General features: G+C 35.8%; 1 protein-coding gene across 1 annotated transcript; it reads right to left on the bottom strand.

Annotated features, from left to right (window-relative positions):
- Positions 1-41,881: 41,881 nt before the first annotated feature.
- LOC124632388 (carbonic anhydrase-related protein 10) lies at positions 41,882-68,077 on the bottom strand. The gene is made up of 11 exons (XM_047167208.1): positions 67,834-68,077; positions 62,841-63,065; positions 55,801-55,851; positions 49,268-49,404; positions 48,930-49,121; positions 48,112-48,207; positions 46,977-47,043; positions 46,498-46,652; positions 43,610-43,741; positions 43,335-43,383; positions 41,882-42,701 (listed from the first exon to the last, which is right to left on the bottom strand). The coding sequence occupies exons 2-11, from the start codon at positions 62,902-62,904 to the stop codon at positions 42,679-42,681; spliced, it is 966 nt and encodes a 321-aa protein (XP_047023164.1). The 5' UTR covers positions 62,905-63,065; positions 67,834-68,077; the 3' UTR covers positions 41,882-42,678.
- Positions 68,078-72,089: the final 4,012 nt, after the last annotated feature.

The raw sequence follows: 72,089 nt of genomic DNA, 5'->3' as shown, positions 1-72,089 counted from the left end.
CACGTTGGTAACGAACCTTATCACTAGCCGTAACTAAATATAGAAACAAATTACTGTTAACACAATAATTACAAGATCACGACAGATTCCAAGTTCCAATAACATGGTACACCTCAGTCCCTGAGGGTTGTGACCACGTGACAGATGGCCAGGCTCGCACTCCGAACAGATAATTAACACGTTTCTTTTCCAACGGACGACTTGGTAACAAAACTTTATTAATACCGGTGGGGACTAGGCTTTGAGGGTAACAAACTTTTCTAATGAAGTCGCCCAGCGGAATATTACTTTCGTTTGTAGGTGCTTTTAATTTGTTATTTATTTACAGTTCAATTAGATGCTGTGACGCATTCCTTGTAATAATTATAGAGGCCGCTTGTTATTTGAATTTATGGTTCGTAATAATTTTGCTTACAGATATAGCATCTGTTGGGGTTGTTTTATTGTGTTATTATATTCTAAAGTGAACACTATTTTTGTAGTCAATATTTTATTAACGTTTCAGTTGGCACATCGAGAGATACGTAAGAAATATCTGACGTCTAGAGATGTTTTCGCAGCGCTCCGTGTGAATACTCAAACGCGATGTAACTTATTAATGTTTAAACGGTAGAACAAGGCGGTCGTTACGTATATGTCAAGACGTAATGGTAATTCGTTGGGAACGCGAGCAATATTCATGTCAAGATTTCAAATGTCAGCCATAGTGAGGGTGTCAAAATCGCAGCAAATGTGTTTATGCAAATCAGCATCTCCATTAACATTGCCTTCCCTTGTGAGATCGTGTCTAAACGCGTGTTTATTATATAAATGTGTTATTGTGTACATACATTATAGACGACTAATTAAATAAACATTGTTTAATAAAGTAATTAGTTTACGTTGGCTGTGTTTTCATTTGGTGCGGTAATATTGAAGCAAGGAAAGTCTTGAGCGTTAGATGGGTTAGATCAAAGTCTATACAATTACCTATACTGAGAAGAAGCATGATAGACTAATAAGATTATCTCACGTCATTAATGAAATTTTTACAGTCCGTTTTTGCACAATACACACCAATAGTTTTATAATTCCATAAAAAAGCTAGTAAGAAGCAAAGTCTGTAACCTAATCAGAAACACGTGTCAATATCTATCTATACATATAATAAATCTGTAAAAAAACTGTGTCTGTACATTGAATATATTAAAAAAATAATAATTGGGTGGGGTTTAGAAACAGTAATGGAGCACAAATCCAAAAAAAAAAATTCTGTCTGTTTGTCTGTATGTCTGTATGTCTGTTTGTTTGTACACGCTAATCTTCCGAACTACTGAACGGATTTCAATGATTTTTTCTTTGTTGTATCAGTATTAGGCCTGGTCAACATATAGGCTATAATTTATCTTCGAAACTTGAAGACCTGATGCAGAACTCCAACAGACCAATAAAACTATAAGAGATACAAATATGGTGCCGTGGCAAAAATTGTTTCATTTGATGAGCATTTTCAGCTGAGATTATAAATTTTAAGATCTGGAACACCTGATGTGGAACCCCAAGAGCCCAGCTTCTCTGTACCATATACAGGTATGCCGTTTTAGCAAAAGTTGTTCAATTTGATAAGCACTTTCTATTGACTTATACAAATTGAAGATCTAAAACACCTGATGTGGAACTCCAGGGCCCAGCTAGACTATAGCATATAGAGGTATGTCGTTTTAGCAAAAGTTGTTCAATCTGATAAGCACTCTCTGTTGACTTATAAAAATTGAAGATGTAAAACACCTAATGTGGAAACCCAGGAGCCCAGCTAGACTATAGCTTATAAAGATATGACGTTTTAGCAAAAGTGGTTCAATCTGATAAGCACTCTCTATTGACGTGTAAACATCGAAGATCTGGAACATCTGATGTGGAACTTCAAGAGCAATACTACACTTGAAATGTATAGAAATGAATGTTATGAAATAGGTATAGTGAATCAAAATATGTAAGTAATTAGTCCGTCTTTTAGATAACCCTAAAATAATGGACACGCATTTTTCTTTTCTCTCTCTCACAAACAAATAATAACGAAGATACAACAACGCTTGAATTTCGTGTTAAGTCACTGCTTAGTACAAATTTTACATACCTAGACGTGGCGTCACGAGCCTCCACTCTCTAACTTTGTTGCGTTTTATCTTCATTATTATTTTGTATATCTCTTCCAGACCTCGGGACTACAGAGTTCCAAATTTTTGGAAGGCAAACGTGGGGTCGAAGCCAACACGCTGAAGCCCTTTTGAGACAACTTTAATGAAATGGTGACACAAAACCGACGATTATCCCTTTATACACTATAGAAATGAACCCAAGGACAATCCCCGGTGGACGTCGTTAAAAAAAGACAATCCCCGGTTCTGTGCTAAACTATTGCTAACTATGGAGGAAAACTACTTGGGCTATTTTGATGGGATGTTAGTGGATGACAATGTATTAGGTACATGTAAAAACGGCAGGTGGAGACTCGCCACCTCACTTACTGTAACCAGTCACTGAATAGCAACAAGAGGGCAATAGGGACATGAGCGGCTGAAGGGTGAGGATACCTCGGCGGACTTTAAACGCGGATTACGCGCTCCCTGTGCTTACCATGAGGCACCTACCCTCCGAGCAGGGCCACTAATCCTGCTCTAGCGACTCCACTCTGGACGGCCAAGCCAAGCCAGAGGCGTGAGACCTACCCCCGTCATGGTTCACTCCGACCGGCCGGAGATGGGGGACAGTATACTCTCCCTGGAGAACTCAGTATATATAGCCCCGCGGGGTTGCTACTCCCCGTCATCAGCCTCAGATGTCTTGCGGTGCCTATATCTCATTATTATTGTCGTTATTATCTCAAGAGCCTTTGTCCCAATTATGTTAGGGTCGACTTCCAGTCACGATGCAACTGAGTACCAGTGTTTTATAAGGAGCGACTGCCTATCTGACCTCCACAACCCGGTTACCCCTTGGTAAGACTTACTGGCTTCTGACTACCCATAACGACTGCCAAGAATGTTCAATGACAGTCGGAACCTACAGTTTAACATCCCCTCCAAATAACGGTCATTGGTATCCAAAATATACGTAGAAAGTACATACGAACTTAGAAAAGTTGCATTGGCAGGCACTTGCCAGACCTGGAATCAAAGACGCACGCTCATACTTGAGAGATTGGTTCTCTACCCACTAAACCACCACGAATTCCACTAAGTCACCACGACTTTGTCATCTATTTAATGTTTTTTTACGAAATAATACCTACGTGTAATATTTTTGCCACACACAACTTAAATGCGGTCTAATTAGAATCACTACTTTTATCCCTATGGTCACGTCTATTGCGACTATTCAGATCTTTGATTTTGCTGACCCCATAGTCGCTGGCATAAGGGACAGGATCCGCGTACGAAGTCGCGGGCAGAAGCTAGTTTCAAATAAAACAACCCACCATTATCTAAAATAACAATGTTAAGCACAAATAGTAGGAATACAAGCGCAGAGCAAGTTGCCAGATGTCAGACATTGCTCACGAAGTGGGTTTACTGCAGATACCGCAAATATGCGTGCAATGTAAATTTGATACGTCGAGTGACAAGCGCGGTCGGCCGCTGGGTTTCATCTATCCGAGCTATGCCGCTAATCTCCGAGAGCATGTTTTGACAGATTGCTTTGGCCGTACTTACGTTAATTATCGCATATTCCGACAGCAGTTTAAAAAGTTACGGGACACTGGTTTTGGGTATCTAGGTATTTTGGGTGGAACTATTTGTAGTGAGAATTGCTATGAACGTTTTAATTTTGTTGCGCTCTCTTGATGAACTTTTTTGGGATTTCCTGCGGTTTTGAGGACTCTTATATTAGTGTTTTTAGTTGACGTAAATGAGGTAAAGCAGGATTCATAGATTCCAAAAGTTGCCTCTTCTTGCATATTTAAATTTTTAGTCTATTGCAGCTATCTATTATTTTTTATTCGTCAAAAATATAACACAAGCGAAGCTTAAATGTCTCTAGCAAACTATGATATAGTTATAACGATCATCATTATCAATCACTCACACCTAAACTGGAGGGCCTCATTAATATTACCTATAAACGATAACCGCTAACTACGAGGTACCTACTTACTACTTAGTATTAGTTGGCCAATAACTTCTCCGTACCGAACTCAAGACGCAACCTGCTCGAGTGAGAAATTGGACTCACGTATCCCATTTTGTGGAGACAAAGCCTCTTAATGTGTGTAAACTGTCCAAGTCTTGCCATTTGGCTGTATTACTTGCAAATAGGTATTACTCAGTGTAAGCTATTGAAAACTAAAAGCTATGTGATTGACTGAGTAATGGCGGTGTTATATAGTTATAGGTATTTATAGTGTGGATCATAATTTTGATATTTTTAGGTTTGTAATCAATCATCTATCACACAAAAAGACAAAGATTAACTAAATAGTACACGGAATTTAAATTTGCAAGCGCCCCTTTTAATGATCACCTGTTTTGTGACCCACGCTGAAAAGTACAAAATTCACTTTTGACATAAAAATACAGTTTGAGGTTATTCTTCCTGGTCAGTCCTTTATACCACAAATCGTACTTTATTTTTGTAACTCTCATATACTTCCGAAAACTATACGTAAGTTTCAATAGCAGGCTGCAGAAGATCGTTGGTGATCCCAGGAGGCACTTGGAAGGTGAGAGGGCGTGTGACCGAATGCCCGTTTCGTTAGGACGTGATACTTTTGTTAACTCCCCATTGATTCCTGAACTATGAAACCGTCACCAGACGTATAATCACGTAAAGAGAGACTCGCCTAGGATTTCTTACTTCACATTTGTTTGGGGATTTTGTGTGACCTTTTATTTACTCACTAGAGATTTGGAATCGTGTTACAGAATAGATGTAAAAATTAATGAAGCTAATGTCCTAAAGGATTTTTTATTAGTAGGTCTGTATTGAACTTTGTCGGACGGAAAATTATAACAAAGCAAAAACCATCAAAACTTCTGAATATTCAAAGGAGTTATGCAAAGCACGTGAGCCCCAACATTTGCTTTCGCAACATTGGCAATAGAAGGAAACGAAAGAGAATGTAATACAAGGCCCAAGTTGCACCGGGCGGCGGCGTGCAATTCGCAAAGCCGGAACGATTGTGAGGATTTATCCATATGGGAGGCAGATCCGCCTGGCAATACTACAGGCCAGTAAAATGTGCAGATACCACTACAAGATTTGTGGATATTTGTTTTTGATTACAAGATTGCTTCGAGAAAGCATAGAGGTATTTATTTATAAAGGTTTACCTATGCATTCGATATTGCAGAAACTACTTACCGTACCCATCTTACTTACTATGTGTACTGAGGTAAATGGCTGCTATGAATATTAAAAGAAAACCTTGAATTTGGATGTACTTTTTGAAGGAGGATAATATTTGATGCTGACTTAATCCATTTGCCAATTAAGAGTTGGTAAACGATAACTGCAATAAGTTGTGGCTAAACATTTTTAAAAGGGAAAGTTTTTTAAGCTATGCCACAGCAAAAGTATGTGGAGCGTACCTACAAGTAAACTGGAAGTTTGGGTCTAATTAGTGGTTAGAAAAGACTGGTCATAATTGACGGCTTTACTTGACTGTCTGTCATTAAGTAGATTAAATAACAAGCTCCACGCTCCTAATGTAGTAAGTATTTAATTGGGATTACTTAGTTAAATGTGGATTGAATATAGGTTCCTACACGAAGCGTTATACACAGAGGCTTCGCAATCAAAGACCAATTTTGATTGGTTCCTAATTTATTTAACTTCTCAGGCCTTAAAATGGGTACAGCAATAAGGTAATGTGAAATATTAAGCTTGATCGCGTTCAATTAATCTTAACATAATTAACACTTGAACAATGGCGTAGTCATTATTTACACACATCAAAAGTGTCTAGGGATCAAGCATTTTTATGCGGATTTCTTGAGATTGAGATGTGGCTTTGTAATAAATTTATGATTTTATAAATTTATATGGATCCTTTTTGGTGCATTTCATAATTTGAATCAGGAACTGTGAATCAAATTCGAGTAAAAGATGAAAATCAGCTGTCAATATTTTCCCTATAAACACATACAACGCATTGAAGACATTATTAGTGCTACTGTTTCCCTACTACTGATTAAAACCAACGTTATTATGGAGCGGCGACGTCATTTAAGCAGGGAAGAAATGCTCAGAGCCGTGGGAATGATAGAAGCTGGTTCCCGGCAACGTACTGTGGCTTTAGCTCTGAATACAAGTCAGAGTGTTATCAGTCGACTTTGGACACGTTACCGAAGCACTGGTACCGTAGCTGAGCGCCATGGAGGACGGTATCGCTGCACCACACGGAGACAAGACCGATACATTCAAATCTTAACTCGAAGAGCTCCAACAATAACCGCCATGATGTTAGCCGTGAGGCTTCATCACTCTTCAGGGAACTTAATTAGCGACCAAACAGTCAGAAACCGCTTGCATGAAGTGAACCTTCATTCCCGAAGACCGCTACGGGTACCACCTATAGCAATGCACAATCGTAGGATTCGATATCAATGGGCTCTTGAACACAGAAATTGGGCAGAAGAACAATGGCGTTTCGTGTGCTTTTCTGATGAGTCTCGTTTTGGTATGAGACCGGATACAAGACGTATACGACACTGGAGAACCCCTGGACGCCAACAGCGATTAAAATCCTGCCAGGAAGTCCATCCTTATAGTGGTGGAACCATCATGGTATGGGCGGGTATTTGGATCGGCGGAAGAACTGAGTTGATTTGGATCAGAAGCAACCTCAACGCTCAAATTTATGCTGAGACGATTGTATCAGACGTCATCGTTCCTCTACAAGTGCAAATCGGTCCCTTATTTCAGTTAATGCATGATAATGCACGACCGCACACCGCAAGAGTTGTAAGACAGACTCTCGCGGCAGCTAACATCAATGTCCTGCCCTGGCCTGCTCAGTCGCCAGACTTGAACCCGATTGAGCATGCATGGGATATGCTACAGAGAAGAGCTCTGCCGAATATGGAGGGTATCCAGTCGCAAGAAGACCTTTTTTTGTTGTTGCAACGAACATGGGCGGCCATTCCACATCGTGATTTGGATGAACTCATTTTGAGTATGCCAAACCGATGTTCTTGTGTTGTTAGTGTTCGCGGTAGAAACACGGATTATTAATTGTTTAAGTTACCCAATAAACTTTTAAAGAAAACTGTTATTTCAGTCTTTTTTTTCGAACTTTTGTGTTAGTGTTTCAAATGTCAAAAATCCCTTTATTAGGAAAATGGCAAATTTCTTTATTAGTGCAAAGGTGACTTGGTTTATCGTTACTGTGACAAACGAAAACACTTTATTTGATGAATCCTTAAAGAAAATTTTAATTAATATCAATCAGGAGAAAAGTTATTGCAAAAATATATGTTGATCCCTAGACACTTTTGATGTGTGTATTTTCGCCTGCAATATTTCGGGGAGTGCAATAGCAGCGTATTGCAGTGCGTTTGTATTTGAAAAATATTTCCAGCTTTAAATATTCTAAATATTGTCATTTGGAGGTAACAAAAGCCCTTGTTATACTTTCGTTGTCGCTATTTGTCATGCTGCAGCGAGTACGCGGTTTTTGTTTCATAAATCAGCTTCTTTACGTTATAATACCATGACAAATTTTTGAGCAGATCTAAGCATTCATTTGTGACCAGTAAGCTGAAAAAAAATATGGCAAGTATTTGTGCCAGATTGTTCTGTTATAAAAATAAATGCTAACGAATATGTTTTTATCTTGGCAGGGTAGTGAGGGAAACTGGGATTTTTACGATACGCTGAATTTACAATCGCCTACGAAAGCACACTGTCTCGAGCAAACCCTTTGTTTGTTCTATTCAAATCCAATGCTAATACGTTCACAGAATCAAAGCGGACGGATGTTCTTCTTTGCGTCGCTAGAAAACGGAAATTTGAATGGATCAGATGAGATTGTTACGTTTTGTCGTTACTACTTATTCGGTATGACTTGGGATGCTAATCTAGTTTTTATTCGATTTTCGGGACACAGACGACGAGACTTAAATAAACGTCAATGTTTTCCTGCACATTGTGACTGTCGGTCCCGAAGGTTAAGGGCAAGGTCAACGCACGGCACTGGCACACTTTATACGTCCTCATCTAAATGACAAAGGCCTATTGCCATTTGTTGGGAGTAAATCCAAACTATGGACTGTTACTGATTAAAAACACTGCCTGAAAAATCACGTGCCGACCAAGGAATTAAAGCTAGCATACTTATTAGTCACCAGTAGCTAATCAACTGAACATTGAGAGAACATTGAGAATTAAGGTACTTACTTCACGATCCAAAGTCGTAAATATAAATAGATGACTATAGTACGACTTTATAAAAAAGAAACACCTTATTAGCAGACTGATCCATCTGCGTGGAAACGCTCTTTGCCTCAAAGCCAACAAATTACATTGAAAAACGAAACACATTAGACGCCTCCAGAAAAACAGTAAACATCGTATATAGGGGCACAAAATCGTAATGACATCGGCAATGTGGTCTTGGGGCAGTTGAGGGGGCAACCGCATTAGTGCCCCTCTAATGGCTGTAGGTGCCCGAAAAGTTGGTAACTTGCGAAATCTATCGCTCGCCAGTTCTTTATGAGCGACCATTATCATCGCTTCTGCGTTTTCCGATAAAACGTGTTCGCCCTACTTTTAACAGCAGTTCTCACCGAGTTTAAAGAGCCTATAAAATTATTATATTCAATTTATCATGAAGAAAATTGTTTTCTTACAGGTTTTGCTGTACGCGTTGAATTTGTGATGTTGATTGTCCTTTTTGATAAAGATTTCTTCAATGAGACTTTATTATATAGACGTAAATCTCCTCTGGTTCAGTCTATTACCTCCACCTTAACCTGATACGTATTCCAACTAATTAGATACCCTTTCTCAATTCAAAAGTGTTGTAGTAGCGTACGGCGTAGTGACCGTAGCTACTACTAAACAGTTCATAAATAAAACCGAGACCGCTAACTTCCCACTTAACTTCTTTAAAGTGTTGGCTTCCTGTTTTTAAAACTCTGTTGCTTTTTGCTTCGAGGCATGAAGGCGGAAGGTTGCGAGTTCAGAACAGCTTTTAACACTGTAAGTACTGGCTTGAAAAAAAAACACAAATACATAGATTATAAGCTGTTGATTTTATGTGATTTTGGATAATGATTTTAGTACTTAGCTGCTGTCAACAAAGTCAAAGGTTTTATTATTTCAAATATAGAAGCTATCTCTTCTCTGTGTCTAAAGGTTGATTCTTATGCGTAGGTACTTACATCAGTGCCAATTATGATATGTCTATTTTGGTGGTAGACATAACATAAAATTGTTTTGCCTTCCAAAGGATTGGACCTATAGTTACTACAAATAGGTGATTTTATTTGTTATTGTGTGGGTAGATAATTCGTCTACCAGCCAGATTTATTATTTTTACCATGCTCATAATTAGCTATGTTTGCAGATTATTATGATACTGTAATAACAGCATAACTGTAACTAAAAATCAGATAAATCTGATCACAGAATCAGATATCCTAAAAATAGATAGCCATTAATATAACTATTAAATATTAGTTAATCTAATGATAGACCTATTAAATCCAAATCCAAGCCAAAAACTGAGCAGTTTTACAGTGTGCTCGTTCTGCGTGAATCGGATTGTCAACAATAATCAACAAAATGTAGCTGTGGCTGTAACTATAATATCAAGACGACCTACACCTTAGTATGCCCGTGACCATGAATGGTGAAAAATAGTGATGAAATCTCTAAAAGTAGTTTTGTTCAAATAGTAATGGCTACTTTAACCACTTTGAAATCGTAAGTAAGCAAATTGTTATTTTCTTTGTGGTGGAAAACTTCACACAAACTGAACTGACCTTGAAAATCCTCCTTTTTATGTACTTACTAATAAAATACGTCGAAGAGTTCTAGGTCATATCTTTTTTTCCATCAATTTTATAGTTGCCTGTTCGTTAATTTGTTTGTGTGTAATCTGACGTAATTGGTCAAAGACACGCAATATACGCTAAGGTTTGTAGCAAAATTGTTTTTTAGTGTTCTATTTTTGAACAGGACTTGCGGAACGACATGGCGGTTTTATGTCGCGCGTTGTAAGACTCAGCGTATACGCGCGACATATTCCGAGCGAAAAATACGAGTATGTGACGTGGTTCCAGGGCTCATATTTACTTCTGCCGGGGCTGCGGGGTTGTTCGAAAGAGTTACCGCGGCCCTGGTACATAAAAGGCCTACGACGGAACGCGACGATTTTTCGTCAGTAAGAGTCTGACACTCCCTCACCGCTGCTAACCCACAGCGGGATTTTGACGTCGTTAAAAAAACAATAAAAGGCCTCATTTTTTACTACAGGTAAGTAGTTGTCAATTGTTTGCTTGCCGTAATCTGCATCTCACCAACTATAAAGAAGAAAGAGGATGGTATCTAATAGAATATTTTTTAAATTATTAATTTAAGTTTTCTCTTTCTAAACATTCCTCTCAAGATTTCTAATACAAGGTCTTAAGGCACACGATGTGCGGGTTCTCTTTGCTAGCTGTCATACGTAAGACGTTGACATGACTTCATGCGTTTATTGTCTTCTGTACTGTATGGCTGCAGCCTGTGAGCTATTGAGGAGCTTTGAAGCGAACTCAACCAGAAAATTACCTTGGTTTATGTGTGTTTTATAATTTGATTTTGGAGGAAATAGGATGAATAGTTAAGGATGAATTTTAATATTTGGATACTACTTCACTTCACAACAACAACAACAACTTTACTTCAGAAAACCTCTGAGAAAGTTGAAGTGGTGAAATCATTATTTAACTTTAATGTTATAACCGATTTACCTATGGCATCTCAATAAACCACCAACGACTTTAAAAAGTAAAAGTCATCTTTATTTTGTTAAAGTTTCAATTCTTACTACTTGTCGGCCTACTAGCCTATTAACCAATTTTGAATTTGGAGTACTTAAAAAGAATAATATAAAAAATGGATTGTCTGTGATGTGTCATGTCATTGTGCTTTCATGAAAATGTATTTATAATTTTCTCCTAAATAAATAAGTATTATTGTGGATTCTATTGTGTGTTACTCTCTGGGGTGGGAAGAAGCTCTCACCAATATATTTTTATAGCGAATATAAAAATACCTGCAAATACAAAGACGCCTGAAGTTAAATAATAGTTATAGCAATAAAATTTAAAAGAACATCGAAGGCACGATTTCCTCTCCTCGGCCGGCCAATTGAGCTTGAACACGTTTATGCATTTCACTCACTTTTTATTTTACTCAGCCGAGGAAACGGAGATTCTTTAGTTTTTCTAATTTAAATAAAAATTCATTTCAATAAGGAAGTCTCGATGAATAAAAATCGATTTAAAACTTTTTTGTCGTTGAATGCTGTGTTTGTAAATTCTTTATTTAAAGTTTTATATAAATCTTTTTCGTCTGGTAATCAAAGCACGAGTCTTCAATTAACTACTTACAGTACTCTTATTCGTACTAAATTACAAACACTATGTATCAAGAAGCTCCTTAAAGCCTATCTATTTCTAATTTAAAAAATAATTAACGCGCTCTAAAACCTTAACAGGTCGTTTATAATAATTACGTGCGGTATTTATTTTGATGAAATTAAGAGGGTGTGTCTAGACAGCAGGCGAGGCGAGGCGAGGCGAGTCGAAGCGACGGAGGCGCGCGTGACCCGGCTATAAATTGCCTCTTGGTAATGACCCCGCTCAGATATCGAATACACGTCAGCTTCGACACAGTATCGACAACTGTACGTGAAACTGATTTTTTATTAGCAACTTAGGATACATGAGGATATTTTCTCATAAAAGGAGTTCATGAACACCGGAAAAAAGTGCAAGGCAACAGTTCGAATCACGACATACTTCTGACTACCTATTAGAAAAACGTTCATACTCTTGTGTCAATGTTCCTTTTTTTCTATATAACACAAACTAGTTAGTCAAAATATTCTCTAAATTAGATATTTCAGTACAAAGTACTTATTAACATCTCATAACACTCTATATACCTCGATACCGATGTCAATTATGCACTTACATACACGTCGGACAATGAGCAAAGCCTATCATGAATCTGCTGGCGCCACCTGACGCTGGGCGGTGACAGCGGATTCTCTTTGTGCGACCTGCCTACCAAAGAGCATTATATTGTACGAGCAAGCCAATAAAGCAACGACATTCGCTATTCACACAAGACGGATGTTGTAATAGTCAATTGTATTTGTTGTTGAGGAAATGGAAATAAAGATATCTCAACGGAATTTTATGAAGTCGTTTTTAAAGGTCACAGTTGATATTAATGTTGTCTGTGATCTATTTTGGTAACAACTTCAAAAAAGTTTTTGTACTGCGTAGGTTTTGAAAGCCACAATGAATTCGGTCGTCGAAAAGAATTGTATTTTGGTTCTGCGCTACAATACTTTAAGATACTTACACTCTATTTTCAGCGAAGGGTAGTCTAGACGCAAACTTATTCCTAGTCATTATACAAATATACTCCCATGTTGGTCTGCAAATTTTAATAAATAACTAGCCTTTTGATACGAGTCAGTAAATAAATGCGAAGCTAGAACTAAAAGAAACACAAGAACGCCTACTTAGGCCGAGTCAGGAACCAGGCTTAAAATAGAGCCGTTGCAGTGAAAACCAAATCAATAAGGCTGTCTGCTAGGATAAGGAGCAATTATTTCTCATAAAGTATCTGACATTAATTTAGAATACAAGAGGTTATGGAAGCTTATACATAAGCTTTAAAATTTAAAAATAAACTACTGGTACCTTCATAATCAAAGCAGATTAGTTAACATACAAAAGCCAGTGGATATAACCAGCTAAGAAACATAAAGGGAGTGCTTCCAGCGACGCGAATAAGTTTACACTTAGTTAATTAAAAGATTACACACGAACGGGTAATTAACGGCGGATTTGTCCTCTCAGCTGTTATGTTGTCGCATCGGGCTGAGCGCGCAAGCGAACGTAATTTTATACGTGCGAGTTACGCGTCTACTTGCGGGTGAGTGAGTGTTCCTCAAGTGTGTGAGTGTGTGGTCCTTGAGTGTGTGAGAGCGGGTTTCTTGCGTCCGAGTATCCTTGATGCTTGTATTTGATAAGGACTCCTTATGTTGTTAATTTTCGCCGCATGGATTGGATATGGGACATAGGCAGCTGACAATAAAATATTTCATAAGTTTTTGAAAAATCAAATATTTCTATACTTAAACGTTTATGAATTTAAAAAACAAATATTATTTTGTATTTGTAATTCACTGTGTTTAGTAAAAATAGTATAAATATTCAGTTCTAAAGATACTGCATGTACTTCAGAGTTAAATAATATTGTTCATGAGAGCACAGTTAACCGGAATCACAGATATGAGCGTAGGAAGTTTAACTTAGTAGGAACTTTAAATAAAATGAAACATTATTAAATGGAAGTCTTAAAATAAACATTGACATTTCAGCCAAATAAAACTAATTTTCCGCTTACTTTGAAAACATGGATTGCAGGAACAAAGTGATTTATTTATAGGCGTAACATTTAAAACATGAAATTTTAGTAACATATATTTATTGTGGCTATCAATGTATCAATGTATCAATATAAGATCACCACTACAAACGATACAATAGTTGAATTCTTTCAGCGGTTCCGTAGCATGGACGGACAGTAAAACACTTGGATAAATTAGAATAGATCAAAGGACATGAAAAATCAATGGTGTAAAGAGCCGAAAACATTCAATTGATCGGTGGTCAAAAAGGGATTGGGGTTTTTGTTGGATTTTAATTTAAAATTACTTTGCGTGCCCTCAGTTTCGATTTGAAAGCCTCCAGCTTTCGACAGAAGATTTTAATTAATGTTGACCCCTAACATGTTACTGTTGTGGGCCGCTGTTTTCATTTTAACACGCGAATGAGTGTTATTAAAAATATATAACACAATCCCGGAAAAAAATATATTCTTTTACATTTTATATTTAAATAAAGCCACAAATCTGTTTAGGAGTTTCCGCAATCTTACAACACTATCTTTTAACGACTCCACTCGATTCAGGATAAAATATGTACAGTCTCTTTTACAGTATTGACATAAATGTTGATCACATTGTTTTTTCGATACTGGCGGTCTCAGTTTCCCCCTCAAGGGTCGACTGAACGAATATAAATGAATCTTATATTTATGATACTTTTTTCTTTTCTCTCTTCTTGGTAGCATTTTATTGCTCGTGAAAGGGTACGAATTGTTTTGCTGACAGATTTACGAGGAAAGATTCGGCGTTTATTTTATCTGTGACTTTTCCATTCTCGAGGAAGGCAACTTTGATTGCAGAAACGTTGAATACAAATTTAATATCGCTGCCCATTTTATGATTTATAAGAGAGCTGTCATGTTAGGGCTGACCGATGTGATCGTTGTTCTTCGGGAAGTCAGCAACTTGCGCTTGTTTTGGAGATCTATTCAGGATTTTATTTGTTCCAACTTTTACTTAACACCATTAAGAAGAATGATCTGGAATAGAACGCTTAATATTTTTGTTAGTAATTATTTGTTACAAGTCTGTAGGTACTCACCTTCGTAGAGCTCAACTCGGTACTTGCCTTTTCAACTTAACTACTTTCAACTGCAACTGCGTCCGAACTGAAGTCACAGGTCATCAGAATCACAACTCATAAATGTTCATTCGAAGTAAACAAAAGACAGCACACCACTTCAAAATGAGCCCCTAATGAAGGTATTTATCGTAGGTATAGAAATGTTCGATGTAATAACAATGTTAGCTATTAATTCGTTCACAGCTATGCTGGAGTGTTCGTGAGGCGACGAGAGGCTTGAAGGCAGCTAACTCGATAACAAGACACAACAGCTTTCCTAATTGCAATTTATTGCAGGTACTGCAAACAAGACTGTTTCAACGCTCACGTATTTTAAATTAATTTGCAAATACAGACTTGTAATTACATCTTGCTATGAGAATAGGTTGAACTAATTGTGATGGACATTCTTGTTCAATGTTGTTTATAGACCTATTCTAACATTAGTCAACCAAAGTTCCAAGTTTTTGTCTATGGATTTTCATAGAAATGTATTTAAAGATTCACAGAAGAAGTACAATGTATTTTTAGTTAACTTCAAACGAGGAAAACAGCTTTCATAAAAAAAGTATTGAAGCATAAAAATATTTGAGCATTTGCAAATACCTTGTACCATCATTCATTTAAAACGGAACAAACAATGAAGATGAGCGAATGAATCTATATATATTTTCTAACGAGATAGCAAAGTTTAAACAGCTAAAGAGCAACGATTGCACTTTATAAACAGAGCAACATTAAACAAAAGCATTTCCTTACAAAGATGTCTAAGTAATTATCTCAGTAGTTTTGAAATTTCATTTTGCCGATTGCACACTTTGCGGAGGAAGTATTCCTACTTTAGTTCTATTTATAAATTCAGTGAAAAGCAATTAATTTTGAGTCAACAATAGAAAAGTTCCCGGTTGTGATGCATTGTGTTCCGCTTTAGCCGTTTGCTTTCTTGAACTGCTCGACTTGTTCAATGATTTCCTTTATTAGCCGACTATTGAAAATAAGAGAATAGTCTTGTTCTGTTTTGTTTATTTAATTTGCTTATCGTATTTGAACTCGGCTGTATTGTTACTGGATTTCGTGTTTTAATTTACTTTGTATTAAACCCCTTTCTGGGAATAGAGCCGAAATTTCTGTTGCTTTAGGAATTATTTCTAAGCTAGGTTGTATTTACTTTGTTTGTAAGTCTCCTAATTAAATCGTATGTCTAAAGACTTGAATAATTGAATATATTTCGGCTCGAATATTCCATTGAATGTTACCACTACGCGAACAACACTACGAGCAATTAAACTATGATTGACGCACCTTAAATGGATCGATATAATAGCTCGTACTTAATCGACCAGCTAAACCCGGCTTATATCACAAATTACCTGAAATTAAATGCCTTGTTCGATTGTTCATCGTCAGATGACAGCAAAACGGTATCGGTTATACAATAGCACTGAAAGGGGATTAATTTGTTGACAGTAAATTGGATCCTAATGAAGCAAAGGCTCTTTGGATAAACAAGACGATCGTCTTGGCCCCTGTTTACATGATTCAACGGTTCGTTAGCTTTGTTTCAAATCAGATCGCCCGTTTGTACAACTGTCAGTAGTTGTACGTTTACTGTGCAAGCATTGTTTTGGGTGTCACGGTTCGTGTTTGTTCGAAATCATTGACAGCGGAATTTTGAATTTAAAACTGGAAAAAGTACCCATCGTTCGAAACTTATTTATTCAATAGAAAAGAAAATATAATTTATCGTAATTCGTTTCGATTGGAGTGATACAATATTCTCGCCAACCTTTTGCCGTCAAAGAAAATCGCGTAAGTCGCTGCGCAGAAACTATTTTTGGGTATAGATGCGCGGTATTAGTGTTATGAATTTATTTTCTGACTTCTACTGAGTTTTATGGGAACTAGGTATAGGAATTTTCCATGTATATTACGAAGGGATAAAAATATAACATTATAACAAAGTCAACTGAACGGTTCACCGATCTCCTTTAATTACGTAAATAGAGCGACGCGAATCATAACACTGAGGATATTCGACACTGTTTATGTAACGAGAAAAGTTCACGAGAAAACGGAACTTACTACGAAGTATCTTAAACAATTAATTTGTTGTTTATCTGACATAAATTTATTCTCTATTAGTTGTTTTTAAGTCGAGGAGTTGCCCTATTTTAATGTTTAGGCAAGTGTCTGGAACTACTTGCTCTATCAATGAAATATACTTTTATTTGGGTGAAGATTCCATTGATAAATTGTAGTTATTGAAAGATCTCTTTAAGAAGTCTTAAATATCTTTTTCTTACTTTTTTGTATGTAAAAAAATGTTTTTTTCAGAATTTAAAAGACTACATTATATGAATCTAAATGTACCTGTGTCATTGAATACAAAGTTGGTTTCCCAAAGTTATCACATTACTTTCCTATCAAAAGGCAATACATACCTACACGTACTTATAAAGCAACCAAACATCAACTTACCAGCAGTGTGATTCTATAAGGTTCACTCTAAACTTCACATCTGAATCCGCCGTGAGTTACTACACTAGCGCTACTCTTTCGAGCGTGTTTGCGAGTTGAACTAAATTAAACTCGAGATTTTGACAGATAAAGTATGAGACGACTTTTAGAACGTTTTGAACCGAATGTCAAGTGAGAGTGAATAGCGAAGTGAAAAGTGAAGTGAGATGCGAGTTGTTGTTCGAATTTTATAGAATCGACTTACAGAACTAGAGGTATACCACACGTGTTCTCATTACGAATGCACAAACAGTGAGACATGCGTAATGACAGTGTCATAATTAACAGAAATTTGATTGGTGCGCAAATTAGTCTTCAATTGACGCCGGCAGGTTGCTCCAATAGGCTTCGCTTGTGCCATAAGTACATTTGCATATAAATCACCGTACCTATGAATTGTGCGTGATTTCTGGCTTCAGCGATTAGGCATCGTATCACGTATTCATATCGTATGAATTATGAATGAGTTTTTCTTGTATCTTCATGTTTGTGTCTTGTGAAAGAGGTTTCATTAATTATTTGTAGAGTTTAATTTATTATTCTTGAATCTGTTTTGTGTTTGAATATATAAGTAGGTATGGTTGTGTGTGTATAAATATTTCTATATTTATTTAAGACTTAAAGGAAAATTTCTATAAATGTAGAAAACAAAATTGTTAAATTTTCGCTTAGTAAAATCATAGATTAGTAAAATGATATCGCATTCATGACACAGTACTCAGAGTTCAATTATTGACTAACCTTTAACTTTTGTGTTAATATTTTCCGTTCTCATGTGAATATTTTTTGCTCCATTTATTTATAAAGGCCAAATAACAATATTAAAAAAATATTTAAGCGTAGGTATTATGTGGCTACATTGCAAAGATCGCTGAAACATAGGTAGGGGCTTGCTCGCTTCGAGCTATTTGTACTGAAAACTAACTTTTCAACTGAACGCCCGTTGTAAGCGTATTCCAAGCTAACTGTTTACACTAAAACGTTCGTATAAGTAAACGATGACTCAAACTCTCCATTTACTTGTTTGCTTTCTTATTTCGCTTTGTAAATTTGTTATAACAAAGCGCAAGCTGAAGTTGGGCCGGCTCTTAGCCAACTTGATTTCTGGTTCACAACTTAGCGTCTTGAAAAATGCTAACGTGTGATGTATAGCGCTTTATTCACTTTTGTTTGACTTTCTGTTCATTATTTATGTTAGCTGAGAACAATTAAGTCATTGCCTTTCATATAAATTTAACTACGTACGCTGTAAAAATGTTAAAAGGTATATTAAGGGCATATACTTATGTGGAAAATCCAAGTACCTTTACGAGTAAAACTTAATTTGTTCCATACATTAAAGTCATAAAAGAACGTAACATCACTAATACTGCAGTTAGTTCCAGCAATCGTTTTAAATCCTACAGAGTTATTGCCGCGGAGCTTACAAATGTCGGTTTTAAAATCATGTCCCCGTTAAAACTTTCTTCATGAATAATTTACGAATTTTCTTCAAAGATATGGTCTTGCCGCTGAAGATAAGAATTAAATTACGTGAAATTAAATTTTTATTATAACATCCGAATAAAAATATAAAGAGAAGCGATTTGAATAATTATCGCTATGTCGTGGTTCGCCCGGTTTCGCTAAGTTTTCACTTCTTTTAATATGTATTTAAGTTTAATGATTTTTAATTGCACTTTGGACTTTTTAACGTCTCTCAATTTTTTTGTAGTTGTCTTTGTATTGCTACTTGTAGAATATTCGATTCTGCTGTTGTTTTAAGGTAGATGGAAAGTAATCAAATGCATCCCGCTGTGGTTGAAAAAAAAAACGGGTCCAGTGTCTTATTGACTAAAACCCACCATGTTCTTTCTGGAGTTTACCCAAGGCCGCCGTATTTTTTTTTTTAATCCCACAGCCCTAGCAAGCTGTTAATTTAACGAACCTAGAGTTTCAGACACTATTTTAGTTACAAAAAATTTCATGTTTATTTCATCTTTAAAAAGTTTACTTCGTCCAAATCTCAAATCAAAAATAGACATCTTCAACGAATTCTTATTGCTATATAAAGTATCAAAAGAGGAAATCAGTGGCTTATAGGTTGTAGCACAATTTTATACAACAGCATTGGAGATAATAATTCAAGTTCAAACCTTTGGGAGTGGCAGCCCAAGTGGATAAGACCGGCTTCCCGTAATTTTCTGAAGTACACACTCCAAATTCAGTGAGAGCACTTATATTCAGAATTTATAATATTACTGCTCTAAATATTCTATGCTTCGAGTGATGTGGACTTGGAGTACCAATGAATTCTGGCTTGAGGGGATTTTAATTGACCATTCTTATTTAAATGTCTTACTGCCAGACGGGTTGCAGATTTGGAATTTAATATCTAATTTCACGTATTATTTCCAACCTGGTTAGAGTTTGACTAATTTAAGCCACTATTTTTTATTTAACTGACCATAGCCAAATATTTTTTTTATTACATAACATAACAGTGTTCATACGTTAGCACAGTTGAGGTATTCAATTCATGCAGAGACGCCGACATTTAAATTGCATTTTTGAACAGGCGTAGGTAATGGAAATAAATTAACCAATAGTCACGCGGGTTATTTGCGGTTACCGTGATTTGAACGTAAAACATTGCACTTGCTTTATTATGGAACGTATATAAAAAAACAATATCGATTTGGAAATGCGGTATCAGTTTGGTTAAATTGCGTGAGGCATACAAATATTTCACGAACAAATAGAAACCTGGCGATGATTAGTTTATAAAATATTGAACTACATTTTACTGCGCAAATTGCAGTTTGTAAGAAACTTACCCTTGTGCATTGAACAAGCTGAATTATTACTACGAAGAAGCCATTAATTACGGTATTAATTAGGATATAATGAACCAACGCAGACTTTTGATTTAAAATTAACTTTTCTTTTTAAACGTGGCACTCACAAAATCGCTACTTACTTGTATATAGGCAACTCATTATTTTCTACTAATGAGCATTGCCAAGAAACCTCTTGACGACATTTTTTAAAGAAAAATAAATGAAAAAGTTGTGAATGCCGCAAGCTTAAGGACTACTCAGAGACTTGAACGGTGCTTTATATGTCGTGGAGTAACTCACCTGCTTATACCACGGAAATGTCAGTATACACAGTTACCGAACCAAGGCATAATGTCAAACAAAAATTATTTATTTGAATATTATTTTTAAAAATGTTTTGGTCTTGGGATGCTTTTGGATAGATTTCATCTTTTGTTATTCGTTGGCTAATATTAGTATGGATAAGTAGCTACATAGTACTTATTTTTTTTTGTATGTGTTTGCATTACAAGTTTACTATGTGAACTTATTATTGACTATTTTATTTAAATAGATCTGATTCCAATTTTCTTACATCACTATAAATGCAAACAAAAATATACCTATTATGTTTCAATGGTCCTATTTTAAACACAATACCTAATATACAATACCTAATATTCTTTAGAGACCGTAAATTCAGTATTCGTATTCAGACTTTCGATCGTAAGCTCTTGGGTAAATAATTGAATTTCGTTGACAATGAGCACTAATATTCATGTTATGCCAAATGAGATTGAATACATGCCGTTGTGGCCATCAATGTATAGGTAGGCAGGTAGCCCTTATAATTATTGTGGGTGTAATAATTAGTGCTACATTGTTAATTAAAGACAAAGGTGTGCTAATGAGACATGGCGGAGTGTGTGCCAGGAATGTTGATTAGCTCTAAAAATACTCGTCGCTGCAAACCGCAGACGTTGACTTGCTTCGTTAGTATTTATTGTGTGACTGTATAGTAGATATTTTGGAGGTAAGGGAACATTGCAGTTTTGGTTAGTTTATTTTATGTCTATGTTTCTTTTACTCGTTTATTTTGCTACAAAATGTGGTACCTACTCTGTTGTAATTAAGCATTTAACGTTTAAGTGAACTTAGTTTAACTGGGTTTTACTTCAGTTACTGATACTAAGAAATCTAGACTTGTAGTGTACCAAACAATGTGCATTCAATATAGTATCATTACAGTGAATTACCATGCAACGTGAGTCGACTCGAGTAAACGCATTACGGGAGGTAATATTCGATCCAGTCCATCATTAATGCGCCGTGCCAATCAAGAACTAAGTAGCTATGAACTAAGATATGGAGTTACCTGTTTACTCCGATTCCATAATAGCTATAGCGTGGGCAGAATAACAGCTAATTGTAGGTATCTTGTAACAGTTATCTCAAGATTTTCTGGAATAATGTTAAGAATAGATACCGCCCTACGTTTATCTGAGATTATACATATTATGCTATTATAAGTACCTATCCTGAAGGCATTGAAATAAGTTTTGTGGATTTGGTACGGGATCTTTAATTTAATTTTCGGATCAAGGTATCTACATAAGTGATGATAAGCTAACTAGGTGCATACTAGATAAATCATATTAGCGGATGTTCAAGTCATGGAGTGTCTGTCTTATTACGTACATACGTGATAAACATAACATTTTAGAAGTTAGCAATAGGTATAAGAGTTTCATGAAAAACACAAAAAGCACAAAAAAAAAACACAATTTAATACGTTATCAAATACCACGGTAATACCGTACGTGAAAAGCAATTTAGAAAGCGAAGCGTTGGAATCTCATAAAGTCATAAGTCAGATGCTCATGTAGCTGCCAAAATGGCTAATGACCGCGCACTAGGTGCGGTTGCGGACGAACCGAGCCAAAAACCAATTTGCGACACTAATAACATCGTAACCGTTGTTGTGCCGATCAGTTTAACTTGCTATGGTTCAAGTGTATCGAGGGTATGTTCGAATCTTGTGGGTGTTTTTTTTTGTGAACTTACCTATATTTTTATCTGACTTCCCCAAAAGGAGTTCTAAATTCGGATGTTTGCATTTTCTAGCCGACTTCCCAAAAAGGAGGAGGATCTCAATTCGTCGCGATCTATTTCTTAAGTTAAGATAGTACTACATATTTGATTTTGACCCAATTAGTTTTAGATGCCTGCCAGTTAGTTTTATCCTAAGTCAAGGTCTCAAAACAGATTTAAATTATAGGCACGTGTATTATAAGAGATGTTCTACAAAATGTAGGTATTGTATATTACGATTATTTCGTTTTGATGTTGTAATATCAGTCTTTAAGTTTGTGCCAGTTTCAGTTTGACTAAATTGTTTAAAATAATATTGTATTTCATGGTAATATTAGTTAGAGTTTAAGGACTTGTTGTATTATTTAGGTAATTCATCCAAGCTCTGGATAGGCCTGAAGTATTCTTCGGTCTACCAGGAAAGTCTACTTACCTGAAAACTTTCACTTTTCATTATCGGTCTGAGAATCTAACTAAAGATTTCGTTGAACTAAATCCTTGCAGTTTCACTGCCAGTAAAACTTTGGATATCATTAAAACAAAGACATTTTATTGGGATCATAACAGACAAAAAATTATAATAAAAATATTACAATTTCACTTGCAAGATCCTCAACCCTGTCTTCGCCATCATCACCCAATAAATTCTCCAACCTCAACAAACCCCAAAGCTAATTTGCACCAATAAATGAGTTTCACTTTTACGGGAACAAATTTCAATGGAGACTAATTAAAACGTTTTTTTAGACACCACCATTGGAACAAAAACTTGGCGTCGACTTGCCAACGATAGAAATACACCTGGACTTTTGAACGCATATAAAAGTTTTCCAATTTACAGGGGCTGATTGGAAAATTTTCGCCATTTTAGAGTGTTAACCGACCCTTGACTTTACCTTAGCCTTTTGAAGCAAATTAAAAGTGTTGGCGTTAACTCTTAATCCGGCTATTTCAAATGTTTCGTGTACAACATTATTTTTATGTGTCTTGTTTTTAAGTCATCAAGTTTTACTTGGGTAAATCTGTAGCATTTATTCTATTCATGCTGACTTCTTATGTATAAAATTACTAAAATTTCGTATGTTCTCAAGACTACGCGTAGGTGCCCGCTACGGTCGTAGGCCTACGCTACATGCGTAGCGATGCTGTCCTGTAACTTCATCGCCATGTAATTTTTTATTATTTTCTGTCCTCGATAACTATTAATTAAGGCCGGTTTATATCTCCTCTCGATATACATATATATATAGGTTAAAAAATCATGGGTATCGTAAGATTTTTTTGGTTAAGAGTAAGGTGTCTAGTATTTTGTAGAAGCTTTCTACGAATCTTTCAAATCAATACGATTAGTCATCATATAAATAATAGGTTATTGTATCTATTGAGATTAACCAATGGAATCAAAGCTTAGTGTTAGAACAATTATCTGGATGTCAGTCTTAATCATCGGGTTTGTACAAGCTGATTAATTTGTTGAGTAACTAGTTCAAAGGGGCTGAAAGCGTGTGTACTGCGTATGTAACAATTTTTCTTTGAATATAATTTTGTTCCATATATTATTTGACATTATATTTTCTTCTTGTTGTCAAAAACAAATATAAAAAATTATGTTAGTTGAAATCTAAATCCAAATATTGTAACGAGTCCTATTGTAACCATTAAATATTACTACTACTTTAGATTTTTATGTATTTTAGTATTGAGTTGTTTATGGCTGCGAAGTCTTCAGTCTTTATATAATACAAATCCACATAAATACGTGTTAATAGCCCGTAAACCAATGTAGGTCTACGGAACCCATGCAGTCATTAATTTGTACAATTAATTACCCAAATTATTGCGGTTCACGGTTGTTTAAAGTGGTGTCGCGTTACGTTGTCATCCCGATTACATCGTATTATGATTATTCAGATTAATTGGGTACAGATTAAGTGATTAGGTAACGTTTTGACTTCCATTTGTTTATAATCTCATCAGCGTGATAGTCTACTTAATAGTTTATAATAGGAAATTAGTCATATTAAAGGTTGTAGCTGGATTATGCCATTTTAGTATTTTTATTTATTTTCATGTATTTGTCAGTACCTAATGCATACCGTTTTATTAAAACTCAAAAACATACCTATTTAAATCTAATGCTTTTCAACAAAACGAACAAGAAGTTTTCCTTTAAAATAAAAATTGTTTAACGGCCCAGTTGCAGCAATGTACACGTCTGTATTCCTAATTTTATTCAACAATGTGAAATTACGTCCACAAAAAACTGTAGAACAATTACAAATCTCTAGTTAAAAAGTTTCCTCATGAATATTTTCGCTGAGTTATGGGCCCGAAGAGGAAGATAATAAAATTTGGTATAATTTAATTTTTATTGCAGCCCATGAATGAACAAAAGGGGGCTTGATTTGAATAATAATTAGGTTTTATTGTACACTAGCCGGTGCTAGGTTATGACTGCCAAGTACTCGCGACTCGCTGACGGCCAAGACGAAAGAGCGAGAATAAAAAGTCAGAGAAGGCGGGAAGAAATTAATAAGTTTGTAAAGCATTCGTGTAGTTAGATTTGTGAATTTCAGGCCATTCCTAAACCGGTAATGGATTAAGTGAAGCGTTACAAAAATAAAATTAACGAGGGGGCTTTCCCGGCGGAAGGCGACGGGAAGCGGACGCCCCGTCACTGACGGAAAAGTTATCTATATCTACAGCCGAATCTTAATAAAGTTTTCACGTTAAATTTGGTCCGTTTAGAAGCCAGTGGCAGCATATTTACTTAAATGGACTGGAAGTATTTACGAATACCAAATTCGATTTAATAAGTCAATTTATTACGGAGACACTGTTAAAGTAGCCACTTATTAGTTTAATTTTGTAGTCTTTTCTTGTTTCATTTGCTAGGACTCGTCTTTTTTCCGTTCGAAAGCTTGTATTTGACCTTCAAATTGTTGGGAGACTAACGTTGTAAAATATGGCTATTTATAAATTATTCAGGCTGCGGTACGTGTCTTGTGAAATTGAAATTTAGATACAGTTTAGTGGCTTTTATCTATTATGTAGTCGTAACTCTATTAAATGTTTTAGGTTTTCATTTGACCCGTTGCTGGATTTCTAGTCGGATTTTTTCTGTAAATATTTTAGATTTTTATTGCGTTGCTGATGACTATGAGGCTAAATTTATTAAAACGGCTTCAAATGGCGTATGTAATCGGCAAAAACATTTTCACGGATGATTGTTGAAATTAATCCCGGGCCCGCAGTGATGAATGACACAAGGAACGAATTCAAGTTACGTACAAATTGCGAGCATAAATTATTACGTTTTAATAATTTCCCGTACAGGCTGTCCGCTCTCTCAATCATAAGCCCCGCCAGGTGTCACCCCCATAAATCCGAGCTGGTTAAAAATTACAAGAATCCTTAACGGCACTGTTATAAACTAAGCTATAACAAATGCTAATTAAGCTTTTAGTGCTACTGCTAAAGTTATTGCCAGACAGGTGTCGGCTAGGTGGAGCCAGCAAAAAATATTACCTCGTCCGAACGCAATTTGATAAATCAAATATCACTGACTTGTTAATAGTTTGGCGTAGTTCAACACTTCATATCAGACCTAATTTACAGTTGGCTGAATTGTTTCATATCACTGCACACTAAAATACAATTCACAATAAATACGATTATGTCTAATTAAATGCGTCGTCATTCCAAAATTAAAATTGTCCAAAACATTTATTAAAAACGAAAATAAAGAAAAATTTTAATTTAGTGGAAGAGGCAACGAACCGTTTCCTTTTTTATAGCTGGCCAATTGAAACGTTTCCAGGTCTCTGAATAATTCATCTTTCGTTTGAACAAAGACGAAGTGGGCCGCGCGCGGCGATTCTTTGATCTTTTGTAATTGGAATCGATGCTCATATTAAAAAGAGAAATTCTTTAGAGCGACCGTTGAAATGCACCGAAGCCATTTTGTTCAAGACGATTAGGCAGTAGTGATTTGTCGTCGATAGTACCAAGTGCTGTTGGCGACAAATCCCTTTGTCTCTTTGGGATATTTTCCGGTACTTTTTGCTTTTGCTTTAAGCTACCTTCCTCAAGGTTTATCTTCGTTGTAATAACGAGGCGGCTGGCTATTAATTATGTTTGTAGAGCTATGTGTCGAGAGTGTAAGCTGTTTGCTAATGCTCCTCCGGTATGGTCGTGAGAGGACTGCCAATATTATATCGCGTAATAATATCAAGTGTACACATAATATGCTCCAGTTAAAACTTTATTAAGGTTCGAGATTTTTCGTGAGCGCAGTCAAAGTTTCGTTTGGGGTATGACAAGAATTTCTTCCAAGTGTTAGAGGGAGGAGTGAGATCGTGTTATTGGAGATAAAGTTCCGCTTTCCGATATTTACACGCTGTGCACATATCACTTATTGTAACTACTTTATTTTGACAGCGACGTTATATTTTTCTCACAAATATTTCTCGCTTGTATGACTTATTTTTTTATTTATATTTTTTTATCAGGCAGCATTTTCAGTCGCTTATACCTCTATTATGCTTATACATATGTTTACTATACCTACCTATCAAAAACTTGTCCACAAATATAATAAGATATTTATTTTCGCTGTAATATTGAATACGGCAGTGTCTATCGGAATTACTTTGGCAACTGTATCAATAAAGTCGCGAACTTGTGCAATAACATCTCCAATCGATTACATAATAGAGGGAAGATCCCGGTTGCTGTCCACACTTGTTTCTGTTTGTTTATCTGTACGTTTTATTATTAATAGTATTTCTTCTCATTTTTGGTCCAGTTGTTAGGTTAGATACGGCATATCGAAACTTTATCATGTTGTGGCTAACTCGTGGATTTGTAATACTAGATTTGGTTATTTCTGTATTATTTTTTGTTTGTTGGTGTTGTCCAAATGAAAAAAGAATGTTATTTTTACAAATGGATAAATATATAAGTAAAGGTATATTTATATTAACTTCACACAATTTATTAAATATTTGAACATTGAAATGGTTAGTAAATAGAAACGTGTCAGGGTAATGTAAGTAGGTACCTGTTATTTGTATTTGCTTTAAGTTCATTTTTTGGCAATCTGAAAGCAATAGTCTATAATAGTAAATTTACACAATCTTACAGATACAAAGACTTATTTTTTGTTTACCTTTGGGAAGGTACTCGTAATATAATAAAATAAACCTGCTTAGAAGTCCGATTATTTCGAGGCCACCGGCTCTGCGGTATTTTTAAATAAATGTCACAGTAAGCACAAGTTAAATTCGTAAGTACAGTCTATAAATTCAACTCATTTCAACTTCATGAGGATAGTCAGTAGAAGTTTAAAATTTAATCCCGGCATGGGTAAGAGAGCAGAAAAGTTAACCGCCCAAAACTTTGCGCGGGTACATACTGCTAACCTATTTATACTTAATTTTTACTGTATCTTGTAAGGTTGTTATTTTACATTTTATAACGCGTTTTAAAATAAAAACAGGAACGCGTATGGCTTAAAACATTAAATTCGATTCTGTAAAAAAGGTACCTACATTTTAAATATAATACATCGTGTTTTTCCAACGTTCAGTGTTTACCGTGAACAAACTGAGCTAAAAGATTTTTTTCAAAACACTTCCATTACGGAGGCTAAAATTTACCGACCAATTCCATCGGACAGTGTTTGACCTTTGGCCATTTCCCCGAAATCGTTTTATGAAGTCACTTTATTTGCATAAACTATGTTATGTACCGCGCTGTGCCGAAACATAACTACCGGACGATGAATTCTAATCTCAGTAAATGTAAATACATTTGTATACCTGTCTATATGTTTACCTGCTACATAAAACATTATAACGTTATACATTATATTCTAAGAAATATAATACAAATAACGTTCCCGTGCTCTTCACATACATACGTTGCTTAACTCGATCATGCACGTTCGGATTCGTGGCACGTTTTTATCATTCGTATATAACAAGTGAAAAACGTACACATACACTGGAGAAAAGTCGAGTTAGAAATCGCACAATAGTTGTGCGACGCTGCGAAATGTTCGCGCAGCAAACTTGCCGCCCCTAAAGGGTTGCTGGCTACTAAGTTTTTGCCTTTCTGAATGTAGATATTACGAGCTGAGATGTTGCTCTTGAGATGTTTTCGATGAATATGTAGCACGATATATTTTTTAACGACAAGGCTACATAATAACTATTGGAAAAATATATTTGTGTAGTAAGTACCAATACACTAGCTAGCAAATGGGATCGTTGTATTTTTTAAAGTACACTAAAATTACAATAACAAAAATTAACTTTTCCATATTTTACATAGAAAATATGTCTAACCGCCATGTTTATTCCTCAGCTTGATGAAATTGGAAAATCGGCCCTTAAACCAATAACCAACATTAGAAATTATTGTCAGATACATATTTCGAAATGACACGTTCTTACAAAGAATTCCAGCTTTATCGGGGCAAAAATAAACCGTATAAAACTCAAAGCCCTGAAACGGATAAAGGATTAGCGGATATACGTGTTCGACGATGTCACCTCCGACTTTATACCGATACACTGTGAATTCTTTAAAATGACTTTCCGATTCGAAAAGTGCTGCTCTATATGTTAGAGATGCATTCAAGACTTGCTTGCTTGCAGTAATGTCAACGTTTATGTTTATTTTGTACTGTGGCTTTTATTTTGTATGAGAACAATTTTGTAAGGAGTGTGGTGGTATCATATTTTTGAACGTCTTTTTATATTGTTATTATAAGAAAACTTTACCACGGAAGTTTTTAACTACCTATATTTTGGTTTCAATACGTGCAATGTGTATTAAACCTTTCTTATCTACTTACGTATAAAGCTAATGCAATTCGTCTTGGTATTTCTAGAAAGTTCATATTAGGTATACTACGTAATTGGCTGTTGTCACTACCCGTATTCGACGAGACACCGCTGCTAATACCCATAAGTCTCCTTTCCCAGCTACCTAGAAACCAATTACTGCATATAATGTGCGTTGTTCCCTCCGATTATATAGGGTAGGTGTTCCGTTTAACAGATGCTCCTTAAAAGGACAACTGGACCTCCGAAAGGGCAAAGTAAACATTTATAATCCATTGATGTCAATTGAAAATCAAAGTCAAACATATATTTTTTGTCATTAAACTATCCTTATGACAGAATGGCCGGTAGGCTAAGGAGTGACTTATAATTCTCTAACAATAGCTAACTCAGACAATATTGACTTTGTTTATGTTGCTTAAACGCGATTTATTTGATTAGAAGAATCGGCTCTTTAGTTACTAATGCATAACCTCTTGAGACAAGCTCGCGTCATATCACTAAATACATCCTTTAATTAGAACACCGACAGTGCGGAACTAGCATAGAACCTGCGTGTGGACAAGCTCAATAACTTAACAAATTTACAGCAGCTTTGTGCCCTCAAGTGGGAGATAGCATGAAGAAATATTATTAAGAACCTCTATGGATGAGCCGGGGTAGGGATGAGCTGGCACTGGGTTACGTCCCTAGGGGATAACAAATTCGTAACCTCATTACATTACCGCAGCCTCCGGGGCCTCGTGCGATACTTTGACAACCATTATGATTGTATTAATTTACATCAAATGTTGTTAAACACAGTTCAGCTAAGCACCGAATTGTCAAATATTATCAAACTAAATATTCTTAATATTTAGCCCTTCGTGATTTAGATTCCTTTGTCTTAGCTTTAGAACTTTAGGCTCGCAATTATTTAGAGCGTTTAAAATATGGGACGGAAAATTCATGGATAAGGATTATTTAAATAAAGTACTTTTGTCGGGCCACTAAGTCATAATTTAGCCGTGAATTTATCTAAATTATAATTATACACAAGTTTAGGAAAGCAATATTATTTGTATAACGTTGTCTGGCTTTGTTTTAAACACTAAGCTTTGTTCTGCTTTACAGACTAAAAAATTTATAAAAGCAATATATAAAGTGCATATTAAAAGGGGCTATTATACTGGGTATTGGTTTCACATGGATTTCCATAGGAAATGATGTAAAAAAATGGTATTAAATAGTGCCTACAATTTTATTTAGCCCATGCTTTCACACTCGAATCTAGTGGAGTCATAGTGTTACCTAATAAGTTCATTAAATTTGAATGTCTGATTCCTTTATTCCTATTTTTTATGGCTTATACTTTACACTAACATATGTATGTGTTTCTGTTTTTAAGTATACCAACAATATTTGTATGAAATAACCCTCGCGGAATCTAAACTTACCACCGTTTGATATTCAAGCTTTACCATTAATTGTATATCGATACGTAATACAGCGGTTCGAGTGTTAGGTAATACTCCTAAGTAACTAATGGGTAAATAATAGGCGAGAGGCGCTACTTACATACAAGTAAAACACGCAGAAGGACCATTTAATGACTGATGACGGCCATGATTAAGAAAATTGTACTGTTTTTAATATGCCTAAACAGAATAGACAAAGTAAATGCTTAAATCCCATTAATAAAATGAAATAAAATATTTTGCACTTGACGGTTTAAGGATCAAGAACCGAAGTCTTATAATTTTTGGGTAAGCTCAATATCTATAAAAATGGCTTATTCTAATCTAATGTTAAAAAACATAAATGACGTGTACGTTCTCTACTAACTTAACTGTACCCTTAATATTTTTCACTATTTTATTCCTGATTTCATACAATATGATTAATACAAAAGGCAAAATAAACCCAACACTTTATGGCCATGGTCCTTCTGCACTAACACTTGCGTATCGCAGGCAGAACTATCGTATCCTGCATGTTAGATTAGCAGGTATGCGGGCGCAGTGCAAAGATGACGTGTGTGATAATGTTCGTGTACGTGTCTATACGCAGTGCATCGAATGTACGCAAATACTTGGCACTTGTGATTGACTTGTTTGTTTGATGTTCGTTGATTTGGTACCAGTTTTCCTGTGACAATGTGAAATAATGTCAATTAGAAAGATTATGAGAAGGTAATGTCGCAAATACCATTAAAACTAGTATGATATTTACATACCTGGTTAAAATTAAATATATAATATAACACATCAAACAACGTGTTTAAAATGAAAGCACCTTCTAGGAAACTATCATATTTTTGAGACTTCTACCCCAACTTTTCCGATTATTCAATGACCGCTAGAAAAGTGTTGATATTGTTTGTATTTTTACAAAACACATAATTTCTTATAAGTGGCAATTATTTTAAACATTGTAACTTTCAAACTCAAAGCAATATAATTTATTAATCCTTTTATGTTTGCTGAAAGATTCCTTTGTTAGCCATGTCTGCGAGGTATTGAACACAAGATTTCATTACGCGTAGTGGCCGGTATCGTCTTTATAGTGTCATAAACGAGGAAATAACATTAAAAGGGAGCGTAAAAACGACGACCTGTGGCATTGCATTCCAGCTTAACGTCCATACCGCACATTTATATAACCTTAAGATATATTGGTCCACCATTTTATTTATGCTTTTCAAGGTATTGTTTGGAAGACTATTTTATGGTCCATTGCTTTATAGTTTTTTCTTCTTTTTCATCTCAGACTTTGGGGATAACTTTTGTAATAGAGAATGGTGTCGTGAGCGTAATGGAGTTTGAACAGCAAAAAAATACACTAGTCGTATTTACCTCTAGGGGTGGTCCGATCAATTCCGTATTTGGTCATAAGTGTGTGAGATTAGAATGAAATGGTTGAGTAATTTTACCTCAACCTGTCATGAAAATCAGACGCATGAATAAATTACAGTAACCTTAATTGTGCTCAAACCTTACAATAGGTGTCATTAATTAAATGCTCATCCAACCAAAATAGCTGGGCGCACTGTATCAATACAATCGAACCGCGCCATTAACGAACATCATCTGTACATCTAAACGGCCAACAAAAATTAATTATGATTTACGATAATTAATTGTAAATTACAAACAACGGGATGAATGGTGCGACACAATTAACTGTGTAATCGCAAGTCGGTGAGTCAGTGAAGGCATACCGCACAAAGCGGGCAACAGATGCGAGCATTAAAATTAACATGGTTGTTAATTGTTGTAAACAACACACACGGTACTAATGGAAGTAAGGTATCACTCCATTTAATTGCCCATATATGTGCTGAGGTTACCACGTTAATTGGAACTAATAACGTTGCCAGTGCCGCATTCAAACTACACGCCCTAAATTGCTTTACTATAAAATTTAATCATTGTTTTCGTTGACATTGTGGAAGGTTGATAAAACTTCGATGCAAACATCCAATGAAGCAGAAAGGTTGTTATTTATTCATGTTATGTTTTATTATATCCATTTTAATTATGCTAAAAATATATTTTCTGCTATATAACTATTGTTAAACCGCTTAAAGTAATCGAGATAAATTTTCTAAAATTTTAGGTACGCAAACAATGCCGTTCGAGTTTTAACCGTAAGCTCTTGAGCACAAAGTTGGTTATTATTTGCTTATTCACAATGTTCGTCTAAGTCGTCGGCCCACAGTTGCGAAGTAGCAGACATTGTAAACACTGGAAAGACTAAGTACGCGAGTAAGTAACGTAGCTAATATGTTACTCAGGGAACAAAGTGCCTCGTTTGCACCAAGACCAATAGTCGGACAGTGCATTAGTTAAATGGATACGCTTAGCTCTATAGTTCCGCCCAAGTTTCTCCTCAATCCAACCAGTAACTTAGATTACTACTGTTGAGTCGAAATGCAAACAATGTCTATAGCGAGATGAAATGTCAATGTTCTCGACAACATCTTTGATCCCGTTGTTTGTTGTTCTGTTCAGTTCATGTACAATTAAATCCTGAATTTCTTGAAGTAATGGAATACCAGACACTGATTTCTGTGTAGGAACATTCCCCTTTTAGACTTAAATTTGCAATGGAGTGTAGGCATTTATTTTCTGATCATTAAGTTCGTCCGCGGTAATACATTTTATCAGTATCATATTGCGGGTAATACAATAAAGAGGGAAATATTGTTCGTTGGTTACGGCAACAAAATACTGTTTATCAAACCCCATGTAAATAGTGATACTCGTAAATATACTGGCTGGCATTTTTGAGTTTAATGGATCGCTGCTCGATACTTTTTAATGTAGTTTTCTTTGTTTAATTGATAGCAGGTGCCTTCTACCGAGACTCAAATAGTCAGTGAAGTATTTATCGTTAATATTCATCTCATAGTAAGATAAAGTTTAATACACAATTACAAATCTCAGCTGTATCACAATCACAAACTGCAAGCCACAAAAAGGTCAGCTCAAAGTGTAAACAGCGAGCGATTCCAAGGGGTCGTACAGATAGCTGCGCTAAATGCAATATTCAAAACGAGTGTGCAATGGGGCACTCGGGACGTACAGACACACGTATGAGTGCCTGATTGCTCTGAGAATAGTGCTTCGTATGAATCTGTGAGGGTCACTGAAGCTCGCATAAAACTGCTATTTATCCCGTGTCATTTGATGCTTTTCGGGTAATGGGATTTTTAGTAACGCTGTGATGTGGTTTTGTTTTAATTATGTGAGGAGGTTAATTATAACTTCGAGTAGTTCGATTGATGAACAATGGATGAATATATCGCCTCACTGAGGAAGTAGTGGAAAGTGAATAATAAAGACTTGCGTTTAATATCTTCTCTACAGTGATTGTTGGAATTGATAGGATGGTTGATCAAATAAGTTTTGTTATATTACTGTTATACCTCTAGTTTTTGCTGATGTACTGAGTGGACTTGCATGTTTAAAATAAGTTTTAACCAAAGATAGTAATTAAATCATTATTCTTCGGGGTTAAGTTTAGGGATAATAGGCAAAAATATTGAAAAATGGAGAAAAAGAACAAAAATAACACTTCTTATAATATGGCATAGTCACTTTTAAAACCCTGTGCTATGCAACTGTGCATTAAAATAGAACATGTTTTGCTAGACTCACTTGAAAAAGCTATCCATTTTACCTAAAAAATATGTCGACATGGTTTTTGTGGTCTCCGTTTCGATGTTTGAGTCTTCTCAATTCATGAATATTTGTAGAATGCCCATGTATTTCTGTTTCGTGGATAGGTAAACTTTTTGTATGAAAACAAAACTTCAGCGACGTAGTCACTGGCAAAAGCTATTTAAAAAACGTTTAACGTCTGCCCATACCCCGTAAAGGTTAAAAAAACATCAAGCTTTTAAAAAATGTACGAAATATGATTTTTTTTTATTCACCGGGGTTATTGGCAAAGGTCGAGCGTTGTCAACCGTACATATTTGTTCACACAAAGCTACGCATGCATGAAATCCTATTTTACGGCTCGTATCCTTCCGTTTAGAGCGCCTTTTGAATGGGCCGTGTCTGAGCTCACTCGAATATCTTAAACCATATGTTGCCAGCTAGCGCTCGCGTCGGGGAATCGACTAGTTTACTATATTTACATACTGTCTTTTTGGTGTACCTTTTCCGTCTCGACGAGTGAATTTCATGAATTAACGTGCAACATCTGGTATTTTTTTCGGAAATTCCTTTTTTGTAGCTGAAAATTGAGTGTAAAGCCAAAAACTGAACCATTTATTACGGTAACTATACAAATAAACTGAAAGTCCACAAAAACTAGCGATAGCTTTTAAATCTTTCACATTTTCTCAGAAAACCGTATATTAAACTAATTGAAACTTTAATCAGAAGCAGCGTAATAAATAACTGAGCAACAGTATTCTATAATAGTTGTAGTTAATTTATGATCGTTTACGGCGGCGCATATGGAAATCCGTTGGGCGGCCCGCCGTAGATATCGCGAACAGAGCCTGGGCGTCGTCGCGACCACGTGGCCAAAGTAAACCCACAGACATTAACCAGTACACAAGAACAAGGTCATATGTAACCCTTAAATTAATGGCCACACAATTTCTAAGAAGATTTTGGGCTGGAAAATGTCTTGCGAGGAAATTAGTTTGCGCGTCGCCGCGTCGTTTAAATCTAAGACTGAGATATTTTTTAATATTTTGTTAGAAATGTATTACTAGCGTGTATATATTGATAGTTAAGTAAATTGCAACATATTGGAACGTAGCACCAGAAACCAATTTGCGCTTAATTGAACAAATGAAATCCCCACGAAATGGTTTTCAACTATACACTAACAAAAAAAAAAACATAAAATTAATTCAGTTCACTGGCTCTTCAGTAATATTTAACCTGCACACACACTAACTAGACAGCAGCTAAATTGTATTCGAGCCAAAGAGTAGCTCTCACAGTACAGTACCCATAAACAATGAGGAAATAATAACGTACAGATTGAAACGCGGTTAAAACTCGCGCACTCACAAAAGGTCCCGCGGGCCAACGTTTATTGTTCAACGCATTTTAATGAGCCCTACTATGACCGACCTGAATAACGATGAAGGACCTAAAGCTAACTTTATATTTATAATTATATTTTGAAGGCTATGTGTTATAATTTTGTTTTAGGTTTTCATCAATGATTTAAACTTCGGGCACCCTGATGAACTTTCAACTCACTTTAGCTCAACTGAATACACACAAGCCAACAGAAAGGAGGGCAACTTAACTCATTGATGATTTTAAGCTCATGATTCAAGAAAAAACAATAATTAGGTATATTTTTCTTTTTATTCGGGATAAAAGTAAAGGTCACTAGTGACGTGTTTAATTATACGTTACAAATGACGTACAAGTTATACAATCTCGCTTTTACCATAAAACATGACTCACAGTCAAACACTACGCCATTGCCAATATCTGTTGTTTGTTTTGTAACATTTCCCAGTACAAACAAGAAAAACATTTATCGCAAACAATACTTCTTATTGGTTGTACATACAGCGGCCCCACACGCTATCACCGTGCAATACATTGTATAAATTACAACGTTCAACGGTAAATCATATCCCGGCATAATAATTTAATGCGATGCCTCTAAGACGAATAACGGTGGCGGACAATGAAAAATAATTAAAAGTAATAAATCTCTCTGCAGGTAACAAAAACGTGAAGTGCTTAATAAACGTCGCATGCTTGTGGAGGAGCGTGGGAAAAGGCACACGTGCCCGGATCCTTATTCCGGACAACGTGTCGGTGTTCGAGATGTAACTTGTCCGGTGTCGGCGACTGTGTTAACATGCTCATTATCGGGTATGGTGATGGCCATCTGTGTAATGTGAGTAGGACTTCAGAACGTTTCATTCGATGATGTAGTTGTAGGATTCTTGTTTTGTATCTTTCAAGTCTTGTATCATGGTTGTTATAACAACTAATACTAATATTTTTTTTTTATGTAGACGACTTCTTTACTGCTCTATATGTATTTCAAAGCTAAGCTTTCACGCGTTCAGAATGTATTAAGTTTAATAAATGTTTTCTAAATATAACCATAAAACATTTCATCGACATCAAAGTAAAAGCCAGTTTTCATAACACAATTATTGCTGCTACAATCATCTCTGAATAATATTATATTAATATAATTTCGTTGTATAATTTGTCGCGTCGCTGTCAGAATAACACCGGCCGGGGATAACGGTGCCTTCTCTCGGAACATGAGATTAGAATGGACACCTGAAACCATTGCTGTCCTTAATTACGTTTTAATTACTCTTGATTCTTTCAATCGCTTTGAATAATTAAACAATTTTGTTATAAATTCACGGGATTTTTTACGGTTTTGTTATGGGCCATTGTGATGATCTTTTTGGATGGGGAAGCTGTATTGTATGTATGCTGAAATATAGGAAAATATTAGAACGACATTCCATTTTAATGTTAGTTATTTAGTAGGGACAATACTTATACATTTTAGTGCAACTTTTTCCAATAGTGCTCTAATTATTTTTGAGTAAGGTATTCCATTAATCGCCCACTGTTCTTCGACCTCCTGTAAATCGTTGAACACTTTACTCCACAAGTCCGCGGTCTACAACACAGCTGTAACATTTCACGAGGCATCCATAGACAAATAAGTAGCGGTTTCACGAAACCCGTGCCGTGCCTCCACCGTTCGCTTTCTTGCAACAATAATGGGGTTAGGTGCTGTATTTATGACCGAGACTGGATAAAATTATGTGGCGTCGTACTAATATTGCCAAGGAACACTGCATGTGGCCTGTTCCCACGGCCGTAGCTACCCTGAGCTAAATCTCTTCTTATTTTGGTGTAAAACATACGTTCTTTTGTCTCACGCAAGGGTGTCGTGGTTAGCTAATCCTGACCGTGAAGTGGAAGGTCGGGTAAAATAAAAGAACGAAGATAAAAAGAGACCATTATGCATTAGGAATCGCTAAAATAAACATCACTAAAAAAAAAACGCTTAAAACTCTTATACTGTTTAAATAAAAAATACAGTTTTTTCTTTTCAACTTTGCTAGTCTTGTAAACATTTTCAAGCAAAGAGCAATTTCGACAACATGGTTTGCGGGTTTCTAAAAATTTTATAATTATACTCTTTTGTAGGTAGTTATATAAAAAAAACCCATCAAGTACACAGTTTAGGTTTCAGTAATTGTAATAAAAGTTAACTGAGCGGCAGCGTAAGTAAATCTGTAGCGTTGGAATCACCTGGGCGGGTCGCTTCAGAGAATTAAAGTGACTCCGCTTTGCTTTTATTTTAATACGTCGGCGTCGTAGCCTGCCGTCTGCTGTAGACCGTAGACTTTCGTAGCGCCGTAGACTTTCGTAGCACCGTAGTTACTTCGTAGCGCTAAGCAAGCAATGTCGTTAGACTTAGTGCAATTTGCTCCTATGTGTAAGTCGCTTGGCAATTGCCGTTATAAGCTGTAGCACACACTTTGATGCTGTTACTTGAAATAAAAGCTTTTAAACAACTCAGAAACCAGTTTATTCGTCTTTCTAGAAACCAACACTTATATTTGCCGAGAAATTGATAACAATTGTGTAATATGTAGAGGTATATTCTTAGTCACAGAAAACCTTCCTCCTAAAAATACACACTTATGCGCAATAAAAAAATATATGAAACAGAAAAAGTTGAAAGTTTTTATCTATAAATAATAAAACACAACGTGACATTGTGACTTGAACAGCATTCGGTTACGACAAGCACATGTATACAGAGGGTTGAATAATTTACGAGTGCACTAACTTTGGCACGGCGGGACCCGTTCGGTACAGATGCGGGAAGTACATATATCAAACCGGGCCGAAGGTTACAACTTCAATAAAACTTGAGCGAAACTTATTCAAACGCGGCGGCCGGTGAAAGCTGTTTTTAACTTGTACCCGCGAGGGATCACCCATACAAATAAAGAGTTAGTTCCGATATGAAAGCGGATTTCTTTTTCTGAAATAACTTTTAGAAAACATTCTTGGCTGTTTGCCATTTTAAGTAAATTTTCTGTTTTTTTTTTTTTTTTTTTTTGTATGCGTAGCTTTTGTATGGGCAGGCGGCCAACCTGGTGGCTTGGTGATACATACTTCAACTTTATTGTTCGTAGCTTTAATATTATTATTAAAAAAAGTACTGAAAATTATTTCATATGAAGTAAAAAATATGCCTCTACTTTTACTTCGATAAAGCAGTTTATTTATGGTCTGTTTACCAAATATTTATGATCAACATGATTCAAAGGCCCGTCGAGAGTTAAGTGTCGTAAAGTACATAAAACATTTGTGATTCCTCCCCCAGAGGGTAATGTTTGATTTACTTTGGATTATAATTTATGGAATAAGTAAATCATAATATTCGATAAATTAGCATTATTTTATGTTACCTATTTATTTCAGATTAAGTATTGACTGTTAATAAAAATAAAGCCTTAAGGGTATTTAAAAGTATAATACTGTTAACATTACTGTTAACAGTATGAAAATGGCAGTTGGAGTAGAGTCAGATCCGGTGCCTACTAGCAGGACATCACGGAATCAGTAGGTGATGAATAGTAATGTGCCTTAATGTTATGGCTTTAAAGTGCAAATTTCAATGATAGTTGCCATAGTTACAAAAAAGGCTGTAATTAAATTAATTCCATTACACCACTCTAAAATCTGAAATTATTTAGCGTTCTATAATTTCAAGTAGTGTGTTGATATTAATTAATTAACCAGTTACCAAAAATATAAACCTGTGTTTTTGCAGTTTTCAGCTGTAATTTTTCAAGGTAAAATATCATTTTTGCATGACTGATATAATTGTCAATTGCACCAAAAACCGATCAGACCATAACTTGAAGTTGCTTAATACTGAGTATTCACCTTCATTGAGCTAAGTATTTGTAAAAAAAACCACCTTAAAAATAATACTAAAACTCCAGAAATCTGTCGAAATACCGATAGCAAACGTGGAAATCTGTGTTTTTGCCAACAAAGGCGCGCGGCCGCGACTCGGGGCCTACTTGGCGCACAAAACACACATTTGCATAAAACTCGAATTGGCCTCAACGATGTGTATGCCACTGTTGTAATGCAACTTTAAAACTGGATCTCTAACATTACAAGCCGCAACTTCCTCTGCATTTCCGAAGATAACTTTTTAAGCGGTTCGTTTCGTAGATTCGTTTGGTTTCTGTAGAAAGTTTTTGGGAGGAAATTTTAATTTATGAATCTTTTAGTGATTATTGTCATCCGCCTAGCCTTTTCCCATCTATGTTGGGGTCGGCTTCCAGTCATACCTGAGGCAGCTGAGTACCTGTTTTTTTACGACGAACGACTGTCTATCTGACCTTTGGTTTAAGACTGGTTGTCCGTTATCATGTCTTTATATTTTTTTCTAGCCTTGCGTCTTTATATAAACGTGCAAACTCACTACTACAATGGATTCTAATCAAACACCATTTCATTTTATCACCATATCTGTTCAACAATAAAATATCCGTCTCAACACTAGTTCCGATTTACCTACATATGTTACTCAATTTGCAACATAAAGCTGAGAGCACACGCGAGGCGCGGCGTCAAATCTTGTCACTCGTTCAATAAAGAGCAAATAAACTCGAGTTCCGAGTACATTTGAGCTCACACTCGTGTTCAAGCAAGCTCTTGAAGCGCCACTCTGTAAGTGTTTAGCAAACTGTGTAAACAATACCTTCTTGTGATTTATGTAAAGCTTTCGTATTTATTTTCGATATTTTATTTTTTAAGAATAATGACAAGATTATTTTGAATTTTGATTTAACATGCAATAGTTACATGAACAGTTGTTGTTGTGTACTTGTAGGTGTCTGTCTATATATTTTGTGATAGAACATTGAAGGAAACTGTGTAAATAAAACTTGCGAAGGATGGATGCCGCTCACGAAATAAGTTTTTTTTTTAGTATTTCCAGCCAGAAAAAAGCATCTATTTTTGTAAGGTATATTTAGATTTAAATGTTATACGTTAGTCTGTAGTCGTGATTTGTCAACATTAAATTTTAAAAATATTTTCGTAAATAGACGTTGACATGACTCATCTGTATCCTGAAGAAACTCTTCGATTTAATCTTCTTATTTTGAAAAAGAAACTCTGTAATAAAATTGCTTTATACTATTTTTAGTAACTGTTGTTATATTTTATCAGTGTCGACATGCACGTAGGAGGGATCATAATTCGCAGCTCCCTCGAGGTACACTGGGAAGAACAAAAGAAATAAACAGTTTGTTGCACTGTTCGACTCCATTCACTAGGCGCTTTTAACTTAATAATAGATCTGTAACGCCCTTTCAAAGAGTGTTATAAATAACATAAAAATCATTCGACTTATGTTTTTTTTTCTTTAATTATCAGTATAATTGAATCCTAATTTTATCACACTATTGTGTTGACATAGTCATTATTTTGAAATATTTTGGGCTATCTACGTTCCCTCCTACCCCAGTACACCATAATCGTATTAAAACGCCTCCATTACACAGGATAATTATAAATTTTTAATGAACTCAATCTGTGTAAGTCTATCAACACCCGAGCACGGTAACTTTTCCAATAAACTCGACCTCTATGCGGAAAATCAAGTAATTTATTTTACAATCTTAATCTCCACGTTATCGCGTGGAAAAATAATTTATATTTGACTCTTGTACAATAAAATATACGTGACTACCAACTTGGGAAAAAGAACGTCTGGAGATAACAAAAGGAAAAGTATTATAAATTTTATTTTCCACTTTTATCAGCATTATAGCAAGTACCTAATCTAAAGGTAAAAGACATTGTGATGGAACTCGATTAAATTAAGTTACTACAGCGAAAAGGAGAGCAATTTCGATTCTCATAGAATTCAAATGAGCTTTTTATTCAAACACAAGACTGGAGGAAACACTAAAACAGACGTTTAGCTCCATTGCATCGGGACATACCTCCCGCTTACGTTTTTAAACTTGATATTGCTGATCTCTGAGAAAAACCTTTGACATCAGCGGGACATCTACATACTGTATAATTTTAAACCTGATCTTATTATTCTTATATTTTTCCATAAGTAGCAGTGCACTTTAACCTTTTATAGGTTTGTATGCATGTACCACTATCGGGCACAGCAAGCTTTTTATCGGCCGATAGCTTATTGGGATTTCCAATTGGTATCGGAATATATGGGAATGCGTATATTTGCCGATTTAAAACCGACCACGAAAAATTACAGAGGCTCAACCAGATTACGATTGAGCTTTTGTAAATTTTTATCTTCCAATAAAACTTTACTGTGTGGTTAGACCCTCGGACGGTATTGCTTACACTTGATTAAATAAATAACAAAATAAACGTAAGTGAATATCGTTTAATCAAATAATAATCTAACAGATCTTACAAGAAAGCCAGGCGATATACATTTTATAGTCATGGAATAGTTTTCATCTTTACAATACGCAATGAAATATAAACACTAGAATATAGTTTATTAAAGCTATAGACGTCTTACAGCGATAGATATTGTTATATTAAAGTACCTAGTACCATCAAATGAGACCTTACAAATACTTCTTATAATTTGATATGATTATGTATCTAAATTCATTCGTTAATTGATTTCAATGCTAATTAACTAGAAAATTCTAAACAATTATTTTTACAAACATTTATAAAAGTAATATTTTACAACAGGTATTTTAGAGAACAATTGTAACCGTCAAATAATAACACAAATATAAAAACTTCGGAGATGTCAAATGATATGTAATAATTTCAATAAATAATCTGATATAAATTCGACATACCTAATTATTATACAATCTAGGGATCAATTTTCCTACTTTAAGTATACAATTTACTACAGCAAAACCGATGGCATGGTTTGAACAATCTATCCGAAAATATCTACTTAATCAGAGGCCGTAATAAAATATAGGTAACATTTACCCAACAAAAGTCACTCATCACAATTATTCTAAGTCTAACATCAGCGCTAAGATTGGATATATTACACTTAAAATATATTTTGTTGCTCCATTTATCATAAGCGGGATGTAAACGAGACTGTACAAGAGGTATGTACAAACTTATGTACTAGTTAATGTATATTTCTACGTAGCTGCTATGAATGCCTACCGGAGTGGAATTAGCTTCAATACTGTGTCCAGCTTTTGGCTGCAACAGAAATGAAAACCTTGATAACGTGTGGAAGCTGGGTTATACTGTAAGCGGAATATGGGTGCAGGGAGCGATTCTCAGAATAATTTGCATGTTTATGGTGTCAGAAATAAAGGTAAGTATGAGTTGCTTTTTAATATAATTGGTATTGTACCGATTTATTTTAGTGGTTTTATTTAAAACACTATCATTACAAAATAAATATATAACCTTAAAATAAAAGTAGGTAGGGCTTCGCCTTACAAAAAACCGCTACTCCGTATTCATTACTACGCTATTTGAAAAGTCCCACATTGCCACATTAATTGACTCAACATTACCCGCTAACATTATCACAAAAGCCTCCCTCATATTTGAACACGAAATGTAACTGCGCCAATTACGTAATTTGCAATCGCGATAACTGTGAAATTATCGTTATCGCTACATAGGTTACTGTTAGTAACACCAGTTGCTCGCCGATTGCCGAGATAGGTTATGTCGGTAATGGCTATAGGCTTTGGTAGAAAATGAGATAGCCTACTTGCGTTCTTAATTTAAAAGTATATATTTAAGGAGCAGATGAATAAAGTGGGCTTCAGTAAACAAAGCTTTAAAGTGCTTCAAGAAAGTAATAAAATGTAAAGTTACCTTTGTAATGCATATCTCGATGCATGCTTGGACAAGTCTTCCCAGGATACTGAAAATTTAAAATTAATTAACACACGTTGTCAAGTCAGGCTTTCACTAAGCAAACAAGATTCATTTGTGCTAAATAATAGTGCAGCTAACCATTTTACAAGGGCATACACAATGCAAGACTAAGTATATCGCTTAGGTACCCAGCTTAGCATACAATATGAATTATTAAGCGCGTCTCCAGAGGAGTTTGTGCTTAATTTGATTTCCTATAAGGTGTAATTTACCTTGCTAAGATCGAAGTCAATGTTGGTCCTCACGGCTCGATGGTGGAGAGGCTGGGGCGGCCTAAAGTTGTTGCCGAGGGGAGCCTTGGGGTGCCTGGCGTCGCCTTGCATCAACCGCCTCAAGCCGTGCAACTACAGTCATGAAATTCAATTATGTTGACACTAAAGTTCTTGAAAGTAAAATGACTAACCCTATTTCGGTATTTTATGAAGCCTCGGCCAAATAATATTACGGGAGATGCTGTTGCTTATTTTGATCACGTTGAAGAGAAAATTGCTCTACAGTGTAATTTTATTCATGTATTGTCTAGAACCTTGAATAAGCTATTATGTTAAAATCAGTACTCGCTGTTATCTTAGAACGATCCGTTTGTTTAACGTTATATTTATTTTTAAATAATAAATTTAACCCAATGTTTGAATGCTGTAATTTTGAAATTTCTCGGTTCAATTTCATTACAAAGAAGTGTAAGGTGGAGAGCTATTTCAAGTAAATTGAAATTTCTTCCTTTTATAACGTTGGTTGACTACTATTCAGTATAGGTATGTTGTTGCCACAGTCGGATTAACTGGCTCGGAACACGCGACCGCGGCTATCTGATTCGCATCGTTGTTTACGCTGTATTAAACAATTTGATTCTGATTATAGACTCCGCCTAAACTTTGATTTTACCAACTGTAATTTGGTTTGTATTGTGGTGCGAAGGCTTTATTTGACTTTGGTACGCTTATCATGGATTTCATTACTGTTGTTTTATTGGTACCACATGCTTGATGATTCAATCATACATTTTAAACTGGAGCTTATCATGACAATGCGTAACCACTCGTAGTATTACGGTGAGGCTAGGTGACGCTGGCCACTGGCTAGCGGCATCAACGACGTCCAACTTTATGTTCAACTGTCAAGCTAACACGTATTATTAGTTTTATTTCAGTTTTTACGAGTTTCCCTCGCGCAGTAAATGTGTGTGGGGGATTTTTATTAGCATAAAACTAAGCACGTTAGTGGTGTTGTAAATTGCGCTTCAAGCAGCGACCACATGGCGTTCGCTCAACTCCCCGCGAGATTGCAAGCAGTTTCCACTAGCACTTAATTTTCCGACCAACACAAACGGAAAACATAAACAATGATTTATAATAACAGCCACACAACGCGGCACTTTCAGTTTACTTTTAACACGTACATAATTCACGGCGGAGTCTTTGTCTAAAGGCGAGGGACGTGAGTTGTTTATTGTAGCGTGGGCACAAATGAAAATGTTATTACGCTGGCCCCAACCACGCTTGAATACACAGATACGAACATGTCTTCGACTGGATGCGCCGTGCGGCCCGGGCGCGGGACAACTGCGGCTATTAAGCAGACCCGCTGAAATATGGGCCGCGATTGTAATTCACGAGTAGAACAGCTTATTTAGTTTTAACGTCTTTCGCACTACAGCGTACTTTATGCATATTCAAACTTTTTCATTAAGAAAATTGAAACTAGCACAAAACTCGATGAATACACTTTAATTGAAAAGTTTACTTTCTCAGAAGTTTATGCACGAAATGAGTTAAAGTTTCAATGCGTTTTCAGAAGTTTGGCTCGTAGTCATTATTTCGTATATTCATGACAAAACATCGTTTGTAGACTATTTAAATGCTCGAATTTTATCTATACACTCGTTAACTTGTTTCAGGTCACTTTGAGCGTTGCTGTTCCATAATTCCTACATCTGTAGTCAAACAAGGAAGGCAGGGAGGCGTATAATGCAAACGGCGAACTTGAACGGATGCAGTTACCGCACATATTGATTGTTACCACTGAGCGGGTTGACCCACTCCTCAGTAGAGCTCAATGTCGAATGTTCCACGTTCTCCACTAATGCACTTTTGATGGTCGCTTCAAAGAGTAGGTATAATGGTTTTGTGTGAAATTATCAGGTAGGGAAGTGGAATTTCGTTACAATGTGGGCCACGAAATATAAAGTTGTCATTCAATTAAAATCGAATCATCAACACTGAAGTGAAATTATGGCCAAATTATGTTGAGTATCAGCTCTTTTCGAATTATGAATTTTGAATTAAGTAGGTTACAAAATGAAATAAAGTGTGGAGACTACAGTTTCTGAATAAGTAGGTACAAGCTTTTCAAGTGTACAGGTTGAAGTAGTGGAAAGTTTGGAGTGCCACTTCTTCATAACATAAACATGTGGAATTAGAAGGCAGGTCTCTACAGAATAAGTAGGTAATCTTTTAATGCTTTGAACTTCATTTTATTTTTAAGTTTGTTCTGTTTAATATACCTACCTAATTCTTTTGGATTGGATTTTTGAAATCGATTAAGATGATGTATAACATTGATTCGTTTTATGTAACAAATGTTTTTAATTACGTAGTTGAATTGACAGTTTAAAAGTTAAATCGTCTTTCAATACCCAGTTGTTGGTTTTTATAAGTTGAGCCGGCAGATGCAGCTGTTTCATCGAAAGTTTCCAATCCAAGACCGACGTGGTACACCGTAAGTTCTAACTATAATTTGTATAGTCCTCAGCAAAACTTGATGAACTTGTCCGACCAATAATCGTCTTGAAGAAATTTGATTGTAGAAAATCAATCTTTCAATTTATAATTCCGACGATGCCGTACACTCTACAAGTTTTTTTTTTATAAAGTGTGAGACGCTGTGTAGGTATATTTATTTATAAATATACGGGACCTAAATGTATAGGTACATACATACGATATCTTTACTACTTTATCTTTACTCAACGTTTTTGCGTATATTTTTGGTCATTATTGGTATCCGAGTTCCGAAGTTTAGCGTGATCGTGGTCCCAGCCGCAACAGCTTTTTCTAAATCATCATAACAAAGTTAGCATCCTAGTTAAGTCTCAAAGTACCTGTTGTTTGGTGATATAGATGGGCTTGTTGACAATGATCCAGGTGACGGTCTCGTAGCAGGCGGGCGCCGTGGTGGAGCCGTCGTACGTCATGTAGTAGTCCGTGTCCGGCAGGAGCCCCCGGACCGATAGCTTGTTCACCGGCATTTCCGCACCTTTGCAGAGAAAGAAGGATTGACTAATTTTATAATTTCGTTGTATTTGATAAAAATAAATTTCGTTTGGATTATCTCTTTTCTTAATAGGTAATGAATTATAATTGTAAATATATGTATTACAAATAAACAAACTACTTATAATTTTAAGCGTTAGATTAGTAATTGAATTTTATACTTACTAGAAGCCAGACAATGTGTAAATATTTATATTATTTATCTGTTAATGAATTAGATAAACAAATGGTTTGCAAGTAAAACCTCTGCAGTGCTATTTCAAAAACTTAAATAGATGTTTTTGGTGCTTCTTTTTTTAGTACTTACCACCGTATTTGATATTTTCTAATTCTTCTGTCAGAACTCTTAGTTCTGGATTTGATAAATCTCCGAGCTGAAAACAATTTGTTAATTTAATAAGAAAGTCGTCATAATGGTTATAAATGGTTATAATATCAATATAATAAATAATATTAATTGAAATAATTAAAAAAATGTATGTAATATAAAATATAGTATTAACCAGCTATGAACGTAATAAAAGAAAACCGGAGATGCGCTAATTGTTTGTCGTGTGGGAAATAGCTTGCTTTAGCAAAGTTTCAGTTAACCGGGGCCACAAGCGAAATATGAACGTGTCGGCAAACATGTTCCCCCTTGGGACAACATCGGATGGGATGTGCTAACACAGGCGCTGGCCTTCATTAAGGAAAACCATAAAACGATCGAAAATAACCTCTCCTAAAGACGGTGTAAGAACATCGGGTAAACATTTGTTCGATTTCGCCAACAAGCTCAGTTGATGGAACATAGATAAATATTTGACAGCTGAGAAAAGTCCGCATTTTTTATGTATAAACGTCGGAACGTAAATAACAGCTGTAGCTGTTATTTACGTTCCGAAACGCTGAGCCTATTTGTGTCTGCAAAGGGCATGGTACTAAATGATTTTCGGAAAGAAAACGTGCGTGAAAAAGTCGCACCTTTCTCCAAATATTGATGATGAAGACAACACTAAATGGTGGCAATTAATTGAAAGCATCCACGCTGACCCCGAGTGGTGACGGCCTGACGGGCCACAGACCAGTCAGTTACTTAATTTGAACTAATAGCTTTACTGGCTAATCCAATGGCGCACAGAAAAATCCAATTTCCTTAATTAACTGCGCTCAGTTTTATGCGAAGGTGCGGCTGGTAACACGTTCGATGGATACAATTACGGTTAAGTACAAATATAAATACCTCATTGCATTATTATTTGTAGGTATAATAGGAAATAATTTTTGTATTGGTATCAATTAGGCCAAGATTTTACAGTGTTTCCATCAGACCACGGTACTAGAGTCCTGGATTTATTATTACCTATTATTCGAAAGTGCACATCTCTTATATCTTGGGTTATAACAAAAACATACATAAGGTACCTGATTGCATAAAATAAATGTTTAATTAATGTAATTACCTGTAACAATAGTGATATTGAAACAATTCCTTGAGCTTTGTGCAGTGCCTCGGAGAAGTTTGAATACAATTGTGAATTAAAACCGAATATCTGAATCTGGAACAAATGAAATCATGTGAAGAAGAAACAACTAATTACGTATTATCAAAAAACATTCAGTTCAAAATTAACAAGGTTTTTAATAAAATGACCAAGTTCTATGTGCCGGTCACGTAGTCTCCTTACCGAAATAGCAACAACTGCATACCACACATACCTACCTGCCTGTGAGTAATAAAGCAACGTGGATTTTTAACCTCATAAAGTTGAAAGTCACAATACTCTGGGAATGAAAAGCCACTTCCACGAGATGGAGCACATGATTTTGGATTTAACATGGCTACGTAAGAATTTGTCACATAAATAAACAGGAGGCATGGTTGAGTTGGTTCGCAGTCAAGTCGTTCGTCGGGATTACATTTGGGATTTGAACATCTCAACGACGGAGGCGCGAGGATGCGTGTGAAAACATCTGTTACGCTTTCTTTTGAGACCTTTCCGAAGAAATCCCTGATAACATTTTAACGTTTATCTACGTTACATGTTTATTCGACGCTTCACTTAGGTTTTATCCTCGGTTGCTTACATAATGTATCATGAGTGTTGCGAATCTCTGACTTTATGAGGATATGAATCTACGTCACTAGGTAGGTTCCTTAAGCCGGGAGAATTATTTATGAAGCCCAAGTTACGATTAAATTTTCTATAGTCGTACGTGAAAGAACGTTCTATCTGACGAAATGTTTTTGTTTGGATAAGGAAAATTTATTATAACAAACCTCTGCAGGAAAGGTGTATCCGTTTATGGCGTGTTCAGATCCAAACTGGTCGTGTAGGCCGTAGTGTATGTGGATTTCATGGAACTGGTACTTGTAGGAGAGTGGGCCTCCCGTTATGTTGATATGGTGTCGAGTCTCATTCTCCACCGTGAAGATCACTGAATGGCCTGTGTTGCTTATTAGACCGTTTATCTGTCAAACAAGGTTAAGAGTTAGGTTCTTATTAACATCACGGTACAATAAGCACGCATAATTATTCAGCTTCAATCTCTTTAGCCCAGCCCAGCCTTTGCCCATTTAAAATACTTATTTGAATCGTACAAATCAAGACCACTTACCCTATGTTTATCTATGTGCAAAAATCGTAGGTTGGGGTCGAACAGCAGCTTGTCTGGTTCCAAGTTGACCGGGGACTGTCGCCTCCCCTTGTTGCATAACGACCATTCTGGGTTGATCAGCCCCCAGAATGCTGGACCTGGATACGTTTAATTAATTTTAATAAAATTACAAAGAGATTTTTGACAGTCACCTCACATGTAACCGAAAATATGTTTTAATTTGCTGCCAATCGATTGACTACTGCAGTAGCCGCTGCAGCAACAATTTATAGGAATGTATAATTCGAACACGGTCAATTTCCATAGTGAAAATTTATAACATGAATTAACCTTCAGAACGCCTACTTGTTTCAATAAATTGTTAAATATTGAGATCGTAATCGAACGTTGTAATAGTGGGCTTATCGCCGTCACTGCACAAAATGTTCGCCGAGCGTCTATTACATGTGAGTGGTCCAGTCAGCACGCGGCTTTAAAGTAATGGAATCAAGACCCAGTTCAATAAATGTTGACTCAGATCAACTTGAAACTAGCACAGACTCAATTGGATGGAATTCGTTCCACGGCGGATGCAAGAAAAAAGAAAATTTTATCATAAATTGAGTTCTTCCTATTGATTTTTTAATCCGTTTATTTTATTATGCTGGCAGATGTTTACAGATGGGTTTTATAGATACATATATATAGTTTGCACCTTACTATGTACTGTTTTTTGTTACTTCATAAAAAAAATGTACTCGTAATACCTCTGAGCAAAATCCGCACCACAATGTGACTGAAACATATCACATGCTTTATTCAAAAACATTATGGCTTTCGTACTCGAATATTTCAATATTTTCAGATCCCCAAAAAAAAATTATTGTGTAAAAGGAGGCTAATCAAAGCTCCCTGTGTCCATATTGCTGGTAGACTCTTCATACATAAATGGTAGTGTATTTACGGGTTCTATTTTATTAGTCCAGATAGATTACGCAAAACGCATAATTGATGTAGGTATCAGGTTTTCAGTAAGTACTTAAAATTGTATTGAACTTGTAAAGCCGTTCGGGGTAGCTGATAATGTGGATGACTTTTAAAATTCGAAATTTTAAAATATATTTCCCTCAATAATTATCGGGTTTTTAATAATTCGTTTCTGTATCTACTTAGCATTGAGACTTCAAAAGACGTTTTATTATTTTATATAAAGTAGGGAATGCAATCCCGATCCCGCGGGATCCCGATCTCGCGAGATCTCGTGTAATTTTTCGGGATCAATCCCGACGCATCATATGACGAGATCCCGTTCGAGATTGACGGGATTGGGCGGCAGTGGTGAGCTACGCAACACACACACAACCACACACACACAACACTTCAAGAGGAATTAGAAGAAACTCTGCGAGCTTCTAAAAGTCCTTTTGCACGTATATCCACGGCCACGAACCTAGACAAATTAGAATCTACCATTAAAAAAGAAATGGATTTGTTCGAGTGTGGAGGAACAAGGGGGCGATTTTTGCAGTTTGCATATAATTGCTTCGCCACGCTGTTGCCAACCAGCGCGAGCGTTGATTCGGAGAGGAGGGCATTCTCAGCAGCGGTGTACATTGCAACAAACATTAGATACCGTTTAGCAGATGAAACTATTAATACCTACCCTTTGTTTTTTAAGGAGTCTTTTTCAAAATCACTCTTTTTCCTAATTCAATTGAAATAAGCTTATTGTTTTGATTACCTAATTTACCTACGTTAATTTCCTTACAACCTGATTATTTAGTCGGAAAGATTAAAGAATAAAGGTTTTTATTTTCTTTCGAGTAAAATGTTATTTTAATTAACCTCACTATCACAAACAAGCAGTTATTAGCTTTTTCAGTCATCTGAATTCATTTTTTTTTTTAATTAGACGGGATCCCGAAAATTCCGGGATCCCGCGGGATTGATATTTCTAATCCCGCGGGATCCCGAATTTGCAATCTCGAGTCGGGATTGCATTCCCTAATATAAAGGCTTTAACTGTAAGCTTACTTTGGTTTTTATGTGATTCACCTTCGCAGAATTCTGGTTAACGGGAAATATTTTTTACGAATATTTTTTGATTCAGAAATTCAAAGCCTGTTCCAAAAATTGTGCCCCTACAATAGCGGCAATATGAATTTAAAATAAATAATTTACACCTGCTGTGAATGAGTGGACCTAATTATATTTGTAACAAAATTAACAAAAGAGTTGCTATCTACCTATTTGAGCATATTTACTGAATGTCCACTGTCGGTCGGTATCAGATGGAACTGTGTTAATTATCCAAATGACAAAGGCTGTATTGTAAATGTTCAGTGCACGATGCGAATATTAAATGTATGTTACAAAAGTTATTTCAATTTTTTCATGCACATTATTGTACTCATTCATTCTCAAAGTACTTTTCTTCGTTAGTTTTAAGCTCTAGGAAACATCTCTTTCGTTGGAAACATTTTTGATTAGTCTAAAAAATAACAGCTGCACTAACAATGTCAGCCGCACTATTTCAGGTTACATAACACTCGCTGAATGAAAAACAGTTTTTACTATAGTTCGGCCATTCAGAGAATGCGTTCCTGACACGTCGCGATTGAACTGACGACGTAACTTTGCAATGGCGTTGCAGTTACGATAAAAATATTTTTGCTGGTTGTTTACCGTTTTAACAATTGAGGAGCATTAAAACAACATTATTATATCAATAATCAATGAATGTAGTTACGTCGTCAGTTCAATCGCGACGTGTCAGGAACGCATTCTCTGAATGGCCGAACTATAGGTATTAATATTTTCGGTCCCACGTGTATTTTGATGGAAACATTTACTGTTATAGTCCCTAATAACTATCGCATTTCTAAAATTATAAAAAAAATCTCATATAATTCAAAAATTTGTATGCAAATATGTAACTATGAGTAGATCCTTTTTACTTAGTAATAAGATTCCACGGATATTAATGAGTTACATTACCATAATATTCCACGGATATTAAAGAGTAGATCATTACTAAAATCCCAAAGTATCCCCATAACAAATTCCTTGTAAAACCAAAGTCCAATCCTCAAAACTTCAAAGCAACACTCGCAGACATAGCTTTTAGAGTGTCCGTAAATAATCAACAGTAGTTCCGTATCGTGTCGCTTCCAGTAGCTCTGTAAGCCGAGGCTCGAGCCTGCTCCAGGCTTAAGCTGCTTGTCCACCTGTGCCCCGTTCGAGGAAATCGGGGAATATCATTAGCACCTGAACCGAAATTACTAAAGACTGATTTTTGGAATAGTTGGGAAAAAGTTCACGAATTTTGTGATTGCTGTTAAAATAAGAGGTGAGTTTGAGATATGTATGGATGGCAAATTATATTATTAAGAACTTATTAGTTTTTTTTTCAGGAAATACTCGTTTATTGTTCAAGTATTAATGTGCTACTTTTTAAAGTCTAAAAAAAGAACAGCAGAATTACTGACGTAAGTACTTAAAACTATTTTGCACTTTACAGGGATTACGAAAAACCGCAAACATTTATTTTCCCAAGGTATTTCAATATTGGCGGGGTGTGGCGTGAAAGTAGCCAAAGTGCTTTGGATCGTATTCACGGTTTTATTATTTATGACCTTGAAAATTGCATGAGTAAGCCGGCGCAGCCGTTGTGGTCACGCCCACTTTATGGCCACGCGTTAAGTGAACTTTCTGTTAATGCATGCATTTTTTTTATTGTTTTTGGCACTGTAAGCGGCATGATAAACTTTGGGTAATGTCTTTATTTTTTCATTGACTTCAGTAAATAAAAATGTAACTGCTTTTGTTCTCTTTTTTTAATATATTTTTGGAATTCATATTATTAAGATAGCAAGAGATTGAAAAACTTCTGCTTAATTTCAAACCTACGCCTTTAACTGATTTTTGTGTAAAAGTATTATGGCTGGTTTCCGATTATAACGTTGCTATATAGGTAGGTATTATCTCTATAGCGTACCACTTCAGTCTTTTTTGAATACAATAAATCCTTTACATTATTTTGAGGATTTTATTAATATTTCCCAGAATTAATAAGATTGTTCAAAATCCCACGAGACAGTATAATCATTTTTCGGTATTTTTAACTGAAAGGTTTTTATATTTTTTGTCGTCAGCGAAACCCGCAGTAAAAATATCATCAAAATACCAATATTTAGACACAAAAGGTCTTGTCACGAATCACACACCTATCGTTCGTAATTTCGACCACAACAAGAGTTTTCTTACCGACCCGTATCACAGTTCGCTTACTCAAGTACCTACCTACCTAACTACTAGTTTACTGAATACCGACACAGATTAGCAGTAGACAGAGACCACTCGATACAAGTTCATCTTTAGATGATCTGTTTACGATAGCACATGTTTGTTGATTACCGATGTCTCTGAATATTGGATGAGTACTCCATTGTTGTGGCTGCACGCAACTTCAGTCCACCAAGTCTGGACAAGGCCCGACGTGTCTCGATACATTTTTAATGCATTTACTGAACCGCTAGTTGATTAGTTCGTCTATCAGCGGATTGAATGAATGAGCTGAAAGGAGCTGCTACGCATGCCGACAATTGTTCTTACAAAAAAAGAACATACTTCCAATGAAAAAGAAAAAATAGGAAGTTCTTGTGATACTTTGATATATATAATAATTATCGTGATCGCCATAGAAGCTGCCATAGATTGAAACTGGCATTGCTGCAGACGTTTCTTTGAAGCTCATCTAACTGAAAATTTCATGGAAGCAGCATGTTTATTATTAAGCAATTAAATGAAATGTGTGTGGCGCTCCAAATTAGCGGGTGTATTTGGCTATTACTAGCTATAGATCTATAGTATATCAGCCTTTGAAAAGGATCAATGTACCTAATCCTAACGCCGTAGGTACACCTGTGTAATTCATAAATCAAAATTCCAAAACCACTATAAATAAAGTTTTACACAAAATATTAACCTAACTGAAATTCAATTCCTCACAAATCCGAGACGCCACTCAAAGAAAAAATATTAGGCGATCATAAAATGCACGGAAGTTATCAGGAAAATATCAGTTCGCGTTCACGATAACACACCTCACAATTTTGCGAATGACGTAATATGAATACAAGATAAATCGCCCGTATGAATTTCGTGTCACGTAAACCAGCAAAAATGTTATCGGCACAGAAAAATTGATACGGCGCACGGGACAAATGTTTTGCGGTAGGTCAATGAATTGGGTGATACTCTGTGTGATGTAGATACTTTTCTTGGTAAATGGTGTAATAGACACTTACTACCTTTGAGTTTTCACTGACTTATATTGCTATAGGCTGTGGAAGTTTAAAAATAATAACAGGTTATGAAGTTTCTTAGCGTATAATAATAATTACCAATTAGTCAATTGTTGATTAATAGAAGAAGCCTAAAGGAAGGACGACTTAAAAAGCATCGGATTTTTACAAAGACAACAATCAGTAATCGAACCAGCGATGTTGAAGGTATCGACCGGTATTTGAACTAAGAAGGAAGGGGAATTATTACATTTGTATTTAACAATCAACAGTTATAATCATTTGCCTTCAGGCCTACAATGACCTTTATTTAAAATGCAAAATGATCATGTAATAAGATAAATTATACAATTGGGAATATGTATTGTAGGTTTAATCGCGAACAGCTGAACGATTATAATTATTATAATAAAATGCGTGGAAGGTGTATTCATCGAATTTGTTTTATAATACTTTGTTTTTAGTCTTTGGTTAGAAATACAAGGTGTTGATTTGCATTTGTGCCATAGTTCAGGAGGAGGACATACAATACGTAAATAATCGATTGGAATTACAGTAGACGGGAAATAACTAATATGCACTGCTTTTTTTGTCATTGTAATGCCGTGGTATTTCCGAAGTAATCCAATTTTATGAATGAAATTTATGAGTGATCGTTGCGTATGCTTTGTGTGAGGGTGCAGCACGGTTTTAACGCCAGTAACATACGCGCCAAATTAAATAAGGCTAGATGACATTTACGGAATTCCGAAAAAAAAATTAAAGAAAAAAAATTACGTACCAATTTTTTTATTGATTTGGGTCGAGAATCATTAGCATAATTACCTCCTTGAATATGGCACGGATGCAAATCAACAGCTTGTATATAAACCAAATGTATTAAACGTGATATTTGTCAGTCACCTAGTTTTGGATTTATTTTGCATTTCATATAAACTCGTTCTTGTATCTCATCTCAAACGCAAATAAAAATAAAATATCGTGCCCGTTTGAAGAAAAGTAAACATTTTGATTACCTCCTTTGCCTTAAAAATACAGGCGTTCATAAAAACAGGAGATAGAAACAAAAGAAAAATAAACGTCACATTTTTCCCAAAAACATCCACCCGTCTGCAACTAACACTAAAAATGCACAGCGCCGTTTTATTCATTTCTAGACCCGCATACAAATAGTGCTCGCAAACGATTCATAAATATTAAATAACGCGATAAAATTTAACAATGACATGAACAATAAATGGGTCTCACCTGAAATGCCGTCGTAGGTCCACCATTCCTCCCAGCTGACGCCGCTCACGGCTGCAATCACACGGAGTCTAATTAAGTCTGCACTATTCACTAAATGAACACTACTCCTTGTTATAACTTGAGCGATTTTATTCCCAGTTTGTCGACCTCGGAAGGTAAATGGAAGAATGATTTATCTTAGATACGTGGGAGATTGGAAACTGAACTAGGTGGGAAACTTCCAAGTATTGCTCTCGATATATTGGATACGGTTTTCTTCGTAAGGAGTGACCGTTAAACATTTTGTACGTAGTTTTGATAAAGGTCAATATAACAAGTACCATCGTATTTCAAGTATTTTAAACAAAAACTTTTCGAATTGGAAGTTCTATAAATACTTCATTCCTGTACAAAAAATCCTTTTAGTGATCCTATATAATACTTATTTATCTACTTAATTCATATTTCCTAATACAAAATATATAATATCACGGGCTACCCCAAAAGAAATAAGACGGAGATTTTCCTTAGAATTTAAACCAAAGATCTGTTAAGTAAATCATTTTGTTTTGTTACATTCAATTTTTATCTTACTTTTATCCTGTTTTCCTCAAGCGAATCAATGGAAATGAAATGAGTGAGCCAATGGAGCGGAAAAGCGTTATTCTTTTGAAACAAAACGGTTTTTCCTTGACGTGGTGCGATGTTTGACACCCGCTATTGTTTGTTTTTAAGTACCTATGTACCGAGTGCGAGGTGCTTGCACCGTAAACTTTGTCTGTCAGTTGTTTCAATACGATTATTTGTTTGTTGCTTTGTAGAGCGTCGAAGTGCACAACGTTTAAATTACGAGCTGCTGCTTATTCATCCTGTCACATTGTTTATTCAACCTTTACTTGAATTACCTTTTTTTTTACCTATATACTTACTTAAATTATAGTTACATAGTTATAAATACTATTGTGCAAAAAGCTAGAACATATAGGTAGTAGGGGTTGAACTTAGTATTCGTGAAGCACTCCTACTCAAAGCTCTAATCCACTAATTGGGTAGTGTAAGCTCAGCCGCCCCGGTTCCCCCAGTCTTACCAAGATATGACAAAATAAAAATAACATCACATTTTATTAAAAATACTTTTAACGCCAAACCCTAAAAAAACCGACTTCATAAACACCACGGGCTCACGGGAGAAGGATTTACAAAAGATTAAAATTTCTAATTTGAGCTGGCTAAAGTTCTCTTAATTAGGATTATGAGATTTTGATACTCATAATAATTTCAAAGCAATTAATTCAAAAATACTGAGGAGTAAAAATCTTCAACAGAGTATTTTCTGTAATAATTGGCGATAGAACCTTTTCCTGATACTAAGATTCGTCCCACTCAAGTACCTCCGGACGTTTTGCTTCGATTGTCACGAACCAGCTATAATTACCGACTTCATATTTATTGAATGCTCAGTTTAATTAAAAATCAACACAGTTAATATCATAATACGTGTAGTGAAACGTGCATTCGAAGTATACACCAATCTCGAAAGTTACTCGATACACGGCTGATTTATGTTTTTAATTTAAATTTTTGCATTCGCCAGGCGAAGTTCGCCACGGACGCGCCGCCTGCATCGCAAATATATGTTACAGTCGAGTCGAGAGATCGTTTCCAGTTTCGATTCGATACAGCTTGAGCGAACTGTCGACTTTTAATCTTTTAATGCTACTCAACAAACTTCAGCCTCACGGAGTACGCCCCCGTTTATTTGAAATAATATATTGCATACGATATTTTGCTTTTACGAATATAGAAATTGGAAATAGCATGAGTTCCTACCTATGTTTTATTAGTAATGCATGGTAAGCTCCAGCATTTATAGTCGTGCAAGTTATTAGCATTGCTCATGCGACAAGGTTCGTTATATTCAGGAAACTATAATGATTGCTTTGTAACTTCGGTAACAGAGATAATATTAAGTGAGCTCGCAAGCCTGCATGGACACTAAGTACAGCTCAGTGCGGCTTAGAGCAACTTTAGTGTCGAAAACAACACCTGAGGCTACGCGCGCTTCCTGCTCAATCTATGAATTACCCAACTTTGAAATAATTTCAGCAGATCACCGTGCTACATCTTGGGAATTATACAATAACTGATAAATATATTATATAATAAACAGTATTAATGTAATATAGTATTTTGTCGTTTTCCACTTAGTCCAACAAGATTTAAGACTGAAAATAATTTATTTTGTTGACGGTACACGAGTAAGTATATCGAAACAAATGTGAGATTGAATTCTTATGCATTGTTGCATTTTGCAGACGCGATTGCTACGTGAAGTAGGAAAGTGCTCGCGCGGGAGATGCCAGTCAGCGTCTGCTTAGTTTTAAGGCTCGGCAGACTCCAGAAGTCGGCACACCTTCCAACGTTACCCCGCGGGAAATACTTACCTACTTACTATTGTATGTTTAAACTTGTTTGCACTTCGCTTACAAGGAGATTTATCGTTATTTTTGCTGTACAGTTCCCGGTTTAGCGTAAGCGCGGTAATTTACAATCAACAACATTTCAAAGGTATTGATGTCGCAATCAAATGTTGAAAACGTGAGCAATTCGCAGCCGACGAACTCCACAAAGAGCTTCAACCATGCATCGGAAATGAATCAGTTTCCGTTTCGAGTGAGGCAAATGATATATATGTGTCTACGTTTGCATTCCAAACGGGACTCTACTGTCTACGTGGCACCGTTCAATGCACTGCAGGCTTAACAAATTTAAACAGGATGCGCTACTTGTAGACACATTGTATTCGTACATTTTAAATGCATAGCGTAAGTTCGAGAACGTTCAAGAATTAAAATTAAGGAGTGCACTGTCTGGGGCACGGAGGGGAACAAACCTGGATGATTCGGATGCATCGAGACCTCCGTAACGATTTTCCGATGCATTGAGCCGCAACAAAACGAATGGAAATGTCATCGATGTATGAAATAAATAAATAAAATCACGTGGAAAATAGGCAATTTCACGGTGCATTGGGTGTTCTTTGCGTGGATGTGCAAGACTGCGATCGTGTCGTATCGCAAACTAGTGCCAACGTCCGCATAACAAAAGCTTCGTTCACGCGAATAATTTTAATCGAGAGCTGAGTGCCTTTTTATATAATGCATATCGTGGTACTGACGCCGCCGCTACGCACTCGATATGCAATTAGCTGATGTACTCAGGATTTGATTCTCGGATAAAATATAAAGAAATATCATTTTACAAAATAATAATAACAAATTAGCTAACAACGTTTAATTTGTTATGGTTCAGTTGACGACGCCTTTTTGTAAGTTAATAAATAGAACATCTTATATTTTTTTAAGGATTCGTACCGGATGGAAGAATCTTGTTGATACACAAAAATAAAATCTGTATAAAAGTCATATTTTCATTTATCTCTTTCTTCATTTAATTAGGCCGTCACAGATCTCTCGGAATTAGGATGCTGTGTAGGTTGTTGTACCTACACTTGTTCTTATCATAATCAAAATATCTACGTAGGTATTTCCTTTCATAATTCGTTCTGAGAAATATATTTACATTTTTTTTTTCACGGAAAATTAACCCTGAGTTATAAATACAACTCTTGTTTTTCCTTAAAATTTTGCTTGAATCATAACTGCTTTCAACAAGAAATGTGTTTAACTTTGTAACCAAAAAAAAACTGTGGTTGTTGGTACACTTAGATATGATCGAAAGTGCGATAGTAAGCTAATAAAAGCACAAAAGAAAATAAAATAAATTGGCTTGCTACCAATCGTTCAAATGATGCCTGAGCCGATGAAAAAATAGTAAGTAAATTACTTGATTACAGAATTTAATAGATGAAGAGTCGAGTCGAAAATAAAAGTTCGAAATAAAAATAATTTCCACTTCCCATGTAGGTATTAATATTTTCGAATCTTTAAAGGTCCCTGTATATCGCGACGTCAAGTTACTGGCATCCCGGGTCGGGCCGAAGCGATCCGTTACTCAATTAATCGGTCTGCGGATCGAGTGTGAAATTGTGATGTGATCTGTTGAGCTTTAAATAATACCTCTCTCGTTTATTTACTGGTGTTTTATATTTTATTTTACGAATTATTCCGCCAATGAAACCTTTATTTTATTTGAAATAAGTCTTAATTTTTATCGTGGTCGTGAAAAGTCGTGGTGGCCTAGTGGGTAAAGGACCAACCTCTCAAGTATGAGGGCGCGGGTTCGATCCCAGGTCAGGTAAGTATCAATGCAACTGTTCTAAGTTTGTATGTACTTTCTAAGTATATCTTAGACACCACTGACTGTGTTTCGAATGGCACGTTAAACTGTAAGTCCCGGCTGTCATTGAACATCCTTGGCAGTCGTTACGGGTAGTCAGAAGCCAGTAAGTCTGACATCAGTCTAACCAAGGGGTATCGGGTTGCTCGGGTAACTGGGTTGAGGAGGTCAGATAGGCAGTCACTTCTCGTAAAGCACTGGTACTCAGCTGAATCAGGTTAGACCGGAAGCCGACCTCAACATGATTGGGAAAAAGGCTCGGAGGACGACGAAGTCTTAATTTTTGTAAGCCGTCTTGAATGTGGTATTAACTTCTTATTGAAAATCTATAGTCAGTAAACTTTTGACGTCATTATTTTACTTTTCCGTCATTGACACCTGTGTTTCTGCCATTATTTTATGCTGCAATGTAAATTTCTTCTTGTAAAGTTCTGGGTTATGACTCGCATTTAATCAATTTGATCAAACTTCTGTACATGCGCATCACAAGCAGGCAGCATAACATCTGAATTTAAATACTCTTCATATTAAGTTGTTTCACTGAATAACTAGTCAAGTAGTTATCCGTTCAAATTTCATTAATTACTCCACCATGCAGATTAGAGAAAACTATTGTTCCGTGAAAATTAGTCGTGATTGACGGTAATTGGTACGAACACTGTTCCCGAGCTGGGCTAATACAAGTGTAATGACTTTATGGTGCGGTGCGTTCGCAACAGCATTCGCGGTATGTTCGGTTACGTATGCAGACGGTATCGCGGGTACACCGTACGGGGCGTCGTGTATCGTTGCAAATTCCTTATTGCGTTTGATATTTTCGTATGCTTTCGTTCGCGATATTGTTGTGAGTTTTTATAGTTTTTGGCGGTTAAAGTTTTATAGTAAATTAATTTATTTTTTGATAATATTGCAATTGGAGAACAGTCAAAATAAGTAAGAATGTTATAATTATAACCTTGAAAATATACATATTTAGTACCAGTTGTAAGCAGTAAGTTCAATATAATGTCATAAATCCTCAACAATATGTTTCACTTTATACCTCTAATTCAGAATGTAACATTACTTAATCCACATACAATTTGTACGTCCAACTTGTTGGAGATTAAGCACAAACTTACTTAGAGCTGCATAAAGCGTCACGTTAGCTCGAACTCATAATTCAAATTTCAATGTAAGGACAATATTCAGTGAAGCAAAGTTAAATTAAAGTCACATGCGGATTTGGCTGCGGTCCGCCAGAGCTTAAGGCGAGCGACACCACCTGCGCTCAGACCTAGCACTGAAAACACAATTTGTGGCGCGCCTTTTGTACTCTTGTTTACTGTTATGCATTTTATATTTAAACGATTTTATTTTTATATATCTGTGGCCTTGCCCCGTCTCTAGTTTTGTGAAAAGATGGTGGTGGCACTTGTGCATTCAATGGTTGATCACTCTGGATACGAGGACGTAACCAGAAACAGCCTGCTGATCAATAAATGATTGACAGTGTGCAATGAACAAGACGTATCTTTGAATATGCCTCCGCTAACTAGGTTAAATTTTTGGTAAGTCTTTGAGAGCTTGAAATTATCGTACTTACATGTATCAAGTTATGATCTTTGTCCGTATATCATATCTAGAAGATACATCTGAAGTTTCTAGCACTTCTCGTTGAGTGTAGGACTTTACGACTATTTGAGTATGTGGGCCAAAGTTTGTAACTGTTGTATAGCTGCTGAAGTGTTATTAACTTTGATATTAATTGTAAATTCAGACTTGAGGATTAGCTAAAGCTAATTCTTACGAACAGAAGTTCTATTGTGAGGTTAATAAATTGTTTTTCTTACAAAAGGGGTTGAACAAAACAGAGTTTTTAAGTCTTTGAATTTTTTAAATACTTATATACTTTGTAATGAATGAGATTCGCTAGAAGGATAAAAAAACTTTATAACAAAATCACGAACGTAAACAATAATAACAAGAACACACGCGTGTTAGAACAAAAGGCGACAACGGATGTTGACATGAGAAATTCTCCGCCAATTTTTGTCTTGGCTTAAAAGGTGTGTAAATAAGGGAGTGCGATACAATGGGAGGAGAGCAAACAAGGTCATAAAGCACGTCACAAGGACGATCCTATATATAATCAGCTTAGTGATAAATTGGCAAACAGCACGCGAACGGCGCAGCTGGTTCCGGCCTGTCCGGTGTCTCCGCGCCGCCGGCTAATGCTCAACTCACGAAAAGAATAACATTATCTTCACAACTAGTGTCTAACGTCACTATTTAATTTTCGAATCTACCTCCCACACATTGCTCAGGATTTGTAGTGGGAATACAACAGCGATACCCCCGCACTAGACAAGTAATCCCCAAGTTTGTTCAAAAGTTTCAGTTTCAATTGGAAACGAGATTACCATACAATAATATTAACTTTAGCTTTTCTGTAACGTCTATAAGTTGAGATACACGAAAAGGTACTTTATTTCCAGACTCGTAAAACCTATTTTCTTTTATTTTATGGTGAAAAATTTTACTTGCTGCTTAACCGCAAGGGGAGGTACGATAAAAACACTAATTACGAACCTGCATTTTGTTTTTGTTGACCTGAAGCTTATTTTCTTTTTCGGTGGTACTTGTTATAATGACGCAAACAGTTAACACGTGATAAATTATCTCTAGTAATGGGACCTTTTTTATTTTATAGAAAAATACTATAGGTAGATTTCTTAGTGAATTATATTGGCGGTTTAAATAGTATTTTAAATAACATTCACCCGTGTAAGAAAAAAGTATCTGCAGTAATGCCGACACAACAGCCGCTCCAAGGAGGCTGTGCATTGTCTATGACACGTTCTCTTTCAGACCCGGCATTGGAATTCGTTTACATTTCACCGCTGGACTATGCTTCCTTCTTTAACTTTTTCATGGTAGAAATAAAACTTTGAATATTTCTCAGTACCGTGTTGGAAGCTCTGGTATACTCAGTTTCTTCATTGCACCTGAAACAAAAGAAAATAACTCATGTACCACCAATTGTTTTTAACTAATGAAAAAATTTAACTATCTAGCCGTTATGTATATTTATGTTCCATATTTAAAATGCGTTTATGATTGAAGATATTTATAGGCAACTATAGCCATTTGCTGGCTCTTTTACTTATCATATACAAAAAAAAAAACCAAACAGATTTTATCACCGATTAATTAAAGGTAGAACATTTCTAGCGCAATAACGAGCTCGGTTGAAACAATAGTGGGTAAGTAGCACGGGGCAGATCGCTCGTGCATCGTATAGGCGCGCACCGCAATGACCCATTTGCCTCAGTTGGTAAACATTTGGAAATTGTGTGGTGCGATCAGCTGCCTGTAGTTGTCCCTGCTGGTTTTTGTATTAGGAATCAGTGGTGAAAGTACGGGACGAATCAAAGCTAGCGATTGGTTTATAAACAGAGGAGATACCTTAGAAAATATTTAACAGAAGTAAACGTAAAGATGCTCCTTTAAAATACTCCTTTTGTGAAAAAACAAGTTCTGTCTGACTAATAGGAACTGAAACAAACAAATATATATTTTGCTATGATTCCGCGACCATAGATATCCAGATTTATGGCAGAAGAACGTAGAGCCGCGGGAAGACTGTGGGAAGTTATTTTAACGATATGAGACTAAACAGATTTTTCTTTACAAAGTAATTCTTTATACATGTATGTTGCTTATTTTTAATAGTAAAGAGTAAGCTGTAGTGTGACTTAAGGTATTTATAACATACGCAAACGCTATTCTATCAGTGTCTAGTTATCAGAATACTATTTTTATTCTATTAATAGGATCCATCCACGTGTAACATAAAAATAACCATGTAGTTTATGTAACGATAGACAGAGACACATCAATAGTGTAATATTAAATATTTACTGGACGAAAAACATGTCAACTATTTAAAACTCATCAAGGCTTTAAAATTTTAAACAAATTTTTTGACCTAATATAAAAGGAAATATTTTTGTTTGTTTATACTTTATACTAGCCGTTTTCCCGCGGTTTCACCCGCGTCCGTGGGAGCTACTGCCCGCACCGGGATAAAATATAGCCTATGTTACTCGCAGATAATATAGCTTTCTAATGGTGAAAGAATATTTAAAATCGGCCCAGGAGTTTTTGAGTTCCATTACAAACAAACAATCAAAGTTTTCCTCTTTATAATATTAGTACCTATAGATAACCTGAAGGCTCTGAAACCACTAGAAAATGTCAAAAATTCTTTCAACGTTGCGAAACTACACTATTCCCTTGGAACAGGCTGTATTTTGTCCGGATACGGGAAGTAAGTAGTTCCCCTGGGATGCAGGCAAAACCGCGGGGTACAGCTATCTACCAATTTATTACCAATTAAATGTCATGTACTGATAGCACTAGCGTTAGTAGTAGACATTTACAGCCTGATTATCCGTTCGTAAATGTCCCACTTGCATGAAAGCCCTGAATAACGCCATCGAATTGTTGATTCATTAATGAAAACAGAAAATAGAAATGCTTGGATTTTTAACCAACTTCCAAAATGGAAGGGTTTCTTGGTACATCCAATCCATCCAGTGTTTTGTCAAAATTCTCCATGACGTGGTAATAAGATTTGCAAGAAGTATATTTTTGTTTGATAGTGGATTGTTCTAAAATCGAATTAACCCATTTGATTCCATATGGATCTTACAGTTCGAAGACTTTTTAAAGTTTGGGTCTTTTGTGAGTGGTTTTTTTAATGATAGGATTTGGTTATACTCCTCAAATACACTGGCGCATCCGCAGATCTGTTACTTTTCGTGGCGCAACACCGTAACATTTCAAAGTGGTAGAAATAACTTTACCATAAAAAGTAATCAACCGCACACATTGTGCCATTTTCTCAAGTTCCTAATATTCGACCTGAATATGAAACCGAAGGGGAAGTTTTAAAAATTCGACAAGGCCATCGTTTGTTCCGGCGGCCGCTGATAATGGAGATTTGATATGTCGCAGGCCATGTAACGGTTGAATGTCGACCGGCAAGTTTGTTCGCCTCATCGTATAAATAAGCATAAAGTTGTGTGCCATCACGCGAACGAGTCGTTAACCCTGCTCCATGGCGCAATAATGGAGAGATGAGGGTGTCATTGAGACCACAACACGACTACTTCAACGCGGTCCGAATGACAGCTAAGAAAGCACTGTAATTAGCAGGTGATAAACTTCTGTAACGTATATTTATGTCAAAATAGAATGAAGATACCTATTGGATTTTATTAGACTTGGTTTAATTTGAGTTGTCTGGGATTTGTTTGGGCTAATGAAATGACACACAGTAACGGCTTTTAGTGGTATGTAATCTGAGACGAAGGACAACTTTGAATTCTTAATTTTGTTCTCAACCTGTGTTCTTTTGACTGATTAGTCTCCGTCATGCGTCGATCGCCGCTTCTCTCGTGTTTGAAAGTCTTGTAGTCATGCCAGGATGTTTGAAATAGTATAGTCGATAAAAAATAGTAATCTTAGGACCAAATAGTCGAAAGAAAAAATATAATGCCGACATTTATTTTTGATGCGTTATGTTTTGGCAGAGTTAAATGTTTTTAAAGAAGGTTAACAATTCCGAAATATTTTAAAATAATAGTTAGATAAAAAATATTTTTGATCCCGGTGTGTAGTATCTATTAACACTTCCAGATAAAAAATGCTTCGACCAGTCAAAATAAACCATGTCAGGCAGGCCGCGGTTTTTCTCTGTAGTTGGTACAAAAGGCTGTTGTAAACATAATGACTTCCATTGCTCAATTCAAATTAACGCTATGAACAATAAAATACCTGTGGGTAAAGGCTTGACATAAGGGTTCTTAAAAACTACAGGCGGTAAGGTAATAAATTGAAAAAAAAAAAACCGTGGGTGACTTAACTTCATTGCATTACGCGTACATACCTATGTACTTGTCACAAGGCAGACATTAAAAGCGTCGATTTTTTAATTCTTTACAAAAAAGCCGTGAATGAAACGAGCGCTGTGCACAGTGGAATGTCAGGAAAATATTTTTTGAAAAGGTCCGCTTTTTCAAAGCCACGTCGTCGTCGTATTGAATGCGTTTTAATGAAAAAACATGCGCCGATTCGCAACAGTCAAGGGAATTAAAACCTCCGAGCGCCGTTCGCGATCCCGAATGCATCGGTCGGAATTTTCATTTGTCCGAATATTATTTCCACGGGGAATTTTGCTGGCACTATTTTGTTTAAATTTACGACTGCCTCGTTTTGTGATTTCGCTTGATTAACGGTTTGAATTAGTTGCCTACTGCAGATTTGTTTGGTTTTTACCGGTTCTAAATCTAGAGCTACACGTAGTGTTTACATTAATGGTGACTTTTATGTCACTACTGCATTACTTATTGGGCATAATTCTATGGTTTTTACCGCCGCTATTTATTCAAGACTTATATTAACAACAACAATAGGTACTTTTAAATAAAGCTTAGGTACTGGCTGTAACAGATATTGCTATACTTAGATATTGCATAAAATCTAGGTACGTCATCCAATACAGGTGGCGCAGTGCACTTCATAGATACCTACCGTTATATTTCCAATCTCCATTTTAATAAGTTCAAAGTGTAGAGCAGTCTGAAAGTAAGTACGTTACGGATATTTTTACCCAAAAAAAATATCTCAAAAATCCTTTTTAATCTCATGCTCTTTTTACGCGGTAATTTAATTATTGTGTACCTGTGTGAAGTTTATTAATAGTGTTAAATATTGTAAAGTTCTATTAAGAAATATTTTCTTTATTCAGGAAAAAATAAGTTATTAAGTTGGGCTATGAAAAGTGTTATTTATTTACTAATGCAGCTATAAAGTTATGAGAAACTTGTAAATACCTTGAAAAAATACCGCAAGTACCCACGTGTAACGGATTCCACGTTTTAATTTTCTCTTGTGAAAAACAAGACTAAAATGTTTAGGTGGTAGTATTGGGAAATCCCACATAATATTTACTTTTAGAATGCTTCAGAAACGGATAAATATTTGTTTATTTTTACAGTTTTTCCCATAGAAAACGCAAATATTATTCGACAAAAACGTTCCTGTGGTTTGACCAGGTAAATATTATCATGTACTGTGTAAAATATGATCATGTAAACCGGCTGTATAATAATCCTATAATAATGCTCCGGTTAAGCCCACCCTGTATAACAACGGTGAGTTTAATTGAATTTAGGTTTGAGGGGAGGCAATTTCATAATTACCCGGCATTTAATTAAAATTATTGCGGTTCTCGAGTTACCACGTACTTTTAGTGTAATATTATATTATGGGTAGATTTATGCTAATTTTATTTTCATAGGGTTAAAATCATTTTAAAACTTGTTACGATATTCATGGCCATGTATTCTTTAACAAAGTTTAAATAATTAAAATGTTTAATTTCTATTAAAATAATATAAATTAAATGTATAAACATTATAAAAGTTAGCTTTTACTAACTTTAAATCTTAGAAAATAACGTAGCATTTAAAATACATTACGAATTTTAGTAGGTACCTACATTTTTATTTCAGTAGTATTCGATTTCTAACTATTGGTTTATTCATAATAACTACAGTGAAAAAAACAAACAAGTCAGATAAGCAAAAAATATGTAATGGGTATGAGTACAAAAATATTTGTTAGTTAGACATCGGTAAAAGCATTAGAAACATTGGAAAATAAACAAAATATCAGATAAAAATATTTCGGAAAGATTCTACATACTTGCAAAAAACTCTTGTAAACTCTTCTTCAGTCAAAGTTATAAATAAATTGTCCAACACAATTTTAAATACAACAAAACTTCAGTGATTCAGTCGTTAACACACTTTATTTAAATAGTTTGTGTAAATATACAAAGATATGTTAGTGCGTATTACGATACGAAAGTTATCGGAAAGTTACCGCCATTTCGCGCGAGGACCTAGCTCTGAGCCCAACTACACGCGAGCATGTTCGCGCCGCGACTGAAGGCTTGTTTCGATACAGCCTATACATACCCACTTGTCCACGTTACAAGTTTTGCACTGAAACACCAGATGCGAAACATTCCGAAGCCGAAAACAACGTAAACGATTTTCAACTTTATAGCAAACGCAAAGAATTTATTTTACACTGCTCAGTAGCATTCTATATGTCTTTTTAAGTTGCGGCCGAACAGAAGGCTCTTGAGCGAGAATATAAAAGGTATTCAGTGAAGATATTTCAGTTACGGAATATTGGTTCGTTTGAACAACGCCACAGGGCGTATTATTGCAATGCAGTTAAAGTATGAAAACCATGCGGCACGTCAGAAAACGCGTGAAATTTTTCCTTGCGAGACAGAGACAGATAGTTTTTCGTGATGAAGGGAACTGCCTACACGTACCAATGGAGGGGGTGATCTTAAAATGTTCTAAGAATCTGTATAAGAATATAGTCTTTTCATACGTATGCCTATGTGATTTGTTATATATTTCGGTATTACATAGAACCTTTTTCAAACTGAGTGAGACGTCTCTATTTTGTGACGTCATTCAAATAATATTCAATACCAGCATACGTATCCACGTAAGTGCATGAAAGCTCATTCATAAAACATTAGTACAGGGCAGGCTCTCAAAGGACCTAACTCCAAGTAAATGTTGTTTATTTTGTTAAGGAAGAAAGCCTGTACACAACGGAGAGCGCCACATGTCAGAACATGAATAAAAGAAGAGCTATGTTTCAGACTTTCAAAAGTTCAGTCAGTATTTTCAAAGCGATACCTACATTTTTCATGTAGCAACTTGGTCGTTAGTGCAAACTTGAATCAATAAACGTGTATCTCGGTTTTCAGTACTTTATTCATATCGGGAACGTCGCATTTTATATCTAAGAAATGAAAATAAACAGTACATTTTCTTGACCGTTTCATTAGAGACCCGATATTTAATTTCTCATAATATTTGCTGCGAAACCACAAACTTAATGAAGTAGAATTTCACATCAAATAAATGTCAAAATATTTTAACCAAAACTGAGTATTTGGTCCATTATTTATACGACAGTATATTTTATAACTTAAAATAAACAACAACCACAGCCACACCGTAATATGCTACCATTAGTTACTGGCTAGTTATCGCAAATAATATACTAAAGCAATTTATGAGTCATGTGTTTGACCCTAAATATGCGCAATAAATTATGGTTTACTTTGTCGTTTATGAGGGCGGGTGCAGACATAACCCTACACGGCACATACGCTGTGTGCCACATGTGCCACAGATTGCGGCAATAAGGGAAATTGTCTTTTTTATGAACGTCCCACGACAACGTAAAGTATTCACGTGAGCCGTGTCACTTAGGGCAGAACAAGATTTCGGCACTAATAACGGTCCCAGGTCAGGTTTAGCACAATCTTGCTAATGTATCATCGGTTTTATCGGCCTAAAATTACGTGCTTCGGGCGGCACGCGTAAATCATCGCTGATAATAATGCTGTTGCTAATAAAATGTGTAGCCGTTAATACAGTTGTTAGATGCATTTTACAATTTTGGATTTAGATACAAATATCTGTATTTCATAAATATCACGAGTTAATTTAGACCACTGATAACATTGAAAGAAATAATCTTCAAACGCGCCAGGAACTTTGAAAGTACTAACTTGAAGAAACAATTGCAAGCCAAGCAATGAAACTGCAGATGTATGTAATCAAAATAATCTTTCTAAACAAGTTTCCAATAAACTATCTTTTCAAATTCAGTTCATGAAAGTAACAACGCTATAGAGCGCGGCCCCTCAGGCCATTTGTCTTTCGTACCTGCGAGGTGTCCAGTGTGAACTGAATCCAGAAGTTAATTTCACGGGGTATTTCTCCTACTGCAAGAAAGCGCCTCCTTATTTTAAAGCACTCTTGTGTAAAATAGAATTAATTCATTTCCTCTTGAAGCATGGTAGGTGGGATTAAGTTTAGATACCTTGCGACGAAAAATTAACTTGAATTGTCTTGTGGAAGTGTCGGCCTGTATAAAGTCGTACAGTTAGGGGTACTTTTAAAATGTAAGCTAATTCACTCATGCTTGTTACGACCGCTATAGAATTTGGAGCCTAAAATAAGAGTATACTCACAGATATATAAAAGCCCCTAGAAAATAAGATGGCATGATAATTAATTCATGAGGCATGATAGTAATTCGTGGTGTGCTCAAAATGCTGATCATATACGGCAGATAAGTAAGATGATCTGAATAGTTTATATTGTTTTAAATGGTAAACGATAAGGATTTCTATCGTCTATACCACTACAACTTCCATTATTGTCATCACATAGTTACCCGACTGCCAAGATGGGTGGATTTACCATACACTTTGTAAGATGCGCAAACTGGTCACTTATCAATTCCTAGTAGATGCTCAAACTTTGTGAAAGAAGTTATTGAAAGAAATAAAATATTTCCTTCAGTTGTGACATCAATTTGAGCGGTGATCTCCCAACGTTATCCGAAGGGAAGAGCGTCTCTCTAAACTTGTCGGCTATTATCTTCATGACATATTTCACAATGCCAGGACGACGTACGACGCGCAACGTGTACCGCCACGAAATTCACGATGCGTTTAAAGAGAAACCATTTTCATATATGAAGGAAGTTATGGTTCTGTTTTCGCAGACTTGTGATGTTAATTTTTTTTTGTCCGTGAAAAAGAGTCTTGTTGATTTGAACAAATACTACGAAATATTTCCAGCCATATTTTTGTACGAAAGCAGAAATTGAAAATATAACTTTAAATAGAAAATAGAAATAAGAAAACAAACCGCATCGTTTGCTTTCGAACTCATAAAATTCGTGTGTTTGTTAATTACCACGTCAACCACGGGCCTCTACTCCCCACTCAATTTTAACTCTAGTGAGGATCGTAAACACCGATAACTGTTCTCAATCACATTAATATAATTTGTTTATGTAATTTCCTCTAGTCAATCAAACGGCACCAATCAGCTTGTATCACGAAATAACATCTCGTGGGAGATGTTTAATTAAACTTCATGACATCTGGACAAAAGTGTCATGTCTCATGTCGAGGCGTTTCGGCCGTTCATATGACCAAACATCTTGGTCTCTGATGCATTACCTTATAAGGACAGGCTGTTTACATTTGACGTCGGCAGAGGTCTAGTTTTGTTGGCTTCAAAGCCGTGTGTTGTGTGTTGGTGGAAAGAGAAGCAACAAACTGAAAACAAATCAACGATACGCTGCCTCGGACGTTTTTATTTTGTCTGCCACGTAATTGAATTTTGTGGTCGGTCCGATCATAGAGCGCCGGTTCGCGCTAGATTTGTTTACAAGCAGACATGCAAATATCGCGAAGTCGAACGTGTGTCGTACCGTGACAGTATTGTACCAGTTTTGAGTTAAAAGTAAGAAAAAATCATAAAGTTGAAGTAATACAATATACAGCTATGAATAAGATATTGAATTTCTATTGCAAGGTGAGTGAATAAAGCGCTGTTAGATTTTTCATAATACTACCTAAATTATTTAATGAATCTTCGACTACCACCAAACCAAAATATCGTGCATTAGACACAAGACAACGTACAAGATCCCTTGATGTAAAAATTCAGTGTTTTATAAAAGAGTTTATGTAAATATACTTCAAATAAAGTGCACTTTAAATCCCCTGGAGTTCCGTCAAAGTCTGCTTACATGTGTGTGAAGTTGTTATTTTTAACTTTTTTAATATTTTACATTTATAAAAAGGTTCTATTTTTATTTGTAGTGGCATTAGCATTAGTAGCAGAAATAAATATTTACTATTCAACAGAAAGCTTTGAACTAAATATATCGTCGGTTAAATTCTTGTGTATAATGTTGTAATGGTACGTTTTGGTCATTTTTAACATAACATAACGGAAAGTAAAATATTGATATAATGTGGTTTCATTTCAGTTTCCAGTACACGGTATATGTTTACTTCTATGTCATCGTAATTATATAAGTTATATTACGTGGAA

Source organism: Helicoverpa zea, chromosome 8 (assembly GCF_022581195.2).
Source record: "Helicoverpa zea isolate HzStark_Cry1AcR chromosome 8, ilHelZeax1.1, whole genome shotgun sequence".
NCBI classification, from domain to species: Eukaryota; Metazoa; Arthropoda; class Insecta; order Lepidoptera; family Noctuidae; genus Helicoverpa; species Helicoverpa zea.
Note: the sequence above shows the minus strand (reverse complement) of the source record. Positions and strands in the feature narration are given on the sequence as shown.

Bases quoted from the DNA above. Each gene is read 5' to 3' on its own strand.
- LOC124632388 (XM_047167208.1), bottom strand. From the start codon at position 62,904: ATGCACAGCCTCCTTGGAGCGGCTGTTGTGTCGGCATTACTGCAGATA. The intron at 47,044-48,111 runs GTAATTACATTA...AATTGTTTTCAG, and splicing joins CAATATCACTATTGTTACAG to CTCGGAGATTTATCAAATCC. The intron at 43,742-46,497 runs GTACTTTGAGAC...TCATGACTGTAG, and splicing joins TCTATATCACCAAACAACAG to TTGCACGGCTTGAGGCGGTT.